This window comes from Sorex fumeus, unplaced genomic scaffold (assembly GCF_029834395.1).
Source record: "Sorex fumeus unplaced genomic scaffold, SorFum_2.1 ptg000041l, whole genome shotgun sequence".
NCBI classification, from domain to species: Eukaryota; Metazoa; Chordata; class Mammalia; order Eulipotyphla; family Soricidae; genus Sorex; species Sorex fumeus.
Genome location: NW_026606098.1, coordinates 2,961,152 through 3,018,325, shown reverse-complemented (window position 1 = coordinate 3,018,325; position 57,174 = coordinate 2,961,152). Strand labels below are relative to the sequence as shown.

The window sequence follows — 57,174 nt, the reverse complement described above, 5'->3', positions numbered from 1 at the left end:
TTATTTTGTGTGTGTGTGCCTGACGTTTTTGTCCTAGTTTTCATTTTTTTAAATTTCTATATTGAATCACTGTGAGATTCCAGACCCTTATAAAGATGTTCATGATTAGGTTTCGGTCCTACAGTGTTCCAACACCCATCCCTCCACCAGTGTACATTTCCCAGCACCAGTGTCCCCAGTTTCCCTCCCATCACCCCCATCCCCCCCACCAGACCATCTTAACTTTTATGTTCCCAAATTCATTGCTTATAAAAGTTGATTTCTTTGGGGGGCCAGCCACATCCAACAGTGCTCAGGGCTTCCTCCTGATTTTGTTCTCAGAAATTCCTCCTGATAGAGCCCAGGAACAAGATGCAGTTCATGGGGTCAACTCAGGTCAGCCTTGTGCAAGGCAAGTGCCTTATGTGCTGTACTCTCTGTCTGTCCCTAAAAGGTTACTTTTGTGTAACTTAAAGTATTGCCAGAACTCAACAAAAGTCCATTTTTCATTCCTGGATTTTTCTTCCAAAATACTTCCCCCTCCCCCTGCCCCCAATGGTTTTTCCATGCAAATCAGCAAGTTTGGTTGGGGGCAGGGGGAGTTGGCCATACCTGGTGGTGCCCAGGACCACTCCTGACTCTGTGCTCAGGTGCGACCCCTGGCAGGGCCCGGGGAACCTCTGTGGTGCCAGAGAGCAAACGAGGGGCGAGACCAGGGACGGCATGCTAGGCGAACGCTTCACCTCCAGACTCATCTCCTTGGCCCCCAATCAGCGAGTTTCTCCCGGCCTCCTCCCCTGCCGACATTCGCAGGCAGGATGCCATCAGGAGGGTGGCATCTGTGCTCTGGGGGTCTCTGTGGACTCAAATATAAAAATAACGACAATTGTGGGTCAAGCTGACATCGCAGGAACCCGTTACTGCTCTTGATTCTGAAACAAAGGTCGGCACAAGAGAACTAGTGTATCACTGCCCTTATTCTGTGTTTGATCCCAAAAGCAGGTGACCCACTGATAAATAAAAGTGTGTGTCTGGGGCTGGAGTGATAGCACAGTGGGTAGGGCGTTTGCCTTGCACGCGGTCCACCCGGGTTCGATTCCCAGCATCCCATATGGTCCCCCAGGCACCGCCAGTGGTAATTCCTGAGTGCATGAGCCAGGCGTAACCCCTGTGCATTGCCGATGTGACCCAAAAAGCAAAAAAAAAAAGTGTGTGTCTCTCCACCAGTAAGTCTGGACTTGTCCCTGGCTTCATTTAACCACCCCGGGCCCTGGGGTGGTTAAATGATATTGCCACTGACTGCCACTCCAATGGAGTTGCAAAAAGCCCTTAGAGAATAGAATAAATTGATTTTTTTTCTTTGGCTTTTGGGCCATAGCCGGTGATGTTCTAGAGTTACTCCTGGCTCTGCACTCAGGGATCACTCCTGGCATGCTCAGGGGAACCATAAGGGATGCTGGGGATCAAACCCAGGATTGTTGCTGCCAGGCAAGAGCTTTTACCCTCTGTACTATCTCTTCAGCCCCTCTTCTTGTCTGTCTTTGGACGGGGGTCGGGGGATGGGGGGGCTGTAGGGGAGGGATACGACACTCGGCTCGCTCAGTGCTCACTTCCGGAGGCACTGGTGGGGGACATCAGTGGTGTCAGGGACTGAACCAGGGCCCACTGCATGCAGAGCATGTGTTGCGGCTCTCTGAGCCTCCCTCTTAAGCTGCTGTCGCTGTGGTTACATCTAAGAACCTTAGATTACTGTGAGCGTTAGGGCGAGTTTGGTTGCAGGAGTCCCATGTTTTATGGAACAGTAATAGAAACACCAAGCTTTTTTTTTTTCCTTTTTTGGGGTCACACCCAGTGATGCTCAGCGGTTACTCCTGGCTCTGCACTCAGGAATTACTCCTGGCGGTGCTCAGGGGACCATATGGGATGCCGGGGATCGAACCCAGGATGGCCGCGTGCAAGGCAAATGCCCTACCCGCTGTGCTATTGCTCTGGCCCCCTAGAAACACCAAGCTTTGCCCAGAAAAGGTTTCTAGCTGACCTATCGCTTCACCCTCCTGCTGTTTCCCTGAGAGTTAAGCGTAGTCAAGTACAGTTTCATTCTCCCATCAGTAGCTATTCCACCTAGAAAACCAAACCAAACCGCTTTCTCTCTACTAGGTCGGTTACTATATCTTTGGCTGACAAGGCAGAAACAAGCATAGATGAACCTTTCCCCAGTATGGTAGTAGGAAAAACTCGGAGGTCAGCAGGATGCGAGCCAAGCCAGGAGCCAGGCGCTTTCCTCAGGGCCAGCAGTCCCTCCGCTGAGAGTGTTGACTGCAGTAGATGCCCGAGCACCTGCGGAAGCTTCCCCTCCCACTGGGACCTCTCGGAAGACTTTCTCCCTGAGCGCTCAGAATCAACTCTCAGTAGGAATTATTGGCAGGCGGGGACTCAATACCCAAAGGAGAAGGAAGATTCTGTTTCCAAAATCTCCCAGCTCACAGGTAAGGGCGGCTTCTCCCGACCCACGCCCAGGAGCTCCTTCCAAACTCGAGGGGTCCCCAGTCCCCATCAGCAGTTCTCCGTGTTACAAACATGTACCTGAAGTGGACTTTTCTAGAAGGCGTCAGGGGATGGAAAGATTGAGAATAACCGTGGAGGGGCTGGAGCAATAGCACAGCGGGTAGGGCGTTTGCCTTGCACGCGGCCGACCTGGGTTCGATTCCCAGCATCCCATATGTCCCTGAGCAGCGCCAGGAGTGATTCCTGAGTGCAGAGCCAGGAGTAACCCCTGTGCATCACCAGGTGTGACCTAAAAAGAGAAAAAGAAAAAAAAACGTGGAGGGAGCAGAGTGATAATAGAGCAGGGAGGGCATTTGCCTTGCACACGGCCGACCCGGGTTCGATCCTCAGTACCCCATGTGGTCCCCTGAGCACCGCCAGGAGTAATTCCTGAGTGCAGACCAGGAGTAACCCCTGAGCATCTCTGGGTGTGGCCCAAAAAAGCAGAAAGAAAGAAAGGAAGGAAGGAAGGAAGGAAGGAAGGAAGGAAGGAAGGAAGGAAGGAGAAAGAAAAGAAAGAAAGAAAGAAAGAAAGAAAGAAAGAAAGAAAGAAAGAAAGAAAGAAAGAGGGGGGAGGGAGGGAGGCAGGGAGGGAAGGGGAAGGAAGGAAGGAAGGAAGGAAGGAAGGAAGGAAAAGGAAGGAAAAGGAAGAGAGAAAGAAAGAGAATAAACATGGAATGGGCTGGACAGATAGTTCAGTGGGTAGGGCACCTGCCTTGCACACAGCCAACTTGGGTTCAGTCCCGCCACCCTACATGTCACCCACAAGGGTCAGCCTGAGCAGTAACTCTGGAATAACCAAGCTGGGTTCTGTGGGTAGCCTGACCCCTACAAGGCCAAGCTGGAGTGGAGTAGTGAGGCCAGTTCCGTTTTTAGTTGACAGGTGGCCTTGTCACAGAATCCCACCAAGCGTGGATTTCATTGCCTTCTTGCCTTTCATCTCAGCTGAAGAACCAACCCTGTCTCAGCACCCCAGGAAGATGGACTTCACGCCTGGTGAGGCCGGCTGGCACAGGCGAGCCCTGGCCCCCAAACTGTTCAAACCGGAGCTCTGCCTCGTCCCTCCCGCTGAGGGCAGTTCCGGGCTTACTGGATATGCCCAATGCAAAGGCCGAGAATTCTCCTTAGTTAGCTAGGCGTCCGCCTCCTCTGATCACCAGAGTCGGGTCAGTGATCCAGGATACATCGCTGCTACCTTGACCCTTCATTGTCTCTTGCCCTGGCACCACCTGGGGCCAGCCAGGCACCTGAGGTGCCTTCCTTCCCAGCTATGGGTTGGGGCTCCCCGGCCCCAAGCCCACGTGTGCGCACCCAGGAAACTCCGTGCTTTTTCAAGTTTCTCTGCGTTCATGAATTTCTCTAAAGAGAAGGACCTGGGGCTGGAGAGATAGCACAGAGGGTAGGGCATTTGTCTTGCACGCAGCCAACCTGGATTCGATTCCCAGCATCCCATATGGTCCCCTGAGCACCGCCAGGAGTGATTCCTGAGTGCAGAGCCAGGAGTAACCCCTGTGCAATGCCGGGTGTGACCCAAAAAGAAAAAAAAAGAACCCAGGAGCTAGTCAATCACAAAAGGTTAGATGCCCCTTTGCTCAAGATTTGGGGTCCTGAGGTTGAACGATAGTAACGTGGGTACAGCATTTGCCTTGCATGCAGTTGACCTGGGCACGATCTCCAGCATCCCATATGAACCCCTGAGCACCGCCAGGAGTGACCCCTGAGCCCAGAGCAAAAATAAGCCCTGAGCATTCTCAGCTTTGTCCCCAAAACAAAAGGTTTGGGGTCCTGTACCCACTGGCAAGGCCCTGGGCAAAAAGGATGAGAAAGTCTGAATCTTTCCCATCCAGTGTGATTGCGTCCAAAGAAATCTCTGTGGCATTGAGAAGAAATGACCACAATGAAATTTAGATGGTGCTTCAATACTGTGGTTCCACGGCTGCTGGAGCCTGGATTTAGGCACCTGACACTGAGTTAGGCGTCCGTGGGACCTGGGAGAAGGCCGTGCAGAAAGTGGTGGCCACCTAAGCTAGCTGAAACCTACCGTGAAGGGGGACCCGGAATCCCTGTATCTGAAACCATAACACCCTTGAAAGTTAAAGCTCTGGGGGAAAAATATTTCTTCATATCCTTGACACCAAAACTGATTTAGCAACAACCATCTGACATGAACGGACAGGAGACTGGCCTCATGTCTTTCACACCAGGTGAAAAGTCATAGAAGCTGTGACTGAGCATGCCCCGCCGCCTACTGGGGGAGTTACAGAAAATACTGCATGGAGGCAGGAGGGCTAGGGCGGCCTTATATGTGGCCAACCCATCAGTACCTAGCATCTCTTATGGTCTCCGGAGCAACACAGGAGTAATTCCTAAGTGCAGATTCAGAAGTTAGCCCTGAGCATCTCCAGGTATGGCCCAAACCCCAACCCCAACCAGCATCAATGCCATCAAAAAGTAACCCTTGAGGGGTTCGGAGTCATAGTACAGAAGGTAGGGCATTTGCCTTGCACCCAGCCGACCCGGGTTCGATGGTCGATGTTCGATGGTTCAACATATGGTCCTCCAAGCACTGCCAGGAGTAATTCCTCAGTGCAGAGCCAGGAGGAACCCCTGTGCATCGCCAGGTGTGACCCCCCCCAAAAAAAGTAACCCCTCAGGAGCTTGAGAGAGTATTATACCTAAGGCAAATGCCTTACACCACCCAACTGGAGTTTGATCCCTAGAACCCCCTGTGGTCCCCCCGAGGCTCTCCAGGAGTGACCCCTGAGGACAGAACCAAGATTAAGTCCTGAGCATCATTAGATGTGGCCCAAAAACCAAATGGAAAGAAATCAGTAATCCCTCAAATTCAGAAGCGTCCCAACCCTGAGCATTCATAGCCAGGATCGTGGATTTAGACACCTGACAGTGAGTTAGGTGTTGGTGGGACTCGGCGAGAAGGCAGCACAGGAAGTGGGGGTCACCTGAGCTAACGGAAACCCCAGTAAGGGTGGACCCGGAACCCCTGTATCTGAAAGCGTGAAGGTTTGCTCTCACTTGGCTTTCTTGTGTGTGTTACATTCTTCGAAATAAATCTCAGCTGCATCTTTAATACAAGTGTTCTGTATCTCGGATCCTGGCACCGTGTCTGCAGCGCTTGGTCCGGGTCTACCCTGGAATGATAGTCATTGCCCGGTCTATTTTTAATCCTTCTATTCCCTTACAGCACATGCTTTCCCTGTGTCTGCCAAAGACACTTTGGCAGCGAGTACTCAATTCATTAGCACGTTGGCACCAGTCTGTAGCTCGGTGTCATGAATTCAAGTGTGAGCCGTGTTTGAATTCATGTTTGAATTGGTCCACGCCCGCAGTCAGCATGGGAAGGCTGGGGATGCTAGAATTCCCGCCCGCCAGAGGCCAGGGCGGCCCCATCTGCCCAGGCTCTGGTTTATCTGAAATGAGTTGGCTGGGAGCACAGCAAAGGAGTCACTGACAGGGCTGAGGACAGCTGCCTTGGGACAATTTTCTTCTTTTTTTTTTTCTCCTTTTTGGGTCACACCTGGCGATGCTCAGGGGTTCCTCCAGGCTCTGTGGCTCTGCACTCAGGAATTACTCCTGGCGGTGCTCGGGGGACCATATGGGATGCTGGGAATCGAACCTGGGTCAGCCGTGTGCAAGACAAATGCCCTCCCCGCTGTGCTATTGCTCTGGCCCTCAGGATGATTTTCACTCTCCAGCTTGAGAGGCTGATGACAGCATCTTTTATGGTCGAAAAATAATTTTTAATAGGGAAAAATTCTGTGGATGATAGCACAGCGGGTAGGGCGTTCGCCTTACAAGCGGCCAAAATGGCCGACCCGAGTTCGATTCCTCCGCCCCTCTCGGAGAGCCCGGCAAGCTACCGAGAGTATCTCGCCCGCACGGCAGAGCCTGGCAAGCTCCCCGTGACGTATTCGATATGCCAGACACAGTAACAACAAAGTCTCCAATGGAGACGTTACTGGGCCCGCTCGAGCAAATCGACGATCAACGGGAGGGGCTTTACCTTACCTTAGGGAAAAATTCTGTGGATGATAGCAGAACTTCAGTGTGATAGAGTTTCTGGAATGTGGGTGGGGGGGCGGTTTGATTTTGTTCTTTTGGGACTTGGGGGTCACACCACGTGTGCTCAGGGTTTATTGCTGGCGCTGTGCTCAGGGGTGACTCTGGCGGGGCTTGGGGGGCTCTGAGCAGGCTCCCCACCCACTGAACTGTTGCTCTGGCTCCAAGGATCCCCGATTTTCCCCCGTGTACCTTGCCCAGGACCACGTAGTGTTTCAGAGTCTGACGCGTCCTATTTGCCAGCCGGTCGCCCTCCACACTGCGTGACCACAGGGTCAAGTCCTCCAGCCCGCATGTGGCAGGAAGGGGGCTTGTGTGGCACCGCGCTCGCTCCATCTAGCCTCAGGGAAACTCCCCTGCCAGGGTCAGGCCCCCAAAGTGTGGACAATAGTGCAAGCACTTCGGTCAAGTTGAGTCATGGTAGCATGACAGGGCTGAAGACAAACAGCCCTGTCCCCCCTCCCCAGTGCCCTTTCTCTGTCTGGGATTTATATTTACTGCAATCACATTGGTCTACAGGGGTGAATGTTTCCATGCCTCAGAATTTTTTTGGCTTTTTGTCTTTTGGGGGTCACCCTCAGCAATGCTCAGGGGTTACTCCAGGCTCTGCACCCAGGAGTTACTCCTGGCAGTGCCTTGGGAACCATAAGGGATGCTGGGAATCAATTCCAGGTGAGCCGTGTGCAAAGCCAACGCATGATCTGCTGTGCTATCACTCCAGCCCCTCTTCAGATTATTTTTGGGGTGGGGGGACACACCTAGTGCTGCTCAGGGGTTACTCCTGGCTCTGTGCTCAGGAATCACTCCTGGAAGTGTTCAGGGGACCCTATGGGATGCCAGGGATCCAACCCAGGTCAGCCGTGTGCAAGGCAAATGCCGTCCCCACTGTGCTATCGCCCTCCACCCCTTTTGAAGCCAGCCTGTCCCACTGGGCAGCCAGGAGCGAGTACCAAGGAATGTCACCCCTGACACGTTCCAGTGGGACAGGCCAACTGTTCCCACCATGTTCAGCCTCGGGCGTTGCGGAACTGAGAGACAGGCTACCTGAATGTGCGCTGTGAGTGGCTCTGGGGGTTCTCCTGGGGGCATAGGGGATGTCCCCACACGTTGCTGGACTCCCCCATTGTACTCTGGCTACCCGGTAACAGAGTGGGGAGGATTACACCCCACAACTGAAGCATCTCCTTAAACCCTAACCTCAGCAAGCTCACTGGGGTTCCGTTTGGGGACCACAGTCAGTGGGTGCTCAGAACCTATCACTGGCTCTGGGCACAGGACTGCCTCTGGAAGTGCCCAAGGAACCAAATGTGATGGCAGGGATGGAACCAGGATCAGCCACATGAAGGCAACTGCCTTAACCACTGCACTCTCCAGCCCACAGACAGCTAGCTCTTTTTTTTTCTTTAAATGCTTTTTGGGTCACACCCGGCGATGCACAGGGGTTATTCCTGGCTCATGCACTCAGGAATTACTCCTGGCAGTGCTTGGAAGACCATATGGGATGCTGGGAATCAAACCCGGGTCAGCCATGTGCAAGGCAAACGCCCTTCCCGCTGTGCTATCACTCCAGCCCATTATAAATTTATTTACTGAATCACCGTGAGAACAGTCACAAAGCTTCCGGGTTTAAGTCTCGGTCATACAATGATGAAAGACCCGTCCCTTCACCAGTGCACATTTTCCACCACCAAAAACCCATGGCCAGCTCTTAATGCAAGCTCTCCTGATTACTGGTATAGGGTTTTTTTTTTCTTTTTCTTGGGGGGGGGGGTAGTGGGAGTGGTGGGGGCCCATACCCAGCAATGCTTGGGGGATTCCTCCTGGCTCTGCACTCAGAAATCACTCCTGACTGTGCTCTGGAGATCCTGTGGGATGCCAGGAATCTAATGCAAATCAGCCGTGTGCAAGGCCAACACCCCACACACACACTGTGGTGCAACCGTTCTGGCCCCTTCTGGTATAGCTTTTATAGTAGAAATCAGTGCAGCCTCTGCAGACACTCAGTTTTCAATCTACCCTGCATCCTTTAGTGGTTCTATCCCCTTGGACACTCGGCTTTGAAACACAGGGCTTTACAGTGGACTGTGGCAAGTCAGGGTTCACTGAGATATTGTCGCACAAAACACCTGGCCTAGGAGCTGGAGGAGGGCCCAGGGGCTAAGGGGCTGCTTGCTGCTGATCCCCATTCCATGTCCAGCACCACAGCTTCCCCCAAGACCCTCAGGAGCAACCCCCCTTCCAACCAAGCAGAGAGCTGGGACTAGCCCCGGAACCTCTGGCATGAACATACTTGCATGAACAGTGTTAGGAGCACGTCTCTTGGGGAATCACGAACTCGCTTCTCTGCTTGCACAGGCCTCCAGCAGCTCGAGTGGAGCAGCCCGGCCCTGCACCCCCAGCTCGGCATGCTGGCCCAGAGGAGGGACGCCGTGACCCACCGGGTCCTCTCCGCCAGGCTGCACAAGATCAAGGAGCTGAAGAATGAGCTGGCGGACATCACGCGCAGGCTGGAGGCCACCATCATCGAGAACCAGTTCCTGAAACAGGTTCAGTTCCGGCACCTGAAAGCCATCGGCAAGTACGAGAACTCGCAGAACAATCTGCCGCAGATCGTGGCCAAGCACCAGAACGAGGTCAAGAACCTGCGGCAGCTGCTGAAGAAGTCGCAGGGCAAGGAGAGGAGCGTGGTTCGGAAGCTCCGGGAGACCGACCAGGAGCTGCTCAAGACCAAGGATGCCCTGCTGGGCCTGCAGCGCCTCTCGGAGGACAAGAACCTGGCGGAGCGCGAGGAGCTGACCCAGAAGCTGTCTGCCCTCACCGCCAAGCTGGAGGCGAACGACAAGAAGATACAGGTGTGTCCTCTGAGGCTGAGGCCGAGGAGGAGGCCGGGAGGGGAGGTGGGTGGCTGGCAGGTGGGTCATGTTGCGGCTGTGGCATGTTCGACATCCCCACTGCGTGTCCCGGGAGCTTCAGCCTGCAGGAACTGCCCGGCCCAAGCCCTCAGTCCAGCGCTCGCGCTCTCTCTCTCTCTCTCTCTCTCTCTTTCTCTCACTCTCTCTCTATATATATATACATATTATATATAATATATATGGAGTAGCTCTATTTTCCCGTTGTTCATTGATTTGCTCAAGCGGGCACCAATAATGTCTCCATTGTGAGACTTGTTACTGTTTTTGGCATATCAAATATGCCACAGGGAGCTTGCCAGGCCCCAGTATGCAGGCGGGATACTCTCGGTAGCTTGCTGGGCTCTCCGAGAGGGATGAACGAATCAAACCCAGGTCTGCCACGTGCAAGGCAAACGCCCTCCCCAGTGTGCTATTGCTCCAGCCCGATAATGTAGGAGTACTGCTATTTATTCAGCCATTGATTAAGCTGATTGAATTGGTATGAACTCCACGTTAATTTTTTTAATTCAGAATGTTAATTTTATTTTACTATCTTTTTTAATTATTATTTTTTGTAGGAGTACTGCTATTTATTCAGCCACTGATTAGCTGATTGAATTGTACATGAACTCCACCTTACTTTTTTTTTCACTTTTTATAATTTATTGAATCACTGTGAGAGCAGCCACAAAGATTTTGGGTCCAAGTCTTGGTCATACAATGAAACACCCGTACCTTCACCAGTGTCCATTCTCCACCACCAAAAACCCCAGTATACCCCCACCCCACACTCTCCCCCTACCTGTGGGGCAGATGATTTCCACATTACTCTCTCTCTACTTTGATCACATTCAATATTTCGACACCAGACCCACCATTATTATTTGAGATTTTACCCCAACACTCAGATCTGCTGAAAAGGCAACAATAGACAATTTGTGTTCTATTGCTGGTTATGAATAACATATGATGTCGTGTGGCTGCAATCGGGCCATGTGGTTTTGAAATTCCGAAATTTTAACACTTAAATCTGGAGGGATTTCTGCTTGGCAGAAAGCCACTGGGTTTCGAGATCTGCTCCTGAGTCTCTGGGATCATGGCCATTGAGCAGCTTGATGAGGAGCCAGAGAGGCCGTTCGTGGGCGATGACTTGGGGTCTCATTGGGGTGGGGAGGACAGGCCTGGCTCCACCCCATCCCATGAGGCCCAACAAGTTTCGTCACTGCGGGCCCATGCCTGACTGTCCACTGGCCTCTGGAGGATGACGGCCACTGAGCTGCCAGAAGGAAACAGGCAGAGGGACAGCACCCTTTCCCCCCTGGGGTGGCCCAGCGACAGTAACCTACTGCAGGGTCTGGACACATTTCTGCCAAAAGTCGCTGGGCTTCGAGATTTGTTTCTGAGTCTCTGGGATCAAGGCCATTGAGCAGCTTGATGAGGAGCCAGAGAGGCCGTTCGTGGGCAATGACTTGGGATCTCGTTGGGGTGGGGAGGACAGGCTCAGCTCCCCCCCCCCCCCCATCTCGTGAGGCCCAACAAGTTTCGTCACTGCGGGCCCATGTCTGACTGTCCAGTGGCCTCTGGAGGATGACGGCCACCAAGCCGCCAAGAGGGAGCAGGTGGAGGGACAACACCCTTTCCTCTCTGGGGTGGCCTGGCGACAGTAATGTACTGTAAGGTCCGGATGCATTTCTGCCAAATGGATTTTGAGATTTGTTTCTGAGTCTCTGGGATCATGGTCGTTAAGCAGCTTGCTCTGGAGCCAGAGAGGCCATTCGTGGGCGATGACTTGGGGTCTCATTGGGGTGGGGAGGACAAGCCTGGCTCCACCCCTATCCCGTGAGGCCCTGTGTGTCTCGTCACTGGGGGCCCAAATGTGACTATCCAGTGGCCTCAGAAGGATGGCGGCCACTGGGCCGCCAGGGGGAACAGGCCAAGGCACGAAACCTATTCCCACCTGGGTTGGGCCAGCACCAGTAGCCTACTGCAGAGACAGGACGCATTTCTACCTAAAGCCGCTGGGTTCCGAGATTCATTTCTGAGTCTCTGGGATCATGGCCATTAAGCAGTTCAATAAGGAGCCAAAGAGGCCTTGCCTCCAATTATATAGCTGAGCCAGAGGTGGTTTGTGGGTGTGTTTCCCACATACCTAACTTTTGGCCGTTTACTTTCTTGGTAAACTTTGCCCCATGTTTTTGGGGTCTGACCAAAGGCACAGCAGCAATTTTGGGGTATCTGGAAGTCTGAAGGCGCCATGAGGCTGCTGATGCACTCACCTCACAGGTACAGATTGACCTGCTGGCGGCACCATACCCCCTTATTATTTATTTTTTTTTATCCACGTGAGATAGTTACAAAGCTTTCCTGTTTGAGTTTCAGTCCATACAGTGATCGATCACCCAACCCTCCACCAGTGCACATTCTCCACCACCAAGGTTCCGCGGTATCCCCCCCATCCCATCCCTCCCCCTGCCTCTATGGCAGACACTCTCCCCCATACTCTCTTTTGTATTGTATTATGAATAGCATAAGATGTCACAGCTGTGCTCTCCTGGAATTCTAAAATTTTAGATAATTAGGGTCTGGAGAAATCTCTGCGGCAAGCTACTTGGTTCAAAGGTTTGGGTTTTTTGTTTTTTTTTTTGGTTTTTGGTTTTTGGTTTTGCTTTGTGGGTCACACCTGGCGATGCTCAGGGGTTCCTCCTAGCTCTGCACTCAGGAATTACTCCTGGCAGTGCTCGGGGGATCATATGGGATGTTGGGGATCAAACCCGGGTCAACCGTGTGCAAGGCAAACGCCCTATCTGCTCCAGCCCCTCATCATGCTTTTTGCTCTCTGTAGCTCACATATTCTTTTATCCTTTTAGTTTTTGTTTGGGGACCATTTTATGTGAGAAAATTCTCTCTGAAAACAGGGGAGGGTTTTTATTAGGAAGGAACTCACTGATTGAAGTAGAAGATATGGGGGTATGATGCCGCCAGCAGGTCAGTCTGTACCTGTGAGGCAAGTGCATCAGCAGCCTGATGGCGCCTGGCGCCTTCAGACTTCCAAATACCCCAAAATTGTTGCTGTGTCTTTGGCCAGACCCCAAAAACTTGGGGCAAAGTTTACCAAGAAAGTAAATGGCCAAAAGGTAGGTATGTGGGAGACACACCCACAAACCACCTCGGGCTCAGCTATATAATTGGAGGCATGGCCTCTCTGGTTCCTGATCGAACTGCTTAACGGCCACGATCCCAGAGACTCAGAAACAAATCTTGAAACCCAATGACTTTCGGCAGAAATGCGTCCGGTCCCTGCAGTAGGTTATCAGCGCCGGGCCACCCCAGGTAGGAATAGGTTTCGTGCGTTGACCTGTTCCCCCTGGCTGCCCAGTGGCTGCCATCCTCCAGGGGCCATTGGACAGTCAGGTTTGGGCCCTCAGTGACAAGACACGCGGGGTCTCACAGGATGGGGGTGGAGACGGCCCTTTCCTCTCCATCCCAACAAGACCCCAAGTTGCCATCCACAAACGACCTCTCTGGCTCCTGCTTAACAGCCATGATCCCAGAGACTCAGGAACAAGTCGAGGAACCCAGCAGATTTTAGCAGAAATCCCTCCAGATTTAATTGTTAAAATTCCATAATTTCAAAATCATGTGGCCACTACTGCAGGCCACACACAGCCATGCGACATCATATGTTATTCATAACCAGCAATAGAAAACAAATTGTCTACTGTTGCCTTTTCGGCAGATCTGAGTGTTGGGGTAAAATCCCAAGTAATAATGTTGGGTGTGGTGTTGAAATGTTGAATGTGATCAAAGTAGAGAGAGAGTAATGTGGAAATCATCTGCCCCACAGGTAGGGGAAGGGTGCGGGATGGGGGTATACTGGGTTTTTTGGTGGTGGAGAATGGGCACTGGTGAAGGTACGGGTGTTTCATTGTATGACCGAGACTTAAACCCAAAAGCTTTGTAACTGCTCTCTCAGTGATTCAATAAATAAAATTATAAAAAATGAAAAAAAAAAAAGTAAGGTGGAGGTAGGCCCAATTCAATCAGCCTAATCAGTGGCTAAATAAATAGCAGTACTCCTACATTAAAAAAAAAAAAAGAAGTAGATAAAAATGAATGAACTTAATCTTATTTCAAGACCACGGGATTCTGTCAGGAGTTTAGGAATGAAACAGGCCATTTGCATCTAAGTCCAAAGAGACAAAAAACAGGGGCGGGCGCGAGAGCACAGAGGGGAGGGCATCTGCCCTGCATGCAGCCCAGCTGGGTTCCATTCCTGGCATGCCACTGGGTTCCCCGAGCACTGCCGGGAGTGATTCCTGAGTGCGGAGCCAGGAGTAATCCCTGAGCATCGCTCTGTGTGACCAAACAAAAGAGCAAAAAAAAAAAAAAAGAAGCAGCAGCATGGTGGGATCTGCAGATGGAGGCCCTTAGAGTGACCGAGGTGCTGGGTGGTGGTGCTGGGAGGGAGGGAGCTCTGTAGGAGTGTGTGTTGGCGGGGTGGGGTTGAACTCAGGACTCCAGCTACAGAGCATCTGCCCAGCCGCTGAGCACCTGCTCTCCTCCCTCTCGCCCTTGCTCGCTCTGGCCCCTACACCTTGGCTGCTGCTGCTTGTACACAGAATACAGAACAAAGTTCTGTCACGAATATTAGATACATCTTCGCATGTGTCTGTTATGTCACAGAAAACATTTATGTCTCATGTATGTTTATTTTTACATATAAATGTTCAAATCCTTCACGTTTTTCTCTATAGGCACAGAACCAAAGTGAATTCAAGGACTAATTCACTCTGGGGCTGGAGAGAGAATACAGCAGGTAGCGGACAGGGGGCTTGACTTTTTCCATCCCCAGCATCCCACAGGGTCCCCCGAGCACCGGCAGGAGTGATTTCCTGCCAGGAGTAACCCCTGAGCATCAGCAGATGTGGCAAAAAAAAAAAAAATGCATTGAAATCTTGCACATCTCGGGACTGGAGGGATAGCACAGCGGATAGGGCATTTGCCCTGCACGTGGCAGACCAGATTCAATCCCCAGCATCCCATATGATCCCCTGAGCACCACCAGGAGTAATTCCTGAGTGCATGAGCCAGGAGTAACCACTGTGCACCACCAGGTGTGACCCAAAAAAAGAAATCCTGCACGGGGGCTGGAGCAATAGCACAGCGGGGAAGGCATTTGCCTTGCATGCGGCCAACTCAGATTCAATTCCCAGCATCCCATATGGTCCCCCGAGCACCGCCAGGAGTAACTCCTGAGTGCAGAGCCAGGAGTAACCACTGTGCATAGCTGAGTGTGATCCAAAAAGTAAAAAAAAAAAAAAAGAAAGAAAAAAGAAAAAAGAAAGAAAGAAATCTGGCACATCTCATAAATATAAACATAGCTAATCCCGTTATCTTGGGTCCCAGAGAGATGAAATCTGTACTATTTCCAGAGGCTGGAAAAACAACTGAGGCTGAACAACAAAGCCTTCAGCCAGCAGCTGGCCACGGAGAACCGGAAGTGTCTGGCTGCTCAGACAACCAGCAAGACGCTGCAGATGGAAATGAAGCGACTCCAACAAAAACTTAAGGTACCCATCCCCCAGATTGGGGCAAAGCTGAGACATGCTGCTTCCCAGAATATTCCAGATGCTGACCAAGCCTGCCTTGCCTCTGAGTTATTTAACTTTGGGGATAGTCCGCAAATCGCCTTTCTCTCCTACCAGCCTGCAATTTCCCGGGAGATGTTGTCATTAGAAAGAATTCACAGGACGGGCCGGAGCTGTAGTCCAGCGGGGAGGGCACCTGCCTGACATGTTGCGGACCGGGGTTCGATCCCCGGGATCCCATATGGGCCCCTGAGCACTGCCCAGGAGTAATCCCTGAGTGCAGATCCAGGAGTGATCCCTGAGCTCCTTTGGGTATGTGCCCTCTCCACCACCACCAAAAAAAAAAAAAAAAAGAACAACAATAAGAAAGAAAAATGAACCTGGGTCAAGCATGTACAAGGCACGTGCCCTGCCCGCTGTCCCATCACTGCAGCCAGAAAACAGTTGTGCTGGGGCTGGAGCAATAGCAGAGCAGGTAGGGCGTTTGCTTTGCACACAGCCGACCTGGATTCGATTCCCAGCATCCCATATGGTCCCCCAAGCACTGCCAGGAGTGATTCCTGAGTGTATGAACCAGGAGTAACTCCTGTGCATTGCCGGGTGAGACCCAAAAAAGCAAAAAAAAATAAATAAATAAATGGTTGTACTGTGGTTCTCTGTAGGAGAAGGAGCGGGAGTTGGAGATCAGAAACATCTATACCAACCGGATTCTGAAGAACTTATGCGAGCCTCAAGACGATCTGAAAGGTATGCTTGAACTCGTTTGGCTCAAAATCTACCATCAAGGACCTACTCAGATTTTTTTTCCCCAGCCGAACCATTTCTAAGAATGGCTGTGTTTGGCACTGGGCCATCTCTGGGGGTGGGGGTGGGGCTGTTCTGGTGTGATATGGTGAGAAGAGCTAGAAAAGAAGCTTGCTGTCCAGCACCCCCCATTCTCTGACCAGCACCCCTGTTCCTCCCTGGAGACACTCTGGAGTTTTTCAGCTGGAAGCAAACAGTTTGCCCGAGTCTCTCTGTTTCAGTTTCAGAACAACACCTGATGCGCTCGGGGGTGACTCCTGGCTCTGTGCTCAGGGTGCACCGCGGTGCTGGGGACTGAACCCCAACCTCCCACAAGACGTCCCTCCGCCCCAAATATGGCGCTTTCCCTGTGTGCGTTCCTCCACCCAGCAGGATCCAGGGACACAGGCTCCAAGAGACGCCCCATCGCATGGGTGTGGGGCCATGGCTTCCCCAAACCACAGTCAGGGCAGAGAACAGCTCTGGCTCCCCGCAAAGCTCCCCACAAAGTCCCCTGGCTCTATCTACTCTGCCCCCAGCCTTTTGCCCCCACCACCTGTCCTGGAATCCCCTGTGCCCTGCCCTGCAGCCTCCTTCCACTGCCGGCACAGGCTGGAGATGCCAGCCCCGCCCACCCCGAGACCTTCTGGACTCCCAGACTGAGGCAGGCTAAGAAGGAGTGAGACAGGCTGTTTCCACAGCTGGAACTATGCATCAGCTCTCCCCACGGCTCTGTCTCTCCTGCCTGTATCCAGAAAACAGATTAGTGTGCGGTCAGCCACAGTATGACTGCATCCCAATGGCCGCTGGACCATGAGTCTCACAGATACCACAGTATGACCACATCCCGATGGCCACTGGACCTCACACCTCACAGAGATTCACAGTATGACCGCATTCCGACGGTCACTGGACCATGCGGCTCACAGATGCGCAGCATGACCATATCCCGATGGCCACCGGACCACGCGGCTCACAGATGCAAATTATGACTGCATCCCAATGGCCACTGGACCACACGACTCACAGAGATGCACAGTATGACCACATCCCAATGACCACAGGACCATGTGGCTCACAGAGATACACAGTATGACCGTATCCCAATGGCCACTGACCCATGCAGCTCACAGATGCAAAGTATGACTGCATCCCGATGGCCACTGGACCACACAGCTCACAGAGATGCACAGTATGACCACATTCCGACAGTCACTGGACCACACGGCTCACAGATCCACAGTATGACCGCATCTGCCCTGTGAGTCAATGACAGTGGAACTGAAATGACAGCCCCCAGAGGCGGTATCTCACCAGCTGGCCCAGGGGTCCAGGATTTCTTACCTTTGTTGCTGTTACTGTTTAGGGGCCATAGCTGGCCGGAGTCTGGTTCTTGCCAGCGTGTGTTCTGTGGCATCAGCCACCTGCTGAGAGTTCCTTTAATAGGGTAAAACTTCAGAGTGGAGGGCAGAGGGAAGCTTCAGGGGCTGAAGCACAAGCTCAAGAGAAAAGCAAACCTGCGAGAACACTGTTGTGATGACCATGAGTCCAGGCTCAGAACCTCTCCCCACACATGTCTGCAGGAAGGGACATGGGTGCCCCGGCCATGTGGCTCCTGACTGACATCCCCATGATGTCCTTAATCCCTGCGCCCAAATAAGATGAAACAAGCAGAAGGGCATACAGTGGGGAGGGCGTTTGCCTTGTGCTGCCGACCCAGGTTCTATCCCCGGCATCGCATATGTCCCTCAAGCACCACCAGTAGGGGCTGGAGCGATAGCACAGCGGGTAGGGCGTTTGCCTTGCACACGGCCGACCCAGGTTCAAATCCCAGCATCCCATATGGTCCTCTGAGCACCGCCAGGATTGATTCCTGAGTGCAGAGCCAGGAGTAACCCCTGAGCATCGCCAGGTGTGACCCAAAAAGCGAAAAGCAAAAAAAAAAAAAAAAAAAGCACCATCAGGAATAATTCCTGAGCAGAGCCAGAAGTTACACCCGAGTATGGTCGGGTATGACATAAAAACAAAGACCAAAAAAAAAAAAAAAAAGAAGAAGAAAAACAAGGGAAATGGCAAGGGAAGAAGGGAACAGGCGAGTGCTAAGCTGGTTCTAGGAAGTACTGATGACTTTGTTCCGTCTGCAGGATTGTTCCGTAGAGCCTGTGTCTGAACTATGTCATTCCTCTCTAGTTTCTTCTACAAAAGCAACCCAGGTGGACAAGAAAAGTTACCCGCTTGTGATGATGAAACACCAGGAGACCCAGAAATCCTACGATGTGCCAGCTGTGACAGCCAAGGTACAGAGACCCGCACCCAGCTGGGAGACTGGCCGGGCGCATGGGCACAGAGAAGCAGGGCTGCCACCTCTGTCGCCGTCGGCAGTCGGAATCCCACGACACAGAGAGCATCTGTCACCCAAGGGGGATGTTGGCGCTGCTCTCTCCATTGCAGGCGAAAAAGAAAGTAGGAAGCTCCGGTCCTAAGGAGAAAGCGGCAGCCAGCGCCTGCCCCACCCCGCCCAGTGCCAGCAAGCACCCCAGCCAGGAGGACCCCAGGAGAAGACACCACGGTGATTCACCAGCCAGTGAAGGCTTCAGGGACCCCCTAACATAGCTGGGCCCCTGTAATAAGGACTGGGCTCCCCTAACATGGGCTGGGACCCCAATAAGGACCGAGACCCTCTAACATGGCTGGGCCCCATAACAAGGACTGGGACCACCTGACATAGGCTGCCCCCCTCCACCACCAATAACGGCTGGTTCTCCACCTTCCCTGGGCTAGAAGCATCTCTCCTGCCAGTCCCTCAGTGGACTGTACTTCCATCATTCCCTAACCCCGCCCCCCCCTTGAGACATCCAGATACCACAAGAACTAAGCCATGCAGTGGGCCAACCCCTGAGACCTATTTCTGGGGGTGTGCCTGAGCTGGTGACCTATTTGCCTGTGTGTGCATGCTTGTGTGTGTGTGAGTGTACATATGTCTGTGTATATGTGTGTGCATGTGCCCATGTGTAGATGCTTGTATGAGCATGTGTACCTGTCTGTGTGCGTGTGCATGTGTGCGTGTACCAATGTGCATGTACCCATGTGCATGCTTTTGTGTGAGCATGTGTGTGTGAGTGTGGGCATGTACCTGTATGTGTGCGTGTACTGGTGCGTGTGCATGCATGTATGCGTACGTGCACACTGACAATTCTGCAGGCCGTCTGGGGAGATAAAGAGGATTTTTGAGGTGGCCGGTCCCAGTTCCATCCCAGGCCCAGCTGGGGGCAGCCCCGGGCATCCATGGCCCCGAAAAGGATGGGAACCAATCTCCGCGCTTTAACCTGGGCGAGGTTCCCGGGAGCTGAGCCGGCTGCAAAGACTCCAAGTGGCGCTGAGTCCCGGGGGACCCTGCCCGGGGTTCCCGGCCTCCCCGCGGGCATGGACAGTAACAAGCCAGCCTACCCACCCTGTTAGGCCCTGCCCACTCTGCCCAGAGCTGGCCGTCCAACCGTCCAACCACCGACCCGCCTCTCCTCCCTCCCTCTCCCACAGATCCAGCCTGGGGACAGGAGCCGGCGGGGACGGAGGTGCCCGCGTCCCTGGACAGTGCTGGGAGACTGGGAGACAGGGCCGCTCCCGAGAAGGGCGCGGCGAGGACCCCCGAGCAGGAGCTGCCCGCGAAGTGCCTCCCGGCGGCCGGCCCGGAGCAGGAGCGCGAGCGTGACCGAACACCGGAGAGGGAGCGCGAGTGGACACCGGAGAGGGAGCGCGAGCGGGCACCGGAGAGGGAGCGCGAGCGGGCACTGGAGCGGGAGCGGGCACTGGAGCGGGAGCGGGCACCGGAGCGGGAGCTGGCAACGGAGCGCGAGCGGGTACCGGAGCGCGAGCAGACAGCAGAGGCGCCCCCCGAGCCGTCGGCGCCCCCCAGGAGCCGACCCCCACTCCGGCCACGCAAGCACTACTCCTTCACGGAGGTGATTGAGAACTTGCACCACGGGCTGCCGGCGGCGGGCGCCGGGGTGGGTGCAGGACCCCGGCCCGGCCGCCCGCGTGCGCGCCCGGACGCGGCCACCTGCGCCTACGAGCCGTCGCTGGGCCGCGCGCGCCGCGCGCTCCGGGACAGGAAGAGCAGCCTGATGGAGGAGCTGTTCGGGGCCCCCGGCCAGCCGCCCCCCGGCCAGGCCCCGGCCAACAACGCCTTCGGGGACTCCAGAGTGACCATGCCCGACTCGGTGCCGTCGCCGTCCCCCCCGGAGGGCAAGAGGAAGATAATCATCTAAATAAAGTCGCTCCTGAGCTTGGTTGGCCAACGCTAGTTCTTGGGCATCTGGGAGTCAGTCCGGCGAATAACCAGGGCGTGCGCATGGCTAACGCAGGGGGAGCTTGGCTAACCAGGGGGATGCACTCGGGTAACGCAGGGGTACGCTCAGCTAACCGAGGGGTGCACTGGGCTAACGCAGGTGTGCTACGCTAACGCAGGGGGAGTGTGCTCGCTCGGAAAGGGCAGCGCTCGCAGGGAAGGCTGGAGCCCACTGACCCTGGCTTCATCCACGGCACCACACCCCTAAGCACAACAGGGTGTGACCCTAGCACATACACACACACACACACACACGCACACGCAAGACACTATCCGGGCCCTAATGCGCGCGCACACAGACACAGACACACACGATCACGCGCACTCACACACACACAGACGAGAAGATACTACCGGGCCCCCAGAGCACTGCAGAGTGGGTGCTCTCCTCGCACGTGGCCGACCTAGCTTCACTCCTTGGCACCCCATATGGTGCACTCCCCGCCTCCCCCGACCCATGATCCCAGAGCAGAGGCAGGAGCAAACCATGGGAACCACCAGTTGTAATCCAAAATCAGGGGTGGGAAAAAAACTCTGAGACAATTTTTGCTCCAAGTGTTTATGTGAGAGTCCTGTCCATGGGTCAGGCTGTGTTTCCTGGTAGTAGGATTTGGTTTGAGGGCACAGCCAGCAAGCCTCAGGAGCGACCCCTGGCGGTGCCTGGTGGGGGCAGCTGCCGGCAAGCGAAGGAGCTTACTTCCATGGAGGTAGTTATCAGTCCTCAGGTTCTCTTCCGGACTTCCCACACCCACCTCCAGTCCTTCCAGGGTCCGAGTTCATTGGGAAAGCACCCCGAGACGAGGTCAGGCATGCAGGGTGGTCTGCACCTGGCCTTGGACCCCTTTATTTCTATCCCACACAGTACCTGGCTCTGGCCTCACTTAGCATCACCCATCCCTTCCCTTGGCAAGGCCAGAGGAAAGGCTGGCCAGGGAGACCCTCGCCCATTGGCCTGGGGCCAGCCCTGCGAGCCCCCCACCCCCCACCCCCGGTTGGCTCTGGGCTGGGGGGAGGGGGATGACAGTACATGAGCCAGTCCTGGGGAGGCTGACCCCGGGCCACAAAGATCGGCCAGCACAGGCCAGCTGCGCTCCAGCCCACGGGGACCCCCCCCAACCCTCCTTAGTCTTCAGAGACAGGGCAAGGAGGGGTCCCAAGAGACCCACCAGAGTGCATAGCCAGCAAGCAGGGTCACCTGTCGGCCCCTTGTCATGAAGGAATCAGCCCCAGCCCAGGCTAGTCCCAGAGGAGGGAAGCCACAAAGACACTTGCAAAGCTTTTAATTAGGGGGAAAGTTTTCAAAACCGTGGTACCAGCTCTGACTACACTTTATGGATTAGACATTCAGCCATGGCAGCCAACTTAACCAAGGTGCCTGGGTTCAGGCTCTCTTAACCTGGGTCCAATCTACGAAGCATAAATACCACATAAAATACATCTCATCTGAAACTTAAAAAACAACTCAGGCACAAACAACGGTGCATCAGGTTGCAGGAAAACAATCAGAAAGGAAGAGACACTTCACAGAAACTTCATAGTGGCCAGAGGTTTGCCAGTGGGTGACATTTTCAACAACACTGATTAGTGTTATTCTCTTCGGAGCGCATGAAAGTTAGAAACACTTTGGGGCTCGGGGACGTGGCTCGGGGGGTAGCGCGTGACCTTCACGTTGCGACGGTCTGCACTGTTGGTACCCGGGACTGGAAAAACGTCGGTCAAGCAGCTTCTCTTTCCAAGAACCAACAGAAGATTTCGGCCACCTGGCTCCGGTCCCCAAAGCAGCAGCTGAGCATCACTGCTCTAAGGTACCAGGGCCTGCAGAATCCTGACTCTGCCACTGGTCCAGTGGACTTTGTGCCAATGTCGAGCACAAGACGTCGATGCCGTAATGACCCACATTTCTGGTGATCAGCCTGGTGCTCAGCTGGCCGGGTCACGGGGTTGCATACTGACCAGGCTTCTGGTCGGTGACAAGTCTTACAAACTGTGTTTCTTGTGAGACTCTCACATATTTTTGGACAGCACGTATTTGTGTTGAACAAATATGTGTTGTCAAAAAAAAAAAGGGGGGTGCCAAAGAGATAGTATAAAGGTTAGGACGCACCTTGCACGCACCCGGCCTGGGTTCGACCCCATCCACACAGCCTCCCTCCTGGGCATCATGGGGGGTGGCCGTGGGGGCCCCCCGGCACTCACATCCTGGGGTACTCGCACGGAAATGCTGGCCCAGAGGACCAAGCCTTACTGGGCACCACATGTGACCCCAGGTCCCAAACAACACATGAGGTAAAAAAACAAACAACAAACACACACACAAAACCTGTGCGCTCTTAAAAGAAAAACTAACTACAAAACAACAAAAGTCACGTGTTCAGCCAAACAGTGATTCCATTTTCAAAGACGTGGGCGCGGCCGCTGTCCTGGTCAGCTGAAGGGGTGGAGCACGATGGCCACGACCTTGTTGCACACCAAGATCCAGCAGGTGATCCCAACACCACCTGGAGGGGAGGGGGCGGTGTCAGTGCACAGCGGAACACAGCCTTTGGGCCCAGCCGGAACAGGCAGGCACAGGCCCCAGGCCCCCAACCAAAGCCATGAAGACAACAGAACATACACCCAACAACACACATCCTCCTGCTCTGCGCACAGCTGACCTGGGTTCCACCCCAGCACCTCCCGTGGTCTGAGCACCACCAGGAGCAACTCTTGAATGCAGAGCCAGGAGTGGTCCCAAAACCAAAAGAGGGAAAAGGGCTCAGGCCAGAGATGGGGCACAGCAGGGGGCACTGGCCCCGCACACTTGACCCACCTCCCCACCCAGCTCCACCAGGAGTGATCACTGGGCACTGCTCGATGTGGGCCTAACACAAAGCGAAAACTGAGAGAAAATGTGCCTCGGGCCAGGGTGCTAATACAGCGGGGAGGGCATTTGCCTGGCATGCGGCCAACCCGGGTTCGATCCCCGGCATCTCATATGGTCCCCGAGTACCACCGGGAGGAATTCCTGAGTGAAGAGCCAGGAGAAACCCCTGAGCATCGCTGGGTGTAACCCAAAAAGAAAAAAAAAAGGGGGGGGGGGGGTCTCGGCCACCCAAGCAGCTCGGATCCCAGCTTCTCACCACACTTGTGAGACAGAGGGCAACAGGGACCCCAGCGAGACTTACCTATACCCCAAAGGGCGCCCTAGCCCCCACCCGTGTTTTCTGGAAAATACTCACCTGCCACTCGGGTGGGAAACGCCACCAGGCGGTCCAGGGGGGTGATCCACTTACTGGGCACCACGGCCACGGGCACAGAGTAGTACTTCCAGATGAGCGAGACCATCAGGGCAGCCTGCAAAGACACGCCAGTGAGGACCCCGCAGGCCGCCGTGAGCACCTGGTGCCACGGCCGCCCTGAAACGACAGCTCACTCAGGGAGGCCCTGATGGGACCTCTGTCCAGAGGCCCTGAGAAAGCTCCTTCCAGGAGCTGCCCAGGATGTCACCAGGGAACCGTCTCTCCACTCGGGGTATCATCTGAGCCAAGAAAAGCACTGAGGCGCTCAAAGACAAAGCAAGACCCAGGGGGAGAGACAGGGGCGGCCATGTGGGTCCTACAGCTCATGAGTGGCTGCGGATGTGGGGATATGGACACACACGGACACACACACACACACACACAAACACACACACATATTGCGGATCGCACAGGCACGTGTGTCCCATCTTCCAGGGCCCTTGGAAATGGCACACACACACACACACACACACACACAATCACACACGGCCAGAAACAGGCAAACAGAAATGCATGACTAGTTCCTGAGTCCCCGCAACCCAGATCATACAGGCCCCTGTGTCCCGTCTTCTAGGGCCCTTGGAAATGGGGTTCCCCGCAGGGCAGGGCCAGGGCCACGGGTGCTCGGGGTGAGCAAGTGTGGGGCCCCCTTCCCACATCCCCCAGCAGCCTCCTCCTCGCTGCCTCCCGCCCCTTCACGGCCGTCCCAGGAGAGGATCCAAGCGAGGAACCGAGGCATCCTTCCAGGCCGGGCTCGCTTCCTGGATGCCAGCTCCCACCACAGGGTCTGGGGCCTTCACAGTCCACCCTCCCCGGGAAGCGACACGAGTCCTGGGTCTCAGCTGGGCTGCGGAGTGCCAGGGAAAGTGCCGGAGCTAAGCACTCCTCTGGCTTTGGTCCCCCCAAGCCCAGGCACACACCTGAGTCCCCTAGAGCTACCCTCGACTGGGCTTCTGGGGGGGTGGGGTGCACTGCCACTCTGTACTCTTTGCAGACAACCCCCCGGGCAGGGCAGGCAGGTGGAGCCGGCACACGGGGCAGCCCTGGTACCCGTGGGGGCTGGGGACACAGCAGGCACTTACCTGCAACACGTAGAAAGTGACGCTGACGACCCATTTGATCTTGGCCAACTGAGCTGTGCGCGCTTTCACTGAAAGGCAAAGCGAGGTCAGAGGACAGGACCGGCTCAAGGACACAGAAAGGTGGTTCTCGCCCAGAAAACGGCAGTGGGCCGGGGAGACAGCGCCGAGCAGAGACCGTGACACGCAGGAGCCCCGGCTGTGACACCCGGCCTCTCCTGCTCCCAAACACAGAGCCAGGTGAAGCCCCAAAATCAAAAAAATGAAATATTTCTGATCACAAACCTCATTGTTTTCTGAACACAATTAAGAAATATAAAGTGGAACATAAGGGCCGAAGAAAGTACGGTGAGTAGGGACTTGCCTTTCACGTGACTGGCCCAAGCAGCGCTCAGGGACCCCTGATCCCTACCAGGAGCGAGCCCTGGGCGCAGAGCCCTGAGCACTGCTGTGCCTCACCAAATATGAAACCCAAAACAGCAGCTGCCAGGCTCCGTGAGCAGGACCACAGCCGCCCTCAATTCTGAACACCCGCAACCACTCAGCTAAACCCATCTTCCGAGCGCGAGGGCCGGGTTGGCGGGACCGCCAAGGTCCTCCCCATCCAAGCTCACTCCCCCACTCGCCTGCCCCCAGCCAGCTGCCCTGCCCTGGGGCCACGAAGCCCCATCTGGCCGGCCCGCAACCCCGAGGGAAGAACACAGAGGGCCCACAGAGGGGGGCACGCAGCTGCCAGGAGGCATTTTTTCAGTGGGCTTCCATCCGAAGGGGCTGCCTGGGAAACAGTGGGCTCTGAAGAGAGTCTAGAGGGACCCGAACCGACCTGCCTGTTACCTCGTTTTCAGAAAAACTCCTGGGTGCCCCCCAAAATCTACTGTTCTCAAAGCACTCCAGGGGGAAAGGGGGTCGGGGGAAGCGTCCACTGGAGCGAGCTAGTCATGAGGGTGTGGAATATGCATATTAAGAAAGCAGAGGGAGGGGCTGGAGCAATAGCACAGCAGGTAGGGTGTTTGCCTTGACCATGGCTGACCCAGGTTCAAGTCCCAGCATCCCATATGGTCCCCCGAGCACTGCCCACCAGGAGTAATTCTTGAGTGAAGAGCCAGGAGTAATCCCTGTGAATTGTCGGGTGTGACCCAAAAAGCAAGAAAAAAAAAAAAAAAGAAAGCAGAGGGAGGACTGGAGTGATAGTACAGCGGGGCGGGTGTTTGCCTTGCACACAGCCAACCCAGGTTCGAGCACCGCTGAGAGTAATTCCTGAGCGCACGCACCAGGAGTAACCCTTGTGCCTTGTCGGGTGTGACCCAAAAAAGCGAAAGGAAAAAAAAAAAAAGAAAGCAGAGGGGCAGGAGAGACTGGACAGGGGGTAAAGGTACATGTCCTGCAGGCAGCCGAGCCCGATTCAAATCCCAAGCACCACAAAGGGTCCCCCCAGAACGATCCCTGAGCACAGAGCCAGGAATGTAACCCTAAGCAAGGCCAAGTATGGTCCAAACATCAAAGTACAAAGAACCCCGGCCCTGAACCCCGGCCCCAAGACCAAGGGACTTCTTCCTTCTGAAGTGGCGGGAGGGGCAGAGTCTGGAACATTCTAGACAAATCTCTGTCCAGAGCGGAAACGTTCAAGAATCAGAGGCCATGCTGAGGGATCTCAGGGGGCCCTGGGCCCTGGCCAGCCGAGGGCAGCCCCTACCATGCGTCTTGAGCTTGTCCGTCATCTTGTTGATTTTCCGCTCCAGTCGCGCGTATCTGGCGAACTCGTCCATCATGTTGACCGTGGCCAGCTCCTGCTTCATGGCCTGGATCTCGGCTCGCATCTGGGACTCCTGCTCGGCAGCCTTCTGCAGCACCCGGGACATCTGGGGGGTGGGGACACTGCGCTGGGGTCAGTGCAACACGGGCAGCCGGGACTTCGGCGCTCGCCTCTGCCAACCCGCGGGTGGCCTCCTGCCCCTGGCGCACACATGCATGTATGTGCGCACACACACACACACACACACACACAACCACCCAGCAGCTTCCACCCCCTACACTATCCTCTACCGTGTACACACACACACAGAGCCACTCACACACACATACACAGTCACTCACACACACACGCCAAACCCAGCAGCTCCTATCACCTACACTATCCCCTACCATGTACACACATACACATACACACACACAGAGCCACTCACACACCCCATCCAGCAGCTCCTATCCCTTACTATCCCCTACCATGTACACACACACAATCACACACTCACAGAGTCACTCACACAATACACGCACACACAGAAGCATACTCAGAGCCACTTATGCGCGTGCACGCACGCACGCACACACACACACATACACACACCAGGTGCTCAGCCCCAGAGACACAATTCATACTGGATATGAAGCCTTCTGTGGGGTTCTGTGGAGTCCAAAGAAGAAGGGAGGTGATACTCCACGAAAGGGGAGCAGATGCCCCACAGATTGGAAAAATAATTCATACCCCTGGCAAGGAGTTACTACCCAGACTATATAAAGAACACAACACCAGTGTCCCTCGCTCCCAGGGCAAGAGCCAGAGAGCAGAGCGGGCAGGGCGTTTGCCCTACAAAAGTGCCGGACCCAAGGTCAATCCCCAGTGCCACCTGGAGTGATCCCTGAGCACTGCCAGCGTGACCCCAACACAAAGTCCCACAGTGAGTCAACAGACGGGACACTCCCGGGCTCAGCTGCTGAAGCCCTTTCTAGAGGGGGAAAAGGCCTCGGCCACGCTTCTGCAGAGAACACGCACTGCACACTACCCTCTTGCCCGCAGAACAGAGGCACAGAGCCCAGGGATAAGGCACTGTCAAATCTCCAGAGAGGAAGGAACGGTCACATCTTCCCGGGAGACGAGTCCGGGCTGAGAACCCTGGGGCCTTCTCAGCACTGCGGGGGGCAGGGTCCCCTCCTCTGCCTGAGCTGCACCCGGCACCCTCGGACACAAACGGCCCAGAGGCACCACTGAAGCGCATCAAACTGCCGGGCCAGCCAATAGTTCCCGCGCTACAGCTCCTGGACCGCACTGCTGACAACTCCAGATGCCACAGTCCTGTCAGCCGGCAGGGTCACAAGCAGCGCTGAGGGGAAGTCGCCCAGAAGCACCCCCCCGCCCCCCGCCAAACTCAGGGAGCCTGGACAGGCACACAGAAGGCTCGGCCAGCACCAGCCGGCACGGCAGACCCTCACACGGGGACTTCGGTCACCTCACTGTGAAATGAGACAACGATCACAAATTGACTCTCATTGATTTGGTCGCTCCATTTCCTTTTGCGTCGTAACAAACAATGTGAAGTAAACCTGTGCCTGCAAGGGGGCAGGCTGGGGTGTAGGGTAGGAAGCTCGGGGCACTGGTGGAAGGAAGGTCACACTGGGGGTGGGACTGCTGTTGGAACACTGTATGGTGAACAACTTGGCAAATCACTTATAATTTAAAAAATTAATAACAAAACACTTAGAAAAAAAAAAAAGGAACACGCACTGGGGATGCCAAGGACCAGAGAAACAAAGTTCAATATCACTTATCTCAGCAAAACACAAATCAGAGCCACAGTGAGGCACGGCTTCACGCTTATCAGCCTGGCCGTTATCACATACACACACAAGCTCACCGTGTGTGTGTGTGTGTGTGTGTGTGTGTGTGTGTGTAGACTTCCTGTGTCGCTGAAACTTACGCCAATTAATCCACATCCAAGTGCAAACCGCCGGTGGTGCATGCCAGCATAGACATGTGAAAATGACCGGCGCCGGGCTCGAGTACACATTCCAGCACTGGCCTGAGTGGCTCCCGAGCACAGGGTAAGGAGTAGGCCCTGAGCATCACTGGGTGCGGCCCCAAAATCAAAAACATGAGGGAAAAAGGGGGCCAAAGCAACTGCACAGCAGATAGGCAGTTGCCTTTCACGGGGCCAAGAGAGGTTTAATCCCCTGGCACCCCATGTGGACCCCTGAGCCTGCCAGGGATGGATCCTGAGCCCAGAGCTAGGAGTAAGGCCTGATCACCACCAGATGTGGAACAAAAAGGGGAAAGGTATGGGGGGGAGGGGAGGACGGACACACACACACACACACAGGACCAGACTTCTCTCCTGGGTGCTGCTGGTGGGAGTGGATACGATGCAGCGGCCCAGAAAGACAGCGGGGCTGGCATCTCCCCAGAGAAATGTTAGGGGGAGGGCACGCTGGGATAACGGCTGCCTAGCCCAGGGCTGTGCTTTAAACTGTATCCCGGGCCTGCCTACACACACACACACACACACAGCATGATGCCAGGTGCGCATCCAATCTATGGGGTCACAGTCTGTCACTAGTCCCATACGGGGCACCCAGAGGGCGCCCTTCGCATGTGCAAAGGACCTCAAGTCTCTCTCTGTCTCATGTGCACACACACCCCAATATGACGCCAGATGCGCCTAACCTGGGACTGTGCTTTAAACTGTATCTCACACACACACACACACACACGCACCCACACCCAGTATGATGCCTGGTGCGCATCCAATCTTTGGGGTCACAGGCTGTCACTAGTCCCATTGGGGGGCACCCAGAGGGCACCCTCCCCCCACCCCCCGCACAGGACCCCACGTCTCTGTCTGTCTCTCTCACGCACATACATACACACACACACACACACACACACACACACAGCATGATGCCTGGTGCGCATCCAATGTTTGGGGTCACACTCTGTCACTAGTCCCATACGGGCATGTGCAAAGGACCTCAAGTCAGTCTCTCTCTCTCTTTCATGCGCGCACACACACCCCAACATGATGCCAGATGCGCCTAGCCCGGGGCTGTGCTTTAAACTGTTTCTCTCTCTTTCTCTCACCCGCACACACACACACACACACACACACACCCAGTATGCGCGCGCGTACACACACACAGTACGATGCCAGGTGCGCAACTAATCTTTGGGGTCACGTCCCATACGGGGCACCCAGAGGGCGCCCTCCCCACCCAACCCCCACCCCGCGCACAGGACCCCACGTATCCGTCTGTTTGTCACACACACACACACCAGACTTGCCACCTAGGCCCCTGCACGACCCCATCCCCCAGCAGGGCCACACACACACACACACACACACACACCCCCAGACTTGCCACCTAGGCCCCTGCTCGCCCCCATCCCCCAGCAGGGCCACACACACACACACACACACACACCCAGACTTGCCACCTAGGCCCCTGCACGCCCCCATCCCCCAGCAGGGCCACACACACACACCCAGACTTGCCACCTAGGCCCCTGCACGCCCCCATCCCCCAGCAGGGTCACATACACGCACACACACACACACACACAGACTTGCCACCTAGGCCCCTGCACGCCCCCATCCCCCAGCAGGGCCACACACACACACACCCAGACTTGCCACCTAGGCCCCTGCACGCCCCCATCCCCCACAGCAGGGCCCCAGCAGGCCAGTCGGGAGACGCCCCGCAGCCCCAGCCCCGCCCCCCGCCCCCCGCCCCCGGTCCTCGGGGAGGCAGGCCCCGCCCGCTCGCCCCGCCTGGCGACCCGGGAACCCCGGCCCCTCCCCGCCAGCATCCTTCCCGGGTCCCGCACACGCCCCCGGCGGCTCTCACCAAGGAGGAGAAGGACGGCAGGAGGATCCTGAGCACGTTGCAGCCGAACACGAAGCTGAGCACGAGCAGCCACGCCCAGTGGTCGGCCTCGGCCGCGCCGGGCGCCGGCTCCGCGGGCCCCGCCGGCTCCATGGGCACCGCGCCGGAGGCCGCGCCTGCGCCTGCGCACGAGGGACGCTCCGCCGCGCCTGCGCACCGCGCCGCCCGCGCCTGCGCCCGGCGATGCGCCTGCGCCCGGGGATGCACCTGGTACCTGCGCACTGCGCCGCCCGAGGATGCGCTGGTACCTGCGCAGCGCGCCCCCCGCCCGCGCTTGGCGCCTCCAGGCCGCCGTCGTCTCGCGCGCGCGCGCGCCCAGGTGCTGGTGGTGCTGCTGGTGCTGGTGCTGGTGGTCCAAGGTTCCATGGGAACTGGCCTCGGTTTGCGTTTCAGAACCAGGCACGGACTGGACCGAGATCTGATTTACGAGACCGCGCGCCTGCAGTAGGGGCAGGAGGCACCGCCTGCGTTACTGTCGCTCTAGACTAGAACGACCCACCTAAGCCGAGGTGCACAGGAGGCCTGGCCCCAGAAGATTCCCTTTCTCTCCGGGACCACCGAAGCGAAGCCGTTCAGTCCAGGGAGAACCGAGTTCCACTCACTGGAAGGTCTTGGTGGGTCGGTGATGCTGAATTCACCAGAAGCAAAACAAGCACTTTCCTTGCACGCCTCGGACCCGGACTCGATCCCTTGCACCACATACGGCCAGGAGTGCTTCCTGAGCTCCGCTGGGTGTGCATTTCCCCCCCCCTCCAAAAATAAGGAGCAAGACAGGGTCGGAGCTGCTGGCTCACCTCCATCACCTCCTAAGCTTTTCCTCCTTGCAACTCACCAGAGTTCATTGGATTTGCATTGAGAAAAATACAGCCGGTAAAAATACGGCGCTTAGAAGTGATTCCTGAGTGCATGAGCCAGGAGTAACCCCTGTGCATCGCCTGGTGTGACCCAAAAAGCAAATATAATATTATATATATATATATGTTAGCCTTGGGCACTGGTTTTTCTAGAAGTTCGTCCACCACACCCATCACATAAAGTTCACTTGCTTTAAGGGGAAACATCAGAGATTCTTCTGTCAAGGTGGGGTTGTGCAACCACCAGGATATATATATATACAGCATATATATGTATATATATGTATATATATATAACAGCACTTGAGTCGGAGCGATAATATAGAGGGGAAGGTGGTTGCTGGCACACAACCCACCGGGTTTTGACCTCCAACACACACACACTACCTAGGGTCAGTCTAGGCGCTGCCAGTTGTAATCCCTGAACACAACAGGGTCTTGCCCAAAAAATATGAATAAAAGGGGGCCGGAGCGATAGCACAACGGGTTGGGCGTTTGCCTTGCATGCGACTCACCCAGGTTGAATTCCCAGCATACCATATGGTCCCCCCAGCACCGCCAGGAGTAATTCCTGAGTGCATGAGCCAGGAGTAACCCCTGTGCATCGGTGGGTGTGACCCAAAAAGAAAAAGAAAAAAAAATTAGAATAAAAATTTAAAAGAAATTTGCCGTTTTCCTCTCCAGACCCTTCTTAGCAGTTTTGGCAGTGAACCTGCAGCTGAGGCCGAAAATCTGTAGGAGAGACCGTTTCCATGTGATTTATCCGTTCTACAATTAAATCCTGGTGGTTGCACAACCCCACCTTGACAGAAGAATCTCTGATGTTTCCCCTAAAGCAAGTGAACTTTATGTGATGGGTGTGGTGGACGACTTCTAGAAAAACCAGTGCCCAAGGCTAACCCCAAAACAAGACTGAATTGGCCTAGATTAAGACCCAGGCATGGGTGATAATTTTTTTATTAAGCATCATTTGTTTTTACTGTGGCATAACTGACTGTGAGTTTTTGGGTTTCTTTTTTTTTGGGGGGGTCACACCCAGCAATGCTCAGAGGTTACTCCCAGCTCTGCCCTCAAGAATTACTCCTGGAGGTACTCTGGGACCATCTGGAGATGCTGGGGATTGAACCCAGGTCTGCTGTGTGCAAAGCAAGTGCAATACCCCTCTGTGCTATCTATCACTACACCCCCACATGGTGTGAGTTTGAAATTTACAACATAAGGACAGGAAGTTGAGTCCAAAGACTATATTGGGGGGGCTGGAGCAATTACACAGTGTGTAGGGCGTTTGCCTTGCACGCGGCCAACGTGGGTTCAATTCCCAGCATCGCCTATGGTACTCCAAGCACCGCCAGGAGTAGTTCCTGAGTGCAAAGCCAGGAATAATCCCTAAGCATTGCAGATGTGACCCAAAAGGCAATATATATATATATATATATATATATATATATATATATATATATGACTATATTGGGGAACACAGTGACGGTGTTATATTGGGGAAGGCGGGGATTGATCCACTGCACCACATCCTGTGGGTCTGAGCCCTGAGCACTGAGCCCAGACTCAGCCCGGCCCTCCCCAGCATCAGGTGGTGTGGCCCAAAACCAGACAAAAAGATTTACAACCTGTTGATAAGACGTATGTATACAGAGTCATGTGATGGCTAGCTCAGTGGTAGCTAACAGCTATGGCTCTATCACATAAGATAACTATTCCTTCCTTTCTCTGAAGGCATCAATAATTTTAAAGGGCTAGGTGATCACTTTTTTTCCCAGAAATCTGCTATAAGAAAAAATATTCCAGATCTACAGGACTGATGTTGAAAAGACACAAACATAGCTCGGACACTGCAGGTCCTATTTGAGACCACCGCAGTAAAGAGGATAGCACAATAATGCATCACATGTGTTTGGTTTCCCAACGGATATAAAATTTGTCATTTTATATTTTAAAAATATAGGCCAGGGGCTGCAGCAATAGCACAGTGGGTAGGGCGTTTGCCTTGCACACAGCCAATCCGGGTTCGATTCCCAGCATCCCCAAGCACCGCCAGGAGTGATTCCTGAGTGCAAAGCCAGGAGTAACCCCTGAGCATCGCTGGGTGTGACCCAAAAAAAGCAAAAAAAAAAAAATAATATATATATATATGGGGCTGGAGCGATAGCACAGCGGTAGGGCGTTCGCCTTACAAGCGGCCAACATGGCCGACCCGAGTTCGATTCCTCCACCCCTCTCGGAAAGCCCGGCAAGCTACCGAGAGTACTCGATATGCCAAACACAGTAACAACAAAGTCTCCAATGGAGACGTTACTGGGCCCGCTCGAGCAAATCGACGATCAACGGGAGGGCCTTTACCTTTACCTTTATATATATATATATACATATATATATATATATATATATATATATAGGCCAGACCAGAGGGCTGGATCATAGCATAGCAGGTAGGGCGTTTATCTTGCACATGACCGACCCGGGTTCTATTCCCAGCATCCCACAGGTCCCCTGAGCACTTCCAGGATTAATTCTTGAGTGCAAAGCCAGGAGTAACCCCTGAGTATTGCCCAGTGTGACCCAAAAAGCAAAAAAAAAAAAAAAAGGCCATAGAGACAATGCAGTGGGTTAGTCATTTCATTTACCTTGCATGCAGCCCACCCAGGTTTGATCTCCAGCAATCCATATGGTCCCCTGAGCCCCGCCAACCATGATCCCTGAGCACAGAGCCAGAAGTAACCCCTGTGCATCTCTGGGTGGGACACAAAATGAAACAAAAAGCTATGTTTATTCAGTGAGTGTATTAAGAAGTCATTAAGTGCATTATGTCTAGATAATGTGCGTGCTTGCCTTGCGTGCAGCCATCCCAGGTTAAAACCCCAGCACCATAAAGAGTCACGCAGCTCTGAACCACGCCAGGAGTGATCCCTGAACACAGAACTAGGAGTCAGCCCTGAGCAAAACTGGGTGTGGTCTAAAAAAATTTTTTTTAAATAGAATAAAACTTTCTCTTCAAGCCAGTGTTCTCCCTTGACCACACATCTAGTTTGCTTGTCTCTGTGTGTCTTTGCTTTTTTCCCCCACCTTGGAGAAGCCCACGTTGTCTCAATCACAGATTTCCTTTCTCTCCCCTCACATCTTTTTTGCTTGTTTTGTTTTGGGGCGACGACAAACACCTTATTTCTATACTATTGCTCTGACCTTATCCCTTCACATCTTTCTAAATAAGTTTCAATAAAAGCTATCTTACTACAGCCACACAGAGGAAATAAATGCCTTGGGGTCAAAGATAAATCAACAGGCTGAGGAGGCCAGAGCTATAGCACAGCAGGTAGGGCATTTGCCTTGCACGCAGCCGGCTGACCTGGGTTCAATCCCCAGCATCCCATATGGTCCCCCAGCACCGCCAAGAGTGATTCTTGAGTGCATGAGCCTGGAGTAACCTATGAGCATCACCAGATGTGACCCCCCCAAAAAAAAAAATCAAAAGGCTGAGTACAGGCTTTGGAGGCGGTGGAGGCCTGAGTTCATGTCTGGCATTCATGTCTGGCACTGTATATTCCTCCAAGCATGTTGAGTTTAACTCCTGAGCATCCCAAGGTCTAGCCCCAAAACAAAAACAAAACACAGGGCTAGGCTATAACTTCGTGGTATATTGTCTTTCATGCATAAGGCCCTATGTTTATTTCCTGGCACAGAGGAAAAAAAAGGGGGGGGGCAATATATTAATTTAAAAATAGGGACTGGTGGGGGCTGGAGTGATAGCACAGCGGGTAGGGCGTTTTTCTTGCACACGCCCGACCCGGGTTCGATTCCCAGCATCCCATATGATCCCCCAAACACTTCCAGGAGTGATTCCTGAGTGCAGAGCCAGGAGTAACCCCTGTTTAATGCCCGGGTGTGACCCCCCCAAAAAAAGTGAAAAATAGGGACTGGAGCAATAGCACAGCAGGTAGCGTGTTTGCCTTGCATACGGGTTCAATTCCCAGCATCCCATATGGTCCCCTGAGCACCGCTAGGAGTGATTCCTGAGTGCATGAGCCAGGAGTAACCCCTGTGCATCGCCGGGTGTGACCCAATAAGCAAAAAAATAAAAATAAATAGATTAGGGCTGGAGAGATAGTACAGCTGACCTGGGTTGAATCCCTGGCATCCCATATGGTCCCCTGAGTATCACCAGGAGTAATTCCTGAGTGCAGAACCAGAAGTAAACCCTGAACACGGCCAGGTGTGACCCCAAAAGTACCCCAAAAAATGTTTTAAGGCAATGTATATGCTTATCACTGTTATTATTAGACCAAAGAACCGAGAAGGGGCAAAAGGGAAAATGATTTCTCCCTACAAAGGAAAGGCCAGAACACAGACCTACAGTCTAGGGACCCATCTGTCCGGCAACAGGCCTGAACCCTGGACAGATAGACAGCTTCCCTTGCAAAGGGTGCACAGCGGCACCCATCTCTGGCGAGGACAAACAGCCTCTCCAGCCAAGGGGAAATCCACTTCGGAGTCAGTGAGGCAGGACCTCGTGACTGTGAGCGACTGTGAGCAGCAGCACTGGCCCAGCAGGTGTTCCAGCTTGCTCCTGTCAGAACCAGTTCCCTCCAGGTGTGCAGCTTCACACCTGTGCAGGGTTACCCTGCACTGACCTACCAATTCCTGGCTGAGCCTGCACACAACACAGAGAACACCATTTCCTGACTGTTCCAGGGACCCAGTAGCCAGCTGGGCCACTGACCATGAGCAGCCAAGAGGCTCCGCCCTGCCCCCGCCCCCTTTCCCCTCTGACCTGACTCCTGGTTTTTCCCTCCAACAGAAACATCTCCCTGGGGCTGGAAAGATAGCACAGTGGGTAGGGCGTTTGCCTTGCACGCGGCTGACCGGGGTTCCATTCCCAGCATCCCATATGGTCCCCTGAGCACTGCTAGGAGTGATTCCTGAGTGCAGAGCCAGGAGTAACCCCTATGCAACTGGATGTCTGGGAGCGTTTTTAGAATTATCTTCCTGGCTCCGTACATGTTATGATAAATCTGTGCTTTTAAAAAAGGTAAGAAAAAGGTAAGGTGAGTAAGCCCTGAGTGCAGAGCCAGGAGTAATCACTAGTAATCACTGTGCATCGCTGGGTGTGACCCAAAAAGAAAAAAAAAAAGGTAAGGTGGGACTGGAGCAATAGCACAGTGGGTAGGGCGTTTGCCTTGCACACGGCCAACCTGGGTTCGATTTCCAGCATCCCATATGGTTCCCTGAGCACCGCCAGGGGTAATTCTTGAGCGCAGAGCCAGGAGTAACCCCTGTGCATTGCCGGGTGTGACCCAAAAAGAAAAAAAAAATTAAAAAAGGTAAGGTAAGGGAGGAGGGCTGGAGCAATAGCACAGTGGGTAGGGCGTTTGCCTTGGACACGGCCAATCCGGGTTCAATTCCCAGCTTCCCATATGGTCCCCTGAGCACCACCAGGAGTAATTCCTGAGTGCATGAGCCAGGAGTAACCCCTGTGCATCGCCAGATGTGACCCCCAATTTTTTTTAAATAATAATAATAATAAATTAAAAAGGTAAGGGAGGACCAATAGCACAGCAAGTAGGAAGCTTGCCTGGGTTTGATCCCTGGCATCCTCTATGGTCCCCCAAGAACCGCCAGGAGTGACCCCTGAGCTCAGAGCCAGGAACAAGTTCTGAGCACCCTCAATATGGCCCAAATCCAACTCCATCCCCCCGCAAAAAAGAGAAAAAAATGATGCTCTAGATCCATCCTCAGAGGGTCACTGAGGTACACAACTTGGTTCCCATTCACTCAGTGATCACATCTGACTCGAAACAGCCCAGCTGCTGACCTCCCTCCATCCCTCCAGGACACACAGCTGTGAGAGGGCCCGGCTGCGCTGTGCCCCTGTGCTCTGCCGGCAGTGCTCTTGCAGAGGTCCTTCCACGTGCCTATGAGTGTTTGCAGATGCCCGGGCCTCACTGCTGTATTCATGCCTTCATTCGTCTGCTCGCCCGATGGTGACCATTTAGGCCCTTATAAATAGCTCAGCTATGAATATCCCCACCTGAGCCCCCTAGTGCACAGACATACATGCCTTTTGATTGGGTGTATTTTGATTGAGTGTATTTTGAGGCTTTTTGATTGAGTGTATTTTTTTTTTCTTTTTGGGTCACACCCGGCAATGCCAGGGTTCTCCGACGGGATTTTTTTTTTAATTTTGGGGGCCACATCTGACAATTACCAGGGCTTATTCCTGGCTCAGGGATACATCTGACAATTACCAGGGATCATTCCTGGCAGGCTCCAGGGGTCAAATCTGAGTTGGCAATGTGCCAGGCAAGCGCCCTACCCAATGTACTACCTCTCTGGTTCCAAGACTTGCCTTTTTTTGGGGTGGTAGGGTTGGGCCACATCCAATGTAGTGCTCAGAGCTTACTCCTGGCTCTACTGTTCGGGGTCAGTCCTGGAGGGCTTGGGGAACTCTAAGGGGTGCTGAGGATTGAGCCCAGTATGTTGCACTCAAAGCATTTCTCTTTTAAAGAGAGATCAAGAGCAGGAGCAGGCGCAGATGGTCAGGTACCTGTCCCCCTTCCTCCCCCATGTGGGCCCTGGCTTTCATCCCCAGTACCACATGGTTCCCCTAGAACTGCACAAAAGCGGAACTGGACCCCAGAGGTCAGAGAAAACCTGTTGGGGTTGAAAGCACAGACGTGAAGGTACTTATTTTGCACACAACTGTCTGGTTGGATCCCTGGCACCCCGCAGGGTCCCCCTTCCCACCAGGAATGGTCCCTGCATTCAAACATTCTCTCTCTCTCTCTCTCTCCCCCCCCCCCCCCCATTGTGCACAGACTAGTAGGAGGTAAGCCCTTGCTGTTTTGAGTTTTGAATGAGAGGGGTTGGCTCTAGAGCTCTATTTACATTTATTTAGACACCTAGCAGAGAGGTTCCTAAATTTCGATTCCAGGCTAGAACTGATGCATTCTTTTGCAGCAGGTGAAGCGCTCTTTCATCCAGGCTTCCTAAATCCCAAACATTTGAAATCAGTTTCCAGTAACACTGAAAACATTTCGATATTTTTTCCCTCTCTAGGAGCTCCGGCTAACAGATTTGTCCATTTAAAACTTTTTTCAGGTCCCTCTCAAACGTAAATTTCTTCTGCATCCAAGAAACAGGTAAACGTGCGAACGCACTGGTTGGGGGTTCTAAAATGGGCTCTTCCAGGCTGAGACTTTTTCCATCGTAAACAAGGCGTTTAGATGAGGGGCTGCGGGAGGAGCGATAGTACAAGAGTGTAGGCCGCCAGCCTTGCACGCGGGCGACCAGGGTTCGATTCTCGGCCCCCCCCCTCTGGTCCCCCAGTCACCGCCAGGAATGACTCCCGAGTGCAGAGCCGGGTGAGTGTCCCCCTCCAAAAAGAAAAAAGAAAACAAGTTAGGAGTGCGAGTGCTTTAAACAGAGGCAGGGGCTGCGCAGGGAGGACGTGCTTGATTGACTCCAGGACTGCTAGCCCCGGCCAGGGGATCAGCGACCTGGGGACGCGACCTGGGTGCAGTGGGAGCTGGGAGAAACCCCCCAGACCCCTCCAACAACCCTCCCGGACACCATCCTGCAAGAGAGGCGGGCCTGCAAGGCTGCGCGGGGAGGAAGCCTGAGCGCAGACGCGAGGTTGCCGCGGGGCCCCGGGCGCTGCAAAGCCCCGCGCCTGCGCAGTACGCTTCGCGCCGGGCCCACGCTTTTCTTCCCACGCCCGCCGCCCCCCCCCCCGCCGCCACGCGCCTGCGCACTAGGCGCTGCGACCCCCCCACCCCCGTGGGCCTGCGAGGTCAGAGACCCCGGGAAGACGCCGCTCTGTGGCGACTGGGGCGCTGGACCCGGGCTGGTTCGGGACCTCGCGCGCCCAGGGCTGCGGGCCCGAGCATCAGCCCCCAACGCGACCCGAGCGGCCCGCAGACCTCGGGCGGGAGCCCAGGTACCCCCGGGGCGCTGTGGGCGGGGCCGGCGGGGCCACGTGACGGGCGCGGGCCAATGGGCGCGCAGACCGCACTTTGCGGCTCGGCTTGAAACGAGCGGGCGTGCGGCGCGAGCGGCCGCCGGGCCCCGCCCCCCTCGCCGGCCGGGGTCTGGGGCCCCGCGAGAGCGCGGGCGGGTGGGGGCGCCGGGGGCGGGGGCGGGGCGGCGCGGCCGAGTGACGGGCGGCCTCGCCTATGCGGCGCGCGGCCCGCGGCGCGGGGCGGCCCCGCAGCCAATGGGCGGGGGCGGGGGGGCGGCCCGGCCGCGGGCGCCGGCGGCCGGGGGAGGGGGAGAGCGCGGGGGGCGGGCTCGCCATCCGGTTCCATCCGGTTCTCGCAGCGCCCCCGCGGCGGGTCGCAGCAGCAGCTCGGGCGGCGGCGGTCCCGGTCCCGGCAGCGCAGCTCGGCGGAGGCGCGGGCGCCACGATGCCCAAGAGGAAGGTGGGGCCGGGCGGGCCCCGGTGGTGGGGGGGAACGGCGCGGGGCGGGGGTCGCGCGCGCGCGGGGCGGCGGGCTTCTGGAACCTTCGTCCCCCCTGCCCCCCGCCGCGCAGCGGCCGCGGGCCCCGAGATTCGAACGCGGCGGCGGGAAGCGCTGACGTCACGCGGCATTGTTCTCGGGCGGGCGCGGGGGGGCTCGGACCCCTGCCGCCCGCGCCCACCCGTGCCCCCGCTGCTTGTTCCCGCAGGTGAACGCGGCCGAGGGGGCGGCCAAGGAGGAGGTAAGAGCCGGGCCCGGGGCGGCGGGCGGGTGGGGGGCGCGGGGCTGCGCCCCTGGGCCCGCCCGCCTCACGGCCCCCTTTTCTCTCTCCAAAGCCCAAGAGGAGATCGGCCAGGCTGTCCGCTGTAAGTTACTCGGGGACCCCTCCCCCCGGGGAAAAAAAAAAAACACTGCGGGGGGCGGGGGGCGCACCCGGTGTGGCTGCTCATTCCCCTCCTCTCCCCTCCCCTCTCCTCCTTCCAGAAACCAGCGCCTGCCAAAGTCGAGGCGAAGCCCAAAAAGGCGGCTGCGAAGGTTGGTCTGGGCCAAGGGGCCGGGGGTCCCGCACCAGGTGGGGTCTCTCTTTCGGCTTGGGGGGGAGGGGGCGGCGGGGGGCGGGGACCGGGCGCATTGGCGCGCATCCCCAGCGCGCAAAGTTTTTGCGCACAGCCCCTGGCGCGCGCTCTGACTCCTTCGTGCGATTTGGATGCCGCTGCAGGTATTTCGTGGGGGTCCAGAAACGGGCTCGAATCCCTGGGCTGACAGAGGAGGACCCGTTTTTCTTGTCTTTTATGCGTTTAATGCAAGATCTGAAAGTCTCAGGCATGGGGTCGGGGGTGGGGTTGTTCTCTGAGCTTTCCAATTAACCCTCTCCCTATGCTTAAAACACTCCCGTTTGCTTGCTTGTTTGTATCAAGCACTTTGCTTGACCACTTTAACTTGATCCTGACAACCTCCCAGGGACAACAGTGCTGGGGGTCGGTAATCAGGATTTTTTTTTTTTTTATTATTGTATGGGTCACATTGCAGTGTTTTGGAATGAAGTTGCCTGGGTTAGGTTAGGTGTACGGGTTTTTGTTTGTTGAGAGCCCACACCTGGCTGTGCATGCAGAATCACTCATGGCGGGCTTGGGGGATAATCTGGGATTCTGGGGATCAAAACCTTTTTGACTGTGCAAGGCAAACACCCTATCAATCCGGCTCTGTCTGTGTGTTTGGCGACTAAAGCCAGGAAAACAAAATACGCAAATCACATGGACTTTGTTTGGGGGTATAGCATTGAAGCCACTCTACAGTGCTGGTGTTTGGTGGGGTGGATTGGTCATGGCTTTGTTCACCTAAAACTTTTATTTTTTTCTTTTTGCATCACACCTGGAGGTGCTCAGGGGTTGCTCCTGGCTCTGCACTCAGGAATCACTCCTGGCGGTACTGGGGAAACTATATGGGATGCTAGGAATCAAACCTGGTTTGGTGGTGTGCAAGGCAAGCTCCCTACCCCCTGCGCTATGGCTCCAGCCCCTCACTTAAAACTTTGAAGAGAGGTTGGATGGATAGTACAGTGGGTAGGGCATTTGCCTTGCATGTGCTGACCCAGGCTTCATCTCTGGAACTGCATATGATCTCAGAGCTCATATGTGGCTCCAAAACCACAGGAAAAATAGAATGCATTTCAGCCTAAACTATATTTGCTCTGACAAAATGAATTCCCCAAAGAATAGTTACGGTGCAGAAGCCACCAGGACAGTCCATTCTTCACTCCCAGCCCCCGGGTGTGTGTTTTCACAGGATTGACGCTTGGTCTGAGCAGAGTAGCCCTGCTTTGCTCCCCACCACTGCACTCTGGCATTGAAAGTTCCGGTCTCTTGGGTTGGGGTGGGTGGGGCACGCCCAGAGGTACTCCGGCTTCCTCCTAGGTCTGCTCAGGGCTCACTCCTGGTAGACTCTGGGGAATATATGGGGTGTTGGGGGCTGATCAGCATCAGCAGCATGCAGAGCAAGTGTCCTACCTGCTGTACTATCTCCAGCCCCAAGAAACCTGTTTATGTATTTGGTGAATGGTGCAGGGCGGTTGCCATAGAGAATGGTTGGCCTGGCTGTCCGCAGTGGCGCCCTTCGGTCCCTTGCCATGCGTCTCTCACAGTGCAAGTTGGGTGCTTATTAAATTTTTTTTTTCCTATAGTGGGACTCATCCATTGTGGGTTTTTTTTGAAACTTGTGCCCGTGTTGCTAAAGCGTACGTGTGTGTCTAACGGTGACTGGCGGACGCTTGCCCACCACCAGGGACCGGGTGTGAACAGCGCCGCTTCTGTGCAAAGTTCTCTGTGGCCAGGCAGGAATGAGAGGAAGTGTAAAGTTGGTTTGGGGGGGGGGGGTGGATGGTGTTGGCTATTGTTCGTGCTCAGGGTAGTGTTTGGGGACCGTTCAGTGCCAGGAGGGCAGACTGGGGCTGAACAAAGGTCACGTTTATGTTTACGCAGTCTTTTCATCCTGTTCTAGGATAAAGCTTCAGACAAGAAAGTGCAAGCGAAGGGGAAGCGGGGAGCCAAAGGGAAGCAGGCGGACATGGCCAACCAAGAGTCGAAGGAAGACCTGCCTGCGGAGAATGGAGAGACCAAGCCCCAGGAGGTCGGTGGGTGGGCGTGGCACACAGGCCGGCCACTGCTACGTGTATATGCTGAGGGTACAAGCATTTCGAGAATAAGATGTTAATACGCTTGGGACGGCATAGCATACGATAAGCAGGACGTTTGCCTTGCACTTGGCCAAACTGGCTTGATTCCCTCACCCTATGTGGTCCCCTGGACCCTGTGGATATGGCCCAGATACCTAAAGAAGAGCTAATGCACTAAGAATTCCACAATAGGGCTAGAGCGATAGCACAGGGGGTGGGACGTTTCCCTTGCACGCAGCCGACCTGGGTTCGATCCCCAGCACCCCATATGGTCCCTGCACTGCCAGGGAGTCATTCTTGAGTACAGAACCAGGAGGAACTTACCCTTGTGCATCGCTGGGGATGACACAAAAAGCCAAAAAAAAAACCTCGTTTCTATTTTTTTGTAAATTTCTAGTAGCAGAGGTTGGTGTTTTTTTTCTGTTTGTTTGTTTGTTTTGTTTTGTTTTGTTTTTTTTTGCTCTGTTGGAGCAGTGTCTCCTCTGACCTGTCGGAGGGGCCTGCAGTGCTGGCGGTTCCTGGCCCACCCATAGTGGTGGCTGCATGTGGTGAATGTGCCTTCACTCAACTCTTGATGCCTGCTTTTGGGTTGGGGGTCAGACCCAGTGGGGTTTAGGGCCACTCAGTGCATGGAGATCACTTCCGACGGTGCTGTGCGTCACACCCAAGTCTCCTTAGTTGTGGGGGCTAGCTCGCCGGCCACCTGCTCTCCGCTGCCTGTAGAGAACATTGGAACCTTTGGTGCTTATACTGCTTGGCTCCAGGGGCAGCTCGGGCATGGATTGCAGTACCTAGTAGTGTTCACTGGCCCCCGGAGTTCAGGCCTGAGTCCGCATACACGACTGTGCTTTCCCTGCGGGGCTCTGCCCAAGCTCCGCCTTCTCAGATTCTTGATCCTGCTTTCAGTTTGGTTGTGGCTTTTGTTTTTGATTTTTGACCTCATCTAGCAGTGCTTAGGGCTTGCCCTGGCTCTGTTCAGGGCTCATTCTGGGGGAGGGATGGGGGGGTGACGACACCATTTGGGGTACCTGGGATGGAATCTGGGTTGGCCGCGTGCAAGGCAAGTTCCCTGCCAGCCCTCCTTATTGCTCTGGTTGCAGCTTTCTATTTTGGTTTTGTTTGTGGGCCACACTGGTGCTTAGGGCTTAACTCCTGGTTCTGCCTTCGGGCATTGCTCCTGCAAGCACACAGGGAGCCTTATGGGATCCCGGGAATCAAACTCTGGTTAGCTGTGCGTGAAGCAAATGCCCCATCTACCATGTTACCACTCCAACACTCTGGCCCCTTTTTATTTATGAGTCAAATTTAACTTTAGTAGCTCTAGAAACATTTTTAAGAAAGAGGGAATCCCGCCTCATCCCATTTTGTAATTTTTTAATTTTTCCCCCCCTTTTTGGGTCATAACCTGGCTCATGCACTCAGGATTTACTCCTGGCAGTGCTCAAGGGACCATATGGAATGCTGGGAATCAAACCCGGGTCGGCCGCGTGTAAGGCAAACACCCTACCCGCTGTGCTATCTCTCCAGAGTCAAATTTTAGACTTAAGTTATAAAGTGTGTGTGTTCATGATTTATTTTTACTGATGGCAAGGTAGATGTTGTTGAAAGAAATTTAGGGGGGATGTGCAGAGAGAGACATATTCAAGGAAGAACACAGGCTTCTCCAGAGGGGAAAAGGAAGAGGCAGGAAACAAAAAAAAGAGACAACCTGGGTTTGGAAGGGAAGCAAGTCTATGGTTAAGAGTTACCCTCAGTTCTAAACACATTGGATATGGTGCATATAACAAGACAATGGTACTAATCCACCCGCACAGGGAAAGTTGGCTTTTGAAGACGTGTTTGCAACCCACAGTGAGTTCTGTTCTGTGCGACTGAGTACTGAACAGCTTCGTGAGGGAAGGAGGCTTGAGTCCAGCGGTCCTTCCATTCCTGTCACCAATCAGTGCCTAGCCTGATGTGCTGCTAGGGTGACACTGAACACGGGGCCAGCCACTGTGTAGTGACTCGCCTCACGAAGCTGTCCAGGAACCATGTTTGCTCAGACAGCGCAGCCTCGGACGCGTGTTGCCGGGTCCCACTTCCCAGTGCTCGGTGCACATGGCCAAGCTGGCTAATAGACCGCTGGCAAGACTGGGAGAGGAATTGGGCAGTTGGTGGTGCTCTGCGCCAGACCTGGGTGTCTTGAACATTGGGGAGGAGGGCAGGGGGTGTTAAATGTTGCGAGCAGACCATTTTACAAGCAGAAACATACGAATTCGAGTTGTGCATTTGCTCATACTTCCCTTCCGCTTGGCAGAGTCCCGCCTCTGACGCCGCAGGAGAGAGAAGCCACATCTGAGCGACGCCGGGTCCCACATGCACCAGTGCGCCTGTCTCCCTTCTTGTACAATCCAGAGGAATATTTTTATCAACTATTTTGTAAATGCAAGTTTTTTAGTAGCTCTAGAAACATTTTTAAGAAGGAGGGAATCCCGCCTCATCCCATTTTGTAAGTGTAAATGCTTTTTTTTAGAGGTGAAATTGTTTGCTGGTTGTTTATTTTTGGGTACAACCAGAGAATAGTGGGATTATGGGAGTCTTTGAATGTGTGGGGTGTCAACATTCCATAGGTGGAGGGCAGTTTTTATATCTTATGTCTACAAAGCACACAGAATTGCGGTTTGGAGTCTCAGGCGTGCATTAAGAGGTGTCAGCATTTTCGGTTACTCTGTCCCTGTGCTGAGTTTGGTAGAAATGTTTCCTCAAGAAAACCACTCCTTGCTCCTGGCTTTCCCTGTCAGAATTTCACGAGTTCAGTGTCATATCATTGGTCCTGGTGTCTAGTTTCCCTAGTAATTTTGTTCCCGTGCTGTGCAAAATAAAAGAATTTGCGTTTGTAGTGTACACGATGCTAAATTGTGAATTAGTAGGAATTATGATGTAACAGCTGAACATTCATTTGAAGATACTGGTACTTGATAACCAGGTCAAAAAAATTTGTTTCCAAATTGTAAGGTGGAAAGTCAGTGGTCACTGGACACCACTTAGAAAGGAACCACAATTCCCTTTTTCTGATTCTTGGTACGTACATTAAAAATTGTATACAAATTGAAACGTCTGTGTACTGATCCTCAAACCAACCAATAAAAACTTAGGAAAGAATTTCCTGAAGCATGTGTGTTTTGTTTTCTATCTGAATTTGGGCCACACTGGACAGTGCTCTTCGATGACTCCTGCCGGGGATTGCCTATTAAAGAGAATATTGATTTTCAGCCCACCTGGGCCCTAAGTGCTGGGTTCGCTTCCCAGCACCACACAATCCTCTGAGTACTACTGGCGATAACCACTGAGCGTGGCTGGGTGTTTAGAAAGGCAGAAGGGAAATAGTCAGCAGGCTGGGTTTCCTTTGGTCCAAGGGAAGGTGGTTGCTGGATTTTTATTTGTGTGGAGGAGCAGGGAACAAGGGGTCACATCCAGCAGTGCTCGGGGCTTAGTCCTGGGTCTGATCAGGGAAACACTTAAGGTGATGCTCAGGAACCATCGGGAAGCTGGAACCCAGTCCTTCCTGGTCAGCCGCATGCCAACCACTGTTCTATTGTTCCAGCCCTTTCTGATTTTTTTAGGAGGATTTTTGGGCCATACCCAAGATCTGACAGTATTCAGGGAGGCGAAGGGAAAATGCATTTTTTAAGACTCCAGTCATTTTAGGGGGTAGGGAGTTAAGGCTTGCACACCACCGTGGGCACAGCTGTTCACACCAGCACGTGGCTCCCTGAGCACTCGGGAGTAAGCCCAGTGCAGAAGAGGAAAAAAAGCAAGCAAATGTCAATCACCTTCGGCATATGTTTTTTTCTGGCTTGTTTCTGGTATTGGGCCACTAGTGGTGGTTCCCAGGGCCTCCTGGAGTATGGAAGATGTGGGTGTGATCCAAACCAAGGTCCCACATGCTCCAAGTGTGCCCTCCAGCCCTCTTGAGTCCACTCCCCAGAACACAAGGAATTTTTGTTTTGTTTTAGGGTGGCACCCAGCCAACCCTGGTCAGCATCTTGCCCCCTGTGCCATGGCTGCAGCACCTCAGGGACCACTCCCGGTGGTGCTGGGGGTCAAACCCCAGGTTGGCCCTGTGCAAGGCAACAGCCCTACCCACTGTAATTTTGCTCCAGCAATCTTTCATCCTTTGAAGAGTGAGAGTGTGAGAATGGGGCCCAAGAAGCAGCTTCAGATGCCCCCATGGGATAAGGAGGAGTTGAATAATGGTGGGGGCGAATGGGGAAACCTTGAAAGGTGAACTAGAGGACCCAAAGAGAGCCCAGGGGGTAGGGCTCGTGCCTTGCTCGCCACAGACCCAGGTTCAATCTCTAGCACCACAGATGATGCCCCAAGCCCCACCAAGAGTGACCCCTGTGCATGGCAGGGTGTGACCTCAAGACAAAAAAGTGAGGTTGGTTGGTTCCTTCCTCCTCCCCTCTTTTCCTCCTTAACTTCCTCTATTCCCACCAGCAACCCACCCCCCCAAAAAAAAAACTTTGCGTGTGATACTGGGGTCAAACCCCAGGCCTCATAGATGCTAGGGAAGTGTTCTATTTCTCTATGCCCGGTCTTGATGTCTCCATCTTTTCATGGGTTCAATGCCGGAGCAGAACCCAAACTGGGATTTGAGACAGCCGTCTTAAACTCAGTTCTCAAGTTGTCTAGGTAAGGACAGTGTCTCTAAAATGGGGGCAGGGGACCGGAATGATAATACAGTGGGGAGGGCATTTGCCTTACAGGTGGCTAACCCAAGTTCAATCCCCGGCATCTTGTGGTCTCCTGAGTACCACCGGGAGTCATTCCAGAGTACAAAGACAGGAGTAACCCCTGAGCATCGCCAGGTGTGACCCAAAAAGACAAAAATTAAAATGGGGATCAGACGCCAGAGTGATAATATGGAAGGGAGGGCGTTAGCTTTGCATGCCGCTGACCAGGGTTCAGTCTCCGGGATCCCATATGGTCCTCTGAGCCTGCCAGAAGTGATCCCTGGGTGCTACTGGGCATGGCCCCATACAACCCCCACCAAAAGAATTGACTAGGAGATAGAGCTGCATCCTGTCCCCAGGGTGGGAGGGAGGAGTGGCTGATCTCACACATCAACGGTCTGAGGCAGCTCAGAGGGCTGAGCTCACACTCTGCATGCAGGAGGCCCGGCACAGTGCCCTGAGCACTGCTGGGACTCCGGCCATGCCCACCCCTAGCTGCACCGAGTCTGAAGCAGGAAGGTCCCTAAGGAAACTCCTGGTCCATCTGCATCTGAATAGGGCTTCTCAGCGGTGCCTCAGTTCCTTCAGGCTCTGAGGTTAGGGAAAGAGACCTGTGACTCTCCATAACAAACAGGCAACTTGGCAGAGGGGGCTGTGGAGGGGGCGCCTCTCAAAAACAAGGCAGCACAGTGGGAGGACGTTTGCCTTGCAAACAGCTGACTAGGGTTGGATCCCTGAGCCCCAAGACACACACACACACACACACACACACACACACACACACACACACATACACACACACACGTCCTGGAGTTCATCGAGTATCCAAGTTAATTCTGACTTTGTCACAGGAAAGCCTTTTGCTATTGATAATCCTTCCCTAGTTCTACCAACATCAGGAAATTTCTCTAGGTGCTGCCTCAGTTTCTCTTATCTCCAAAGAGCTCAGGATTTGCATCTCAAAAGGCTGTGGTCCTGGAGTTCAATGCACAATTCAATCAGCCTAATCAGTGGCTGAATAAATAGCAGTACTCCAACATTAAAAAAAAAAAAGGTTGTAGTCTTTTTTTTTTTTTTGCTTTTTTTGTGTCACACCCGCTGATGACGCGATGCTGCAAAGGGGTTACTCCTGGCTTTTGCACTCAGGAATAACTCTTGGCGGTACTCAGGGGACCTTATGAGATGCTGGGAATTGAACCCGGTTTGGCCACATGCAAGGCAAATATCCTCCCCGCTGTACTATCACTCCAGCCCCTCAAAAGTTTGTGGTCTTAATGCCTTTGGGCTACCTCAGGGCCAGAAATAGCTTCTTAAGTTTTATAATTTATCAAAAGTTCATTCCTGAACACCGACCCCGCCCCCCCCATGCATCCGACACACCCCTCTCTGCCTGCATCCGTTTTTTGAAAAAGCTTTTTTTTTTCTTTTTGGGTCACACCCGGTGATGCCCAGGGGTTCCTCCTGGCTCTGCACTCAGGAGTTACTCCTGGCGGTGCTCAGGGGACCATATGGGATGCTGGGGTAGGCCTCGTGTAAGGCAAACGCCCTACCCGCTGTGCTATCTCTCCAGCCCCTGCATCCGTTTTTTGATTTGAGGTCATACCCGGTGGTGTCCAGGGTTCCCTCCCAGGGCTGCGGAGGGGACCCTGTGGAGCTGGGGATGGGATGGGGCTGTCACTGTGCTCTAGACCCTTCAGCATTTCCGGTTCTCGAGGACAGCATCAGCCGCATTGCACAGGGGCGGGGCAGTCCTGTGGACCATGTCTGTCCCCAAAGCCTCACTCAGGCTTCTGGGCTCCAGCCGGCCTGTCGGCCTGTCGAGGTGATGTAGGCAGGTAGATAGGGAAAGGCTCTCTGCAATGAAACAGTCTCATAGAAGAAAAATTCTAGGACCGACCCACCCTGTGGAGACAGAAAACAAAGGCCTGATAAGACCATCCGCAGACCCTCAGAATATAGACCTCCCCATGAAATTCCTCTTTTTGGACCTCCCTGGTAACCTCCTTAGCAACGAACTTTTACCTGGAAAGAAGCCCCACGTGGGGGCAGGTTGGAGAAACCCTATAAAGGCCACCTGGAACAAAGGAAGGGCGCGCATATGCTGCCTGAGCCCATGTGCTGCTTGTGCCCACGTGGCCGAGCACATGTGGTGGCCGAGCACATGTGGTGGCCGAGCACATCCCCTCTTGAGATGTGTACTTTCATGCTTTCGTGTCTAACTTTACTCTCTCACTCTCTCTCCCTCCCTCCATACCTAAAAATCCTCCAAATAAAATCTATTTACTTCACTGCTTGTCTACTCCTGAAATTCCTTTCTACGAGGCGAGACAAGAACCCAGCAACCCTGGGTCCCGAGTGGCAGAGGCGGGTGGGGAGAAAGTGACTGTCTTTCTCCTCCCCGCTTCACATAAGTCACCCGTGGGGCCCACCGACATCAGAGGCACGCGATGGAACTTGCGCATTCCCTGCTGCAGGCTCGCAGGCCTGTGCTCTCTGCTGAGCTGTCTCGGCCTCGCTCTTGAGTTTCTCCCCCAGGTAACTTTAAGGTGAGGCTGGCATGGGGGAGATTCTTGACCCCTCGGGAAAGGCCGCTCTCGTGGAACGCTTCAGTTCCTGCTTCGTCTAGTTTGCCTGTGAGTCTGGGCAGGGGAAAGGGAGAGTGCAAGTTAGCCAGAGCAACTGCAGAGCAGCGAACTCTCAGAAGCCCAGATCAGGGCTGCAGGGAACCCAAGGCGCTGAGGGCAGGCTTGGTCAGCAGGAGGCCTGGGCTCCAACCTCCATACCTGACGGTCCCCGAGTTAGGAACAGTTCCCCCCCCACCCCCGTCATACCCACTGGGGACCCTCGAACAAGAAACCAAAACTAAGGTTTGCTCTAGACCAAATGGTGGCCGGTGATGATAGAACATTCCAGAACCAAAGCTCACCCTGCCAAAGACACACTTACACCCAGGCTGCTTCCCATTTTTTCTTACCCAGTACCATCTCCTCGGATGGGCTCTACCCCAGCCTCCCCCGGAGTGCACCCCAATAAACTATTTCTACACTTTTTTTTTCCTTTTTGGGTCACAACCGAAGATGCACAGAGGTTACTCCTGGCTCTGCACTCAGGAATCACTCCTGGAGGGGCTTGGGGGACCATAGGGGATGCTGGGGATCGAACCCAGGTCAGCCGCGTGCAAGGCAAATGCCCTTCCCGCTGTGCTATCGCTCGGGCGCCTGTTTCTGTCCTTTATTCGTCTCTGTCAGGTCATCTGAGCTGGGTGAGCTCTCAGACCTATCGTAAACGAAAGCCAAAACTGAAAACTGTCTTCACTGAAGGATTGAAAGTGCTTCCCCTGGAGAGAATGGATGGTGTGTGATGAATTGTTCCCAGAGTTCCAGTATCTGGAGATTCCTCCTGGCTGACATTTCCAGTGTATCTTGGGGAAGGGAAAAAGTATCCAGCCTTCTCAGCAAACTCATCCTGGCTTCTAGGCTTTTCTGCCTGCCTCCCCTCCCGGTCCCGGAATGCCCTGGATTCACTCCTAATGGAGTTCATTGTTTAACAAATCAATGGCCCTTAGACAGCCTCAGAATTAGTCCGGAGGGGAGGGCGTGTTAGCCTGGAGTCTGGGATCTCCAAGTAAAGTACCAAAATCACCTCAAGCTGAGACAGTTACAAAACTTAAGCACTTTTTTGTTTGTTATCTTTCTGTTTGGGCCACACCCAAACAGAGGTGCTCAGGGCTTACTCCTGGCTCAGCACTCAGGGGTCACTCCTGGCAGGGCTAGGGGCGGGGGATTGGATTGGACCTGGGTTAGCTGCGTGCAAGCTAAGAGTCCTACAGACTATACGATCTCTCTAGCACCCCCCCTCCCCCTCCCCGGTTGGATTCTTACATCCCCTCCTGGAGGAGTCCGGGAGAAGCATGCATGAGGAGGTTATGACGCAAAGTTCCTGGCCCGGGCTGGAGCCCGGCCTCCACGTAGCCCAGCAGCTCTGTCTGCAGTGTGGGTCCCAACACCCAAACGCAGTGTGTGACCTGCTCAGGACAACCAAAAAGGGAAGGGAACTGGAGAGATCTTTTTTTCACACACAGGTGAAGGGGCCAGCTGGGGCCGCAGGACCAGACCCTGAGCTCAGAGCAGCAGCCCCAACTTGAACCTCCCAGGAAAAGAAATGGATATTCCAACATCTGTTCTTGTATTTGGGGCCACACCGGCGGTGCTCATGACCTACACCTGACTGTGCTCAGGGGTCACTCCGGGCGGGGCTCGAGAGACCATATGGGATGCCGGAGATTGGACCTGGGTCAGTTGTGTGCCCTGCCCGCAGTACCGTAGCTCCGGCCACGTGGTCCAGCTTCTGTCTGGTCCGGAACTGTCTGACGAAAATTTCTGCCTGCCTTCTCTGCTGTCCGGAATGCCCTGGATTCACTCCTCATGGAGTTCATTGGCCACGTGGTCCAGCTTCTGTCTGGTCCAGAGCTGTCTGACGAAAGTTCTAAACATGTAGACAAGTGGAAGTGTTTTAGGTACCCGTGTACTCCCAACTGGGATGGAGCAATAGCAGAGTGGGTCGGGCATTTGCCTTGCACGTGGCCGTCCTGGCTGACCGAGAGTATTTTGCCCGCACGGCAAAGCCTTTTTGCATATTCGATATGCCAAACACATTAACAAGTCTCAAGTCCCAATGTTACTGGGCCCGCTCAAGCAAATCGATGAACAACGGGAGGACAGTGTGACAGTGCTACAGGACAGTAATCCCAGCTAGATTCTACAGTTTGTGTTTTCGTTCCGTTTGACCTTGCACCTGTGTGCCCTGTGTCACCGAGCACACAGCAGTTCCTCTTGCTTTTCCTTTCCTCTGTGGGCCGCACGCATTGTCGGTTCACTGCCTTCACAGACTTCAGCTTGCACATTGCTAATTAGAGCCCAGTATTTGTTTATGGGTCCATTTCCCCCGTCCCCGACATACAATTCACATCTGATGAAATGGACTCATCTTTTTTTTTCTTTAAATTGGATCACCGTGACATACAGTTACAAAGCTTTCATGTTTGAGTTTCAGTCATACCCAGCCGTCCACCAGTACACATTCTCCACCACCAATGTCCCCAGTATTCCCTGACCCCCTTTTCAATCCTCCTCCTGCCTCCATGGCAGACAATTTCTCTTACTGGGCCCTCTCAAGCAAATCAATGAACAACGGGACAGTGACAGTGACTTTGGGGCATTAAGGTTTGCAATACAGATACCGAGAGGCCATCATGTTTGGTCCTTTATCTACTTTCAGCACACAGCTCCCATCCCGAACGATCCCTCCAACCATCGTTGACATAGCCTTCCCTTCTCTATCCCAGCTGCCTTCTCCCCCGGCTCATGAGGCAGGCTTCCAACTATGGGGCAATCTTCCTGACCTTTGTATCTACTGTCCTTGGGTGTCAGTCTCATACTATGTTATTTTACGTTGAAATGGACCAATCTTGGGTGTACCGTTGGATGAGATACACCTGCTTGAACCAATTCCCCCATCGGGGGTCAGACAGTGCAGTGGGGAGGGCGCCTGCCTGCTGAAAGGCCTTGGAGGGGGCTCCCTAAAGCAAAAGCAGAGACTGAGAGAAGAGTCTGGCTGAAGTGGGTTTATGGGGATGCCCCCGGGGGAGGGCCTGCAGAGACTCATCATCCTACGATTGTTTTAGTTATTTGGGGTGGGGGGCATGGATTTATATTCAAGTAAAAGAGGCCTGTGGCAAGGGAGAGATGGTAGTTAGACCTTTGTCCTGGTTTCCTGGGATTCGGCAGATAAATTGCCATGGCTAGGCAGTGTTTTGAACTGCTTATGTGCGGGTGTCAAGGTATCTGTCTCTGGGTCACCTTGCCCCTGGCCAACCTGAATTGGATCCCCTGCACCCCACAGGAATGATCCCTGAGTGCAGAGCCAGGAGTAAGTCCTGCCAGGTGCCACCCAAAATCTGTCACTGTCACTGTCCTCCCGTTGTTCATCGACTTGCTTGAGCGGGCCCAGTAACGTCTCCATTGTGAGACTTGTTGTTACTGTGTTTGGCATACTGAGTACGTCACGGGTAGCTTGCCAGGCTCTGCTGTGCGGGCGAGATACTCTTGGTAGCTTGCCGGGCTCTCCGAGAGGGGCAGAGGAATCAAACTTGGGCCGGCCATGTTGGCTGCGTGCAAGGCAAATGCCCTACCCCGTACCCGCTGTACTATCGCTCCAGCCCACCCAAAATCTAAAAACAAAAAAAAAAGAGTGTGAGTCCCATGGGTAAAGGAGAACAAACTTGGGGGGAGGGGTGCCACCCCCTGGTGTGTACGCTCACCTTGTGTGTCTGAGTAGCCTCTGGGCACTGTCACCAGTGCAACAATGAATGGGGGGGGGGGAACGGAAAGAAATTGAGTCACGGAGCCTGGAGATAGTGCAGGCAGCGAGAGAGAGAAAAAGAGAGAGAGAGAGAGAGAGAGAGAGAGAGAGATGGAGAAGGAGGGAGAGAAAGGGAGGGGGGGAGAGAGAGAGAGAGTGGGGAGAGAGAGAAAGAGAGAGAGAGGGAAGAAAGAGAGACAGAGAAGGAGGGAGAGAGGGAAAGAGAGAGGGGGAGGGAGAGAAAGGGAGAGAGAGAGCACCAGAGAGAGCACGCGGGCATAAGGCACTGACCTTGCATGCAGCTGACCCAGTTTTAACTGCTGGCACTACCTCAGGTCCCCTGAGCACTGCGGTATGCCCCGTCCCCAAACCCTCCCTAATAGTTTAAAAAAGTAATAAAAGATCGTCATTCCCCCCCACCCCCCACCCCCAGGACACCCTCATGCTCCATCCTGTTGCATTCTTTCTCTATAATCCCAAAAGTCTCACCATGCTCCTCAAAGATGAGTCCAGCCTGTTCTAGAACATCAGATAAAGGGGTCACCCTGGGAACAGGCGCTCTGTGACCCAAGTCGGTTCCACCGCTGAGATATATCCGGGTCACTTGGAAACTCCTGTGCTCTTTTTTTTTTTTTTTGGCTTTTTGGGTAACACCCAACAATACACAGGGGTCACTCCTGGCTCTCCACTCAGGAATTATCCCTGGAGGTACTCAGGGGCCATATGGGATGCTGGGAATCGAACCTGGGTTGACCGCATGCAAGGCAAATGCCCTACCTGCTGTGCTATAACTCTAGCCCCCTGTGCTCATTTTTGATTGCTCCGTGACCACAACTCATGTCTTTGTTTTTCCGAGTGAGGGAGGGCATCGGCGTGGCTTCCATGTTTTGGCCTGTATGAATAAAGCTTCCAGGAACGCTGGGTGACAAGGAATTTACTTCTGTGGGGAGGAGCGCTCCAAGGGCTGAGCTCACACTTTGCATGTCAAGTGCCCAGGCTGGGTCCCTGGCACCACACAGGAAGAGCACAGAGGAATTCTGCGCCTTGAAACTCTTCTGCAAGATAGTGACTGCTGGATACTTGTTATCAGGCATTCGCCCAAATCCTTGGAGATGCTCCCCAAGGGTGAACGCTGGTGGGAACTCTGAGAAAGGGCGAGGCCTTTTGTAACAAACTTGGGAGGGAGTAGGGAGACAAAGACACGGGAAGTCCCAAGAGGGGGCTTTCGGGACGGGCAGGGCTGTAGGGGAGAAGGCTGTGCCTTTGATGGGACTAGTGGCTTTATTACTTCCCAGGAACTTCATTGCCATGAGGCTCTTCCCTGTCTAGCTGCCTGCCTACCTTCATGTATTTATTTATTTGGTTTGGGTTTGGGGGCCACACGTGACAGTGTTCAGGGCTTAGCCCTGGCATTGCACTCTGGGATCACTCTTGGCGAGGCTCTGGGGACCGTAACGGATGCCTTGGATTGAACCCAGGTCGGCCATGTGCAAGGCAAGCATCCTGCCTGCTGCACCATCACTCTGGCCCCAAAGACTGTCAAACGAACAAAGACTGTCTTCCCATTATTCTTCGATTTTCTCGAGCGGGCCCAGTAACGTCTCCATCATGAGACTTGTTACTGTGTCTGGCATCTCGAATACATCACGGGGAGCTTGCCAGGCTTTGCCCTGCGGGTGAGATACTCTAGGTAGCTTGCCGGGCTCTCCGAGAGGGGCGGAGGAATCGAACCCGGTTCGGCCGGGCTGGTTGCGTGCAAGGCAAATGTCCTACCACTGTGCTATTGCTCCAACCCCAAAGAAATTAGTTTTATTTTTTATTTTATTTTTTTGGGGGGGTCACACCCAGCGATGCTCAGGGGTTACTCCTGGCTTTACACTCAGGAATTGCTCCTGGAGGTTCTTGGGGGACCATATGGGATGCTGGGAATCGAACCCGGGTCGGCCGCATGCAAGGCAAACGCCCTACCTGCTGTGCTATTACTCCAGCCCCTATTATTATTATTATTATTATTACTTTTTTTATCTTCAACTGAGATTTTATTCCAGACTTGTTCTAGGATAACCATTTTACCTGGGATGACAAATAGCTTCTAAGCAGAAGATGACAATTTCACTGGGGTGAAAAGACAAGGACTATCAACAAGGGAGTTTGAAGTGACCAGAACTGGCAGGACAGAAGTCCAGAAAGAAAGAAATCACACTTAATCACTTAATCACTTAACTTCCCGTTAGTCGTCGATTTGCTCGAGCGGGCGCCAGTAACATCTCCATTTGTCCCTGTCGCGTGCTAGTGTAGCCCAATGGCATCTGTTCGCTCCGGGAACATGAAGGGCCTCAAACCGATCGTTCATGATCTTGACGAAGAAGTCTGACCATCTGGTAGGTGGGCGGCCACGCGGTCTTTTGACATCCCATGGAATCCAGTCAGTAACAGCTCTAGTCCAACGGTCGTCTTTAAATCTCATTACGTGACCAGCCCATCTGATTTTCGACACCTTGGCAAATGAGACAGCGTCCCTGATCCTTGATCGTCGACGGATGTCAGAACTCTGGATTCTTTCTCTCATTTGAGTGAAACATGATATTCCAAGCATAGCTCTTTCTATTCTTCTTTGGGAGACCTGAATGGCGTTCTCATCTTGTTTGCGTAGGGCCCAGGTCTCTGAGGCATATGTTAATGCAGGAAGAACAGTGGAATCAAAGAGATGTGCCCGGAGCCGGAGGTTCTTCGTCCTCTTACCTATTTCTTCGACGTTCTTGAAGGCGTTCCAAGCCGCTCTCTTCCTCCTACACAGCTCGGGTGCCAGGTCATTTATCATGTTGACTTCTCGACCTAGGTACACATAGCTGTTGCATTCGGAGATGGTCGTTCCATTGAGAGCGAATGGGGCGTCAGGAACAAGGCTGTTTCTCATAAACATTGTCTTCGTAAGATTCAGCTGTAGTCCTACCTTTCCACACTCACGGTCAAAGTCGGCCAGCATTTGTGCTGCTTGGCTGATGTTTGGTGTTATTAAAACAATGTCATCAGCAAAGCGGAGGTGGTGTAGTTGCCGACCATCTATCTTCACTCCTATTCCCTCCCATTCCAGTCGTCGCATGATGTTCTCGAGGGTGGCACTGAAGAGTTTCGGTGAAATGGTATCACCCTGCCGCACCCCTCTCTTGACATCAACGATCACTTCTTTGTAGAATGGTGAGATCCTGGTAGTGAATCCGCGATACAGCTCACGGAGGATCCTGATGTATTGGGCTTGAATGCCCTGATTGGCTAGGGCTTCAATGACCGCTTCCGTCTCAACAGAATCAAAGACCTTCTTTAAATCAATGAACGTGAAACAGAGCGGCATCTTGAACTCCCGAGAAACCTCAATGAGCTTGGTTATTGTGTGGATATGGTCGATGGTGCTGAATCCTTTGCGGAACCCGGCTTACTCGCATGGTTGTCCTTCATCTAGTGTTCTGCCAATCCTATTTAGGATGACTCGAGTGAACAACTTGTAGATGACAGACAATAGGCAGATCGGGCGATAGTTGCCAATGTCATGGATGTCTCCCTTCTTGAACAGTAGTACGGTCCTGCTGGTTTTCCATTGGGACGGAACCTTGCATTCAGACAGGTAGCGAGTGAAGAGCCGAGCCAGTGTATTGATGAGTACTGACGGCAGGTTCTTCAGGTGTTCAGGTCTGACCTTGTCTGGGCCGGGTGCTGTTTGTTTCTTTACAGACGAAATGGCGTGTCGGATTTCGGAAGGGAGAACGTTGGGAACGACATATCCATCCTGTGGAATTTGGTATGTCGGCAAGTGGACATGGCTATCGAAGAGATTTGAGTAGAAGTCATGGATAATCTTCTCCATTGCCGTTCTGGAGGATGTGATGGATCCA

General features: G+C 53.9%; 3 protein-coding genes across 3 annotated transcripts; 2 read left to right on the top strand and 1 right to left on the bottom strand.

Moving 5' to 3' along the window:
- The first annotated feature begins 702 nt into the window (after positions 1-702).
- Positions 703-20,127, top strand: LCA5L (lebercilin LCA5 like). Its single transcript, XM_056119637.1, has 9 exons — positions 703-752; positions 2,137-2,465; positions 7,373-7,412; positions 8,978-9,452; positions 14,924-15,061; positions 15,742-15,826; positions 18,053-18,159; positions 18,314-18,431; positions 19,400-20,127. The coding sequence occupies exons 1-9, from the start codon at positions 703-705 to the stop codon at positions 20,125-20,127; spliced, it is 2,070 nt and encodes a 689-aa protein (XP_055975612.1).
- A 2,435-nt stretch (positions 20,128-22,562) lies between these two features.
- GET1 (guided entry of tail-anchored proteins factor 1) lies at positions 22,563-30,369 on the bottom strand. Its single transcript, XM_056119557.1, has 5 exons — positions 30,181-30,369; positions 26,258-26,423; positions 24,568-24,635; positions 23,426-23,540; positions 22,563-22,705 (listed from the first exon to the last, which is right to left on the bottom strand). The coding sequence occupies exons 1-5, from the start codon at positions 30,310-30,312 to the stop codon at positions 22,632-22,634; spliced, it is 555 nt and encodes a 184-aa protein (XP_055975532.1). The 5' UTR covers positions 30,313-30,369; the 3' UTR covers positions 22,563-22,631.
- Positions 30,370-39,002: 8,633 nt separating this feature from the next.
- HMGN1 (high mobility group nucleosome binding domain 1) lies at positions 39,003-45,341 on the top strand. The gene is made up of 7 exons (XM_056119558.1): positions 39,003-39,018; positions 39,399-39,499; positions 39,747-39,779; positions 39,874-39,903; positions 40,022-40,072; positions 42,035-42,163; positions 44,506-45,341. Exons 2-7 carry the CDS (start codon positions 39,485-39,487, stop codon positions 44,545-44,547), a joined length of 300 nt encoding a protein of 99 aa, XP_055975533.1. The 5' UTR covers positions 39,003-39,018; positions 39,399-39,484; the 3' UTR covers positions 44,548-45,341.
- The last annotated feature ends 11,833 nt before the right edge of the window (positions 45,342-57,174 follow it).

Coding starts and splice junctions, on each gene's coding strand:
- LCA5L (XM_056119637.1), top strand. CDS start 703: ATGCTAGGCGAACGCTTCACCTCCAGACTCATCTCCTTGGCCCCCAAT. Junction 9,453..14,923: donor CGAACGACAAGAAGATACAG/GTGTGTCCTCTG, acceptor TACTATTTCCAG/AGGCTGGAAAAACAACTGAG. Junction 15,827..18,052: donor GCCTCAAGACGATCTGAAAG/GTATGCTTGAAC, acceptor ATTCCTCTCTAG/TTTCTTCTACAAAAGCAACC.
- GET1 (XM_056119557.1), bottom strand. CDS start 30,312: ATGGAGCCGGCGGGGCCCGCGGAGCCGGCGCCCGGCGCGGCCGAGGCC. Junction 26,424..30,180: donor TGCCGTCCTTCTCCTCCTTG/GTGAGAGCCGCC, acceptor CCCACCCCCCAG/ATGTCCCGGGTGCTGCAGAA. Junction 24,636..26,257: donor GGACAAGCTCAAGACGCATG/GTAGGGGCTGCC, acceptor TTTGCCTTTCAG/TGAAAGCGCGCACAGCTCAG.
- HMGN1 (XM_056119558.1), top strand. Junction 39,780..39,873: donor AGGGGGCGGCCAAGGAGGAG/GTAAGAGCCGGG, acceptor CTCTCTCCAAAG/CCCAAGAGGAGATCGGCCAG. Junction 40,073..42,034: donor CCAAAAAGGCGGCTGCGAAG/GTTGGTCTGGGC, acceptor ATCCTGTTCTAG/GATAAAGCTTCAGACAAGAA.